This window comes from Dasypus novemcinctus, chromosome 29 (assembly GCF_030445035.2).
Source record: "Dasypus novemcinctus isolate mDasNov1 chromosome 29, mDasNov1.1.hap2, whole genome shotgun sequence".
NCBI lineage: Eukaryota > Metazoa > Chordata > Mammalia > Cingulata > Dasypodidae > Dasypus > Dasypus novemcinctus.
The window spans coordinates 29,936,415-30,008,503 of record NC_080701.1 but is presented as its reverse complement, the minus strand read 5'-3'; the positions used below and the strand labels follow the sequence as shown (position 1 = coordinate 30,008,503).

The 72,089-nt window shown below is 41.8% G+C and overlaps 1 protein-coding gene, 1 long non-coding RNA gene and 1 pseudogene across 2 annotated transcripts; 2 read left to right on the top strand and 1 right to left on the bottom strand.

Annotated features, from left to right (window-relative positions):
• Nucleotides 1-31,928: 31,928 nt before the first annotated feature.
• On the bottom strand, nt 31,929-34,413 carry LOC131276538 (U3 small nucleolar ribonucleoprotein protein MPP10 pseudogene; annotated as a pseudogene).
• A 3,830-nt stretch (nt 34,414-38,243) lies between these two features.
• LOC131276537 (chromaffin granule amine transporter-like) lies at nt 38,244-43,201 on the top strand. The gene is made up of 7 exons (XM_058289820.1): nt 38,244-38,283; nt 38,376-38,454; nt 39,369-39,420; nt 40,981-41,044; nt 41,846-41,965; nt 42,177-42,310; nt 43,088-43,201. The coding sequence occupies exons 1-7, from the start codon at nt 38,244-38,246 to the stop codon at nt 43,199-43,201; spliced, it is 603 nt and encodes a 200-aa protein (XP_058145803.1).
• A 17,508-nt stretch (nt 43,202-60,709) lies between these two features.
• Nucleotides 60,710-63,346, top strand: LOC139437826 (uncharacterized). The gene is made up of 3 exons (XR_011647732.1): nt 60,710-61,100; nt 62,069-62,157; nt 63,204-63,346. It is a non-coding gene; the product is annotated as an uncharacterized lncRNA (long non-coding RNA).
• Nucleotides 63,347-72,089: the final 8,743 nt, after the last annotated feature.

Genomic DNA, 72,089 nt, shown 5'->3' with positions numbered 1-72,089 from the left:
ATTTGGATTGATTCCAACTTTTGGCGACTCGTGAACAATGCTGCTATGAACATTGGTGTACATATATCAGTTTGTGTTCTTGTTTTCAGTTCTGATGGGTATATACCCAGCAGTGGTATTGCTGGGTCATATGGCAAATCTATGGTTAGTTTTTTGAGAAACCGCCAAACTGTCCTCCAGAATGGTTGGATCCTTCTGCATTCCCACCAGCAGTGGCTGAGTGTTTCCCTTTCTTCACATCCTCTCCAGCATTTGTATTCTTCTGTTTTTTTCATAGCTGCCAATCTTATGGGAGTGAGATGGTATCTCATTGTAGTTTTGATTTGCATTTCCCTGATAGCTAGGGATTTGGAGCATTTTTTCATGTGCTTTTTAGCCATTTGTATTTCTTCTTTGTAGAAGTGTCTGTTTAAATCTTTTTCCCATTTTTTAAATGGGTTATTTATGTTTTTATTTTCAAGATATATGAGTTCTTTATATATGCAAGTTATAAGTCTCTTATCAGATATATGATTGCAAAATATTTTCTCCCATTGTGTGGGTTCCCTTTTTACTTTCTTGACAAATTCCTTTGAGGTGCAGAAGGCTTTAATTTTGAGGAAGTCCCATTTATCTATTTGTTCTTTTGCTGCTCGTGCTTTTGGTATGATATTCATGAAGCCATTTCCTATTACAAGTTCCTGTAGATGTTTCCCTACACTGCTTTCCAAGATCTTTATGGTCTTGGCTCTTATATTTAGGTCTTTGATCCATCTTGAGTTGATCTTTGTATAAGGTGTGAGATGGTAATCCTCTTTCATTCTTCTACATATGGCTATCCAGTTCTCCAGGCACCATTTGTTGAATAGGCCATTCTCTCCCAGTTGAGAGGGTTTGGTGGCTTTATCGACTATTATATGGCTATATATATGAGGTTCTATATCAGAACATTCAATTCGATTCCACTAGTCTGTGAGTCTCTCCTTATGCCAATACCATGTTGTTTTCACTACTGTAGCTTTGTAGTATGTTTCGAAGTCAGGAAGTGTGATTCCTCCAATTTCATTTTTCTTTTTCAATATGTCTTTGGCTATTCGGGGCCTCTTTCCTTTCCAAATAAATTTCATAGTTAGTTTTTCTAGTTCCTTAATGAAGGCTGTGTTGATTTTTATTGGGATTGCATTGAATGTGTAGATCAGTTTTGGTAGGATAGACATCTTAATAATATTCAGTCTTCCTATCCATGAACAAGGAATATTCTTCCATTTATTTAGGTCTTCTTTGATTTCCTTGAACAGTCTTGTATTGTTCTCGGTTTATAAGTTTTTTACCTCTTTAGTTAAATTTATTCCTAAGTATTTGATTTTTTTATTTACTATTGTGAATGGTATTTGTCTCTTGATTTCCTCCTGATCTTGCTCATTATTGGTGTACAGAAATGCTACTGATTTTTGCGCATTGATCTTATAATCTGCGACTTTACTGAACTCATTTATGAGTTCTAGAAGCTTTGTTGTAGATCTCTCAGGGTTGTCTATGTATAGGATCATGTCATCTGCAAATAATGAAATTTTGATTTCTTCCTTTCCAATCTGAATGCCTTTTATATCTGGTTCTTGCCTCAGTGCTTGAGCAAGTACTTCTAAGACAATGTTAAATAGGAGCGGAGACAATGGGCATCCTTGTATTGTTCCTGAGTTTAGAGGGAAGGATTTCAGGATTTCTCCATTGTAAACAATGTTGGCTGTAGGTTTTTCATATATACTCTTTATCATGTTCAAAAAGGTTCCTTGTATTCCGATCTTTTGGAGTGTTTTTATTAAGAAGCGGTGCTGTATTTTGTCAAATGCTTTTTCTGCATCTATAGATATAATCATGTGATTTTTTTCCTTCAATCTGTTTATATGGTGTATTACATTGATTGATTTTCTTATGTTGAACCATCCTTGCATACCTGGAATAAATCCCACTTGGTCATGATGTATAATTCGTTTAATGTGTTGTTGAATACGATTAACAAGTATTTTGTTAAGTATTTTTGCATCTAGGTTTATTAGAGAAATTGGTCTGTAATTTTCCTTTCTTGTGGTGTCTTTGTTTGGCTTTGGTACTAGGGTAATGTTGGCATCATAGAAGGAGTTTGGCAATGTTCCTTCTGTTTCGATTTTTTGGAATAGTTTCAGCAGGATTGGTGTTAGTTCTTTCCGGAATGTTTTGTAGAATTCACCTGTGAAGCCGTCTGGCCCTGGGCTCTTCTTTGTTGGGAGATTTTTAATGACTGATTCTATCTCTCTGCTTGTGATTGGTTTGTTAAGATTGTCAATTTCTTCTTTCGTCAATATGGGCTGCTTATGTGTTTCTAGGAATTTGTCCATTTCCTCTGAATTGTCATTTTTGTTGGAATATAGTTTTTCAAAGTATCCTCTTATGATAGTCTTTATTTCTGTGGGTCAGTGGTGATATCGCCTTTCTCATTTCTTATTTTGTGTATTTGCATCTTCTCTCTGTTTTTCTTTGTTAGTCTTGCTAAAGGTTTGTCAATTTTGTTGATCTTCTAAAAAAACCAGCTCTTGGTCTTGTTTATCTTTTCAAGTGCTTTCTTATTTTCTATTTCATTTAGTTCTGCTCTTATCTTTGTTATTTCCTTCCTTCTTCTTCCTGTTGGGTTACTTTGTTGTTGTTTTTCTAATTCCTTCAAAAGTGCAGCTTTATGGTATATTTTAATATCTGATAAGGCTTGTATCTCAGTACTCAGCAAAATTTTTCTGGCTATTATCCCATTCTAATTTTCTAAGTTAAAATTTAGAGAAGCTAGTCTAGCATTTAAAACATTCCTCTTGGTATTTTTGCTCGGATTTCATTATTATCAATTATCTTGGGGCAACTGACCTCTTTAAAATATTGTGTTTTTCCATCTTAAAATGGGTTATATGTTTCCATTTATTCAAGTGTCTTTGGATAGCTGTAGAGGGCAGGAAGGACATCTCATGAAAGAAGAATGGTAAGAAAAGAGTAGTGAGAAAAATGCTCTGGCAACCTCGGCAGGTCAACATTTTGAAGTTAAATAAAGTAGAGATAAGACTGGGATGTACCGGAGGAGGCAGATGGTGAAGTCTTGAGTGCCACACTGAAGAATATGGGCTTCATTCCAGATGGTAAGAGGATGGCTACAGGAATATTCTTGAAGGCTATCAGTGGTGCTCAGTCAGGGTGACTTTGTCCCTGGGGGACATTTGGCAAAGTCTGGAGACATTTTTGGTGTGCACAACTAGAAGGTGTTGCCATTGGCATCGAATGAGTGGAATCCAGGGATGTTGCTAAACATCCTACAACACACAGGAAAGTTCCCCAAGAGAAAGAATTATCTACACCAAAATGTGAGTAGTGCTGAGGTTGAGTGCCCCTCTGCTAGAGGATTGAAGGGCAATGAGACTATAATCAGGAAAATGATTTAGGAGACCAGTGCAGGCCCAGTGGGCTCTGACCAGGCCCTAACATTGTCCCAGTTGGCTTCCTGCCTCCCAGCATCTGTCTTGTCAAAGCAGAATGGACCCAGTGGATTGGCTCCTACACTCAGACCTTGCAAAGTCTTGGCATTTAGTTTGTTTACCTCTTTCATACTTAGCTACTTTAAAATAAACACGTAGAAAAAGGTCAATTCTCCTACACAGGAATATGTTTTGGAAAATTCATGCTGTAAAATTTTGTTGGAAATAAAACTTTCTCAGAGTGTAAATGCTCAGATTTCATAAGCAATAAAATGAGGGCTGGTGGGCAGAGAGGAAAACCACACTGGACTGCTTTTAGAATGGCCATAATTCAAGTTAATATGGATGGCTTCTCAGGTCTTGAGAACATGAACAGCATTTTCTTCCAAGAAACCACATCGCTGGAAGGGTTATTACTTTCCTCCCCTTCTCAAACCGTCTCCATACCCAGGCATTTAATGAATCATTTTAGCATATCGTGTGCAAATGGTAGGCATTCAATAAATGAAGGTGACATAGTATGGGAAAAGGAAAAATCTAGCTCTTTTGTTTTCAGTATTTGTACAACATGAGTAAACAACTAAAGTTTATTTTGCTCTTATTACCTGCAGATGCTTTAAGTGGATTATCTGTGAGTCCTCATGATTCTATGAGGTAACGGACAGGGACTCTTACCACGGAGGGTAAGCTGTTTCCCATGATCGCCCAGCTGGTAAGTGCAGGAGCAGGGGCTCACATTTGGAACCCAGCCTCTTAAATATTAGGCTGCACTGACGCCACACTCCAATTACCAATGACACACGATTCCCATCCTCTATCTTATTGAATCCTCAAAATGGCCTTGAGAGATAAGCATATAAGACCCGTTTTGTAGCCATGGAAGTTGAGGCTCAGAGAGTAGGGACTGCCCAGTGTGTCCCAGTGCAGAGTCTAGAGTGGATGTTTCCTCTACGATGTCACACTGTGTCATTGTTAGCTTGTGGCCTCAGTTCCAAATGCACCCCCCATTGTTCTGTGTAAATGAAACTGGATCCTGTAAATATCCATCCTTACCAGCTGGCATACTATTAAACTTTGGTGGTAGAGAATGCCTGAGGGACAATGATGGAAGGAGTGGTCTTCCCTTCCTGGCTCCAGGGTGCTCCCCTCTCCACGCCCTCACAGTGCATGCTCTGTCCTGCATCCAGCTCCCACAGTAAATGGCTTCTTCGCTGCAGGAGCTCCCCCAGGGCTCAGCGGCCAGCAGTACTCCTCAGCATCTTCTTGGGCAACTTTGCAGCAAGGACCAAGGCATAGTGCCCTTCCTTGGCATCCCAAACGTCAGATTTTCAGTAAATTCTGCCAGCATGTTACTGAGCAACTTCTTGTCCATCCAGTGAGCCATAGTTGCAACCTCAAAAAGGTCTGAGTCTCAGTTTAGAGGGAATGACCACTACTTATATTTACAAATCCTATATTCTCTAAGGTTCTTTTTACCCTTTATTAGCCAATTCCCCAGTGATTCTGTGCTCTATTATAATTAGTAACTTTCTATTAAACTTTCTTGGTATAATAGAAATTACTGTGTGGTTTGACATTCTCTGAGTCACTCTTATTCTGTAGAAAATTTTTCCCTTTCTTCTCTTTTCACTATTCATTTGGCTGTTTCTCTGCTCACGAGCACCTTCATCCAAGGTTTAGTAGAGTAAACACAAATTCATTCTCTTCTAGAACTAATTCCAGAGGCTTTGGAAAGTGTCTTAGAACACATTTACAATAAATAAATCCTGTTACACAACAGGTATCAATAACTTTTAAAAGACTGAAATTGTACAAAGCACCTTCTCTGATCATAATGGAATGAAACTGGAAATTAATCACAGGCTAAGAACTGGAAAATTCACAAATATGCAGAGGCTAAACAAAAAGCTATTAAACAACCGGTTGGTCAAAGAAGAAATTGCAAGAGAAATTAGGAAATATCTTGAAATGAATGAAAATGAGAACACAACATATCAAAAGGTATGGAATGGGAGAACCCAAGATGGTGGCAGCATAAGGAGGTCCTAGAGTCAGCTCATCCTGCAGGGCGGTTGGTAATCACCCAGAGCTATCTAAAACATGTTTAGGGGCTCCCAGTGGACTAGGAGAGCATCCTGCAACATCCTTGAAAGTATGAAGGAGGAAACTGCCCATCGGCAGAGAAGATTTGTGAGTAGAGACCTCGATGCTAGGGAGGCCAGTGCTAGCTGTGCAAGGCACTTCAGGAGCTATTCCGTGGCTGGAGTTGGAAACTCCACTTCCCAAAAACAGAGGAGGAAGACACAGTGTGGCTCCAGCTTCAGCTTCTGCTCAGTAAATTCAGCTGGTTAAAGTTTAGTCCTAAGAATAGTTAAGGTTTGAAACTGTCCAAGTTGGAAAGAGGCCAGTAGCTGACATTTTAACTCTACCCCAGGCACAAAGGGAAGCAGGTGGACTGAGAATCACAGTGCTGGTGGCAACTGGCTTCTTTTCAACCAGAACAGATTGCAGCTCTAGCCTAAACCCCAGCCCCACCTCCAGCAGGGAGGAAGATGGGGAGACCTGCACCACCTCTCTGGGAAATTGTAAGCCATGCCACAGATGCTGGTGCCAATCCTATCTAGCAGCAGAAGGTGCCTTGGGAGCTATTCTATGGCTGGAGTTAGAAGCTAAATTTTGTATAAATGAGGGAAGAAGAGATGTTTGTCCACTGACTTCAGATACTGATAAGTAAATCAGCTGGCTAAAGTATAACCCTAAAAACTGCTAGGATTTGAACCTGTCCATGTTGGAAAGAAGACAGTAGCCACCATTTGACTCTGTCCCTGGTATGAGGGGAAGCCGGGCAGACTGAAAATCACAGTGACATTAGGAACTGGATTCTTTCCACCAAGATCAGACTGCAGCCCTAGCCTGGGCTCCCACCCCACCTGAGGCAGGGAAGAACCTGGCAGGAATTGCACCAGCTTCTTCAGACATCTCCAGATGCCTTTGGCCATACACGAGGGTCTACTAGCCCTCACCACAATAGGACAGAAGAGGAGCTGGGTTTCCTCAGCCTCTCTGGACAAATGTGGGCATTTTGAGTCCACACGAACTGGTTCATTGAGTGCCTTTGAATCTATTTTCACTCTGCCCCCCATAGGATAGGAGGGGGCTGGTGTTCCCTCAGCCTCTCAGGGCAACTTCAGGTGCTTCTGGCCTGCACAAACCTGACTTTTGGGCACCTGTGACTCTATCCTCACCCCCAATAGGAAAAGAGAAGGTTTTTATGTTTGCCCAGCCTCTCTGGGTGACTGCAGGTGCTTTGGGCCCACACTGTCTGGATTGGTGGGTGCTTGTGCATCCACCCCCACTCCCCAAATGAAATGATGGTGCTTTTGTTTCCTCAGCCTCTCTGGGCAACAGCAGGCATTTTGGGCCTGCGTGGACTGGACTGTTGGATGCCTTTGGATCTAACAGCAGCCCCAATACAATAGTAGGCATCTGGTTACTCCTCAGCCTCCCCAGGAAATGGTGGGTACTTTTGGCCTACAGAGACTGACTGAACTCTTCGGGGCTGGTGGAGTCAACTCCATGCCCTAATAGGATAGGAGGGGGCTGGCATATCCTCAGTCTCTCTAGACAGTGGCAGATACTCTCAGCCTAAAGGGACTGAACTGTTTGTTGCCCATGGATCCACCTCCATCACACAATAGGATAGGTGGGGGCTGGTGCTTCCACAGCCTCTTCAGGTAACAGTTGGTGCTTTTGGCCTACAGGGACTGAAGTGTTGGATATTGGTGGTTCTATTCCCACCCCCTAATGGACAGAAGGGACAGTGCTTCCTCAGCCTCTCAGGAAACTTCAGGCATATTTGGCCCACACAGATTAAATTGTTGAGCACTAAGAGGGTCCATCCCCAGCCCCAGCAATGGGGGAGGGCGGCCCTGGTGCTTTGTCGGTTTACCTGGGCAAATGTGCTCATTTTGGACCCACATGGCATAGATTACTGCCCACAACTTCTGCTTAATCCCTGCCCCAGGTAAGGGAGGAAGGGCTGTGTAGCTTCATCAGTATCTCTGGGCAACTACAGACATTCTTGTCCTGTATAACTGGGATTCTCACACACAATTGTAGCTCTGTCCCTACCTCTGAAAGAGGAGAAAGGTGGGAGAAGTTTCATCAATTCTTGGAGCAATGTGGGCAGCTTCAGCTTCCACAGATTACAGCACCAACTACATCCTTGGCTCCTACTGTACAATGAGCAAGGAAGAAAAGACAAGAAATCCCTAAATTAAAGGAAAAAACTGCACCCCAAATAAATACAACTAGTAAGCCAGATGCAAAGATACCAACCAAAAATTACAATCCATACCAAGAAACAGGAAGATATTGCCCAGTTATAGAAATAAGATAAGTCTGTCAGATGACATAAAGGAGTTGAGACAATGAATCAAATATGTTCAAGCAAATCCCCCTGATAAATTCAGTGAGGGTATTGAAGAGGTTAAAGGTATTAAGAGACACTGGGGGAGCACAAAGAAGAATTTGAAAGCATACTTAGAAAAATAACAGGGCTTATGGGAATTAAAGGTGCAATAAATGACATAAAAGAACACTGGAGGCATATAAAAGAAGATTTTGGGAAGAAGAAGAAGGAATCAGTGAGTTTGAAGACATGACCTCCAAATGCAAACATAGAAAAGAACAGAAGAAGAAAAGAATGGAAAAAATTGAACAGGGTGTCAGGGAACTAAATGACACCAAGAGACTTGCAAACCTATGGGTCATGGGCATCCCCGAAGGAGAAGAAAAGAGAAAATGGGGAGAAGGAATGTTTGAAGAAATAATGGTAGAAATTTCCCAACCCTATTGAAAGGCAGAGATAGCCATGTCCAAGAAGAACATCATACTTGTACCCAAATGAGTCCAAATAGACCAACCCTGAGACACATATTAATCACAATGTCAAATGGCAAAGCCAAAGAAAGAATCCTGTGAGCAGGAAGAGAAAAGCTATGCATAACATACAAGGGATACCCAATAAGATTAAGTGCCAATTTTGCATCAGAAACCATGGAGGCAAGAAGGCAGTGCTATGTTATATTTAGATACTGCAAGAGAAAAACTTCGAGCTAAGAATTTTATATCTGGGAAGATTATCTTTGAAACAGGAGGGCAAGTTTAGAATATTCACAGGTAAACAGAAACTGAGAGAATTATTTACAAAAAGACCAACTTTGCAGGAAGTACCAAAGGGAGTGTTATAGCCTGAAAAGAAAAGACAGGAGAGAGAGGCTTGGAAGAGAATACAGAAATGATGATTGTATCAGTAACATTAACAAAGTGTCAAAAGAGTGGTGAAAATACAAAGTCAGATGAAACTTCAAAATGGATGAAATAAGAACTGCCTTCACATTAATAACATTGAATTTTATTGGATTAAATTCTCCAAACAAAAGACACAGAGTATAAGAATGAATAAGCAAGTATGAGCCTTCTGTTTGCTGTTTGCAAGAGACTCATCTTAGAGTCAGGATACCAATAGATTGAAAGTGAAAGGTTGGAAAAAGATATTCCATGCATGCAGTAACCAAAAAGGCTGGGGTAGCTCTACTTATACTGGATGAAGTAGGCTTTACAAGCAAAATTATTAGTAGAGACAGGAAAGACATTACAAATTAGTAAAAGGGATGATTCACCAGGAAGAAATAGCAATCATAAATGTATATGCACTTAACCAGGATGCCCCAAGATATAGGAGGCAAACAGTGGGAAAACTGAAGGGAGAAATAGATGTCTCTACAATAATAGTTGGAGACTTCAATACACCACTCTCAACATTGGATAGAACATTTGGGCAGAGGATTAAAAAAGAAACAGAGAGCTTGAATAAAATGATAAGTGGACTACACCTAATAGACATATACAGAACATTGCACCCCAAAACAGCAGGCTATACATTCTTTTCAAGTACTCATGCATCTTTCCACAGAATACACCATATGTTGGGTCACAAAGCAGATATCAGTAAATTCAATAAGATCAAAATTATACAAAGCACTTTCTCTGATCATAATAGAATAAAGTTGGAAATCATCAAGAAATAGAAAAAGGGAAAATTCACACATAGATGGTGATTAAACAGCATAATCTTCAATAATCAGTGGGTCAAAGAAGACATTTCAAGAGAAATCAATAAATATCTCGAGATGAATGACAATGAGTACACAACATATCAGAAACTATGGTATACAGCAAAGGCAGTGCTGAGAGGGAAATTTATATCCTTCAATGCTTACTTAAAAAAGAAGAAAGATCTAAAATCAATGCCTAACTACACAACTGGAGGAATGAGAAAAAGAACAGCAAACTAATCCCAACGGAAGCAGAAGGAATGAAAGAACAAAGATCAGAAATAAATGAAATTGAGAGCAAAACAAAGCAATGGAATTAACAGAATCAAAAGTTGGTTCATCAAGAAGATTAACAAAGGGCGTTGGAGACTCTTTGGGACCGGATTGTTTCGGGATTTTTGCTGGTCCGGAGGTGTCTGGACATCGATTTGGAGGGAAGGTAACAGAAAGGATTCATCTGTGAAATATACACGGAGATCCCAGCTACCTGTAGAGGATTCCCTTCTTGGGTAGGCGGAGACGAGGCATCTAGCCCCGCTCGGTGGGGCTGAGCCAGGCCGGGCCGCAGCGGCGGACGCCGGAGCGGGGCCGGGCGGGGCCGAGCCAGGCCGAGCCGGGCCGAGCCGGGCCGCGGTAGCGCTTGGAGCCGGGCGGGGCCGGTGCAGGCCCCGGCTGCGGGCCGCGGTAGCGCTTGGAGCCGGGCGGGGCCGGTGCAGGCCCCGGCTGCGGGCCGCGGTAGCGCTTGGAGCCGGGCGGGGCCGGTGCAGGCCCCGGCTGCGGGCCGCGGTAGCGCTTGGAGCCGGGCGGGGCCGGTGCAGGCCCCGGCTGCGGGCCGCGGTAGCGCTTGGAGCCGGGCGGGGCCGGTGCAGGCCCCGGCTGTGGGCCGTGGTAGCGCTTGGAGCCGGGCGGGGCCGGTGCAGGGCCGCGGTAGCGCTTGGAGCCGGGCGGGGCCGGTGCAGGCCCCGGCTGCGGGCCGCGGTAGCGTTTGGAGCCGGGCGGGGCCGGTGCAGGCCCCGGCTGCGGGCCGCAGTAGCTCTTGGAGCCGGGCGGGGCCGGTGCAGGCCCCGGCTGCGGGCCGCGGTAGCGCTTGGAGCCGGGCGGGGCCGGTTCAGGCCCCGGCTGCGGGCCGCGGTAGCGTTTGGAGCCGGGCGGGCCCGGGTCAGGCCGCGGCGGGTACGGAGCCGGGCAGGGCCGGTCCAGGCCGCGGTGGCGGGAGGTGGACGCCGGAGCCGGCTGGGCCGCTGTAGCGAGCGGAGCTGGGCGGAGCCAGGCCAGGCCAAGGGGGCGTGAGGAGCCGGGCAGAGCCGGTCCAAGCCTCCGCGGCGGGCGGAGCCGGGCCTGCGGAGGGGTTTCTGGTTTTTTTTTGTTTGTTTGTTTGTTTGTTTGTTTTTTGTTTTTGTTTTTTTTTTTTTTAATTTTACTTAATTTTTTTTTTTTTTTTTTTTTTTTTTTTTTTTTTTGAGCATCTGCAGTACTGGGGAGTTCGTGGGCCCTGGGCGGCCTATTGGGGGTTTGTGGGAAGGGAGGTCCTTGCAGACCCATTTGGGCAGACAGACGGGGGGGTTTTAGGGCAAAGCGGGGGGAAGTTGTTGTTTTAGATAGTGTTGCAATTGTGACACGTGTGTACCTGTATCTCTCTTCTCCCTATCCGTTCCCCACCGTTTGCCCATCCTCTTTTTCTTTCTTCCTTTCTTCTTGCCTTTCTTTTTTCTTTATTATAATTAGTTTGTTTTTTTTGTTTTTTTGTTTTTGTTTTTTTTTTTTTCGGTTTTCTCTTTCCCTCTTGTCCCTCATCTTCCACTTATTTTTACTTTAATTCAAGTATAAAATAGGTGCTACAGGGAACACCTCACATTTGCTGGGTTTTCCCATCCTCCACTGCCTCATTTCTGTGTGAACTGATTTAGGCTACCTACACTATCCCCCTTCCCCTGCATCTTGATATCCACTATCATCTACTGTCTCTCCTATATTCCACCCCCCACCTCCCGTTCTTTGATCCACAAAGTGTCTAACTCTTAATTTCTAATACCTTTGTTCTGTTTTCTGTCTATTATCCACTCTTGAAACTATTACCTTTCTTTTCTTTTTCCCTCTCTCATGAAAACAATAGCTGTGTAGTTCATACCATATTCCTCCCAAATTCAGTCATCAACTTCATAAAAGGTACTCTACCTACAGCTATAACTCTATACAATCTACATGAATCTAACCTCCATCCTTCCAGATCTCATATTCCTGCTTTATTAACATACATCACCAATACAACTTTACACTTTTCCCTTGCTTACACAATTGCCTTTCCCCAACACTAATACTTTCCTCTAAAGTGAACTTAACCAACAACAAGTAACTAGAATAAGAAGAAAAAAGTGACAAAGAGAAGATATAACACCTGTGCAAAAATAACAACTAATTAACCTCCAAGAGCAGACAAAGAAGCTAAGGAACTGATTAAATTCGTCAAAATAAAGAGATGACCAGAAAGCAACAAAAATCTACGAACCAAACCAATAATCAGGAAAACATGGCTGAATCCAATCAACAAACCAATAATCACGAAGGGGAGCAAAACTTGGCACAAGCAATGAAAGATCTCAGAACATTTATCACCGACAAATTTGATGCAGTAATGAAAGAGGTTAACAACATGAAGACATCACTTGGAGGGGAAATTGCAGACATACGCAAAAACATAACAGATATGATGGGAATGAACACCACAGTTCAAGAAATCAAAAATACACTTGCAGCAAATATCAGCAGACTAGAAGAGACAGAGCAGAGAATTAGTGATGTGGAAGACAGTACATCAGAAATCAAACAGATAGTAGAAGGGGTCAATAAGAAGATAGAAAAAATCCAATTAGGATTTAGGGACCTGAATGACAATGCAAAACGCTCAAACATACGTATTATAGGCATTCCAGAAGGTGAAGAGAAGGGAAAGGGGTCAGAAAGAGTGTTGCAGGAAATAATGGCTGAAAACTTCCCAAATCTACTGAAAGAGACAGATGTACATATCCAAGAAGCACAGCGCACTCCACAAGTCATAAACCCCAACAGGCCCACCCCAAGACATATACTTGTCAAATTATCCAATGCTCAAGACAAAGAGAAAATCCTAAAAGCAGCAAGAGAAAAGAAAACCATCACATACAAGGGAAGCTCAATTAGATTAAGTGCTGATTTCTCTTCTGAAACCATGGAGGCAAGAAGACAGTGGTATGATATAGTCAAGGTACTAAAGGAAAAAAATTTCCAACCAAGAATACTCTATCCAGCTAAACTAGCATTCAAACATGATGGAGAGTTCAAAACATTCGCAGACAAACAGAAACTGAAAGAGTATACCAACAAGAAACCTCCCCTTCAAGAAATTCTAAAGGGAGTTCTGCAGGAAGAAAGGAAAAAACAGGAAAGGCAAAGTTGGAGGAGAGTATAAGACCAACAACAACAACAAAAAAGACAAAAAAAAATATACAAACAAAATATGACAAACACAAATCCAATCAAAATATGGCTAACACAAATAAATCCTTGATAGTAATAACACTGAATGTCAATGGATTAAACTCACCTATCAAAAGATTCAGACTGGGACACTGGATAAGGAAATATGACCCATCCATATGCTGTCTACAAGAGACACATCTTAGACCCAGAGACGCATGGAGATTGAAAGTGAAAGGCTGGAAAACAATCATACAAGCTAACAATAACCAAAAAAAGGCAGGAGTAGCTATATTAATATCAGACAAAATAGACTTTAAATGTGAAACAATTGTGAGAGACAAAGAAGGATACTACATTTTAGTCAAAGGGAAAATCTGTCAAGAAGATCGAACAATCATAAATATCTATGCCCCTAACAAGGGTGCCTCTAAATACGTCAGGCAAACGCTGGAAAAACTAAGTGAAAGAATAGATACATCTACAATTATAGTGGGGGATTTTAATACACCACTATCAACTCTGGACAGAACATCTCAAAAGAGAATCACCAAAGAAACAAAACATCTGAATAGTATAATAGAGGAGCTCGATCTAATAGACATATATAGATCGCTACACCCAAACACAGCAGGATATACATTTTTCTCAAGCGCACATGGATCATTCTCCAAGATAGATCATATGCTAGGCCACAAAGAAAGGCTGAACGAATTCAGAAAGATTGAAATCATACAAAACATTATCTCTGACCACAGTGGAGTCAAGCTGGAGATTTGCAAGGGAAAGCAGCCCAGATTTCACACCACGATTTGGAAATTAAACAACACACTCTTAGAAAAACAGTGGGTCAAAGAGGAAATCTCAAAAGAAATCAATGACTACCTTGAAACAAATGATAATGATAACACAACATACCAAAATTTATGGGATGCAGCAAAAGCAGTACTGAGAGGGAAGTTTATAGCCATAAATTCATATATCAAAAAAGAAGAAAGAGCAAAAATTGAAGAACTAACTGCACATTTGAAGGAATTAGAAAAACAACAACAAAGTAACCCAACAGGAAGAAGAAGGAAGGAAATAACAAAGATAAGAGCAGAACTAAATGAAATAGAAAATAAGAAAGCACTTGAACAGATAAACAAGACCAAGAGCTGGTTTTTTGAGAAGATTAACAAAATTGACAAACCTTTAGCAACACTAACAAAGAAAAAAAGAGAGAAGATGCAAATACACAAAATAAGAAATGAGAAAGGCGATATCACCACTGACCCCACAGAAATAAAGACTATCATAAGAGGATATTTTGAAAAACTATATTCCAACAAAAATGACAATCTAGAGGAAATGGACAAATTCCTAGAAACACATAAACAGCCCATATTGACAAAAGAAGAAATTGATGATCTTAACAAACCAATCACAAGCAGAGAGATAGAATCAGTTATTAAAAATCTCCCAACTAAGAAGAGCCCAGGGCCAGATGGCTTCACAGGTGAATTCTACAAAACATTCCAGAAAGAACTGACACCAATCCTGCTGAAACTATTCCAAACCATCGAAACAGAAAGAACATTACCCAACTCCTTCTATGATGCCAACATTACCCTAGTACCAAAGCCAAACAAAGACATCACAAGAAAGGAAAATTACAGACCAATTTCTCTAATGAACCTAGACGCAAAAATACTTAACAAAATACTTGCTAATCGTATTCAACAACACATTAAACGAATTATACACCACGACCAAGTGGGATTCATCCCAGGTATGCAAGGATGGTTCAACATAAGAAAATCAATCAACGTAATACACCATATAAACAGATTGAAGGAAAAAAATCACATGATTATATCTATTGATGCAGAAAAAGCATTTGACAAAATACAGCACCCTTTCTTGATAAAAACACTCCAAATGATTGGAATACAAGGAAATTTTTTGAACATGATAAAGAGTATATATGAAAAACCTAAAGCCAATATTGTTTACAATGGAGAAATCCTAGACTCCTTCCCTCTAAACTCAGGAACAAGACAAGGATGCCCACTGTCGCCGCTCCTATTTAACATTGTCTTAGAAGTACTTGCTCGAGCACTGAGGCAAGAACCAGAAATAAAAGGCATTCAAATTGGAAAGGAAGAAGTCAAAATTTCATTATTTGCAGATGACATGATCCTATACATAGAAAACCCTGAGAGATCTACAACGAAGATTCTAGAACTCATAAATGAGTTTAGTAAAGTCGCAGGTTATAAGATCAATGTGCAAAAATCAGTAGCATTTCTGTACACCAATAATGAGCAAGATCAGGAGGAAATCAAGAAACAAATACCATTCACAATAGTAAATAAAAAAATCAAATACTTAGGAATAAATTTAACTAAAGAGGTAAAGAACTTATACACTGAGAACTATACAAGATTGTTCAAGGAAATCAAAGAAGACCTAAATAAATGGAAGACTATTCCTTGTTCATGAATAGGAAGACTGAACATTATTAAGATGTCTATCCTACCAAAATTGATCTACACATTCAATGCAATCCCAATAAAAATCAATGCAGCCTTCTTTAAGGAACTAGAAAAACTAACTATGAAATTTATTTGGAAAGGAAAGAGACCCCGAATAGCCAAAGACATACTGAAAAAGAAAAACGAAATTGGAGGAATCACACTACCTGACTTCAAAACATACTATAAAGCTACGGTGGTGAAAACAGCATGGTATTGGCATAAGGAGAGACATATAGACCAATGGAATCGAATTGAAAGCTCTGATATAGAACCTCACATATACAACCACATAATATTCGATAAAGCCACCAAACCCTCTCAACTGGGAGAGAGTGGCCTATTCAACAAATGGTGTCTGGAGAACTGGATAGCCATATGTAGAAGAATGAAAGAGGATTACCATCTCACACCTTATACAAAGATCAACTCAAGATGGATCAAAGACCTAAATATAAGAGCCAAGACCATAAAAACCTTAGAAAGCAGTGTAGGGAAACATCTACAGGACCTTGTAATAGGTAATGGATTTATGAATATCTCACCAAAAGCACGAGCAGCAAAAGAACTAATAGATAAATGGGACTTCCTCAAAATTAAAGCCTTCTGCACCTCAAAGGAGTTTGTCAAGAAAGTAAAAAGGGAGCCCACACAGTGGGAGAAAATATTTGGCAATCACATATCTGATAAGAAACTTATAACTTGCATATATAAAGAACTCCTACATCTTGAAAATAAAAAGATAAACAATCCATTTAAAAAATGGGAAAAAGACTTAAACAGACACTTCTCCGAAGAAGAAATACAAATGGCAAGAAAGCACATGAAAAAATGTTCCAAATCTCTAGCTATCAGGGAAATGCAAATCAAAACCACAATGAGATACCATCTTACACCCATAAGATTGGCAGCTATGAAAAAAACAGAAGAATACAAGTGCTGGAGAGGATGTGAAGGAAGGGGAACACTCATCCACTGCTGGTGGGAATGCAGAAGGATCCAACCATTCTGGAGAACAGTATGGCGGTTTCTCAAAAAACTAGCCATAGATTTGCCATATGACCCAGCAATACCACTGCTGGGAATATACCCAGCAGAACTGAAAACAAGAACACAAACCAATATGTGTACACCAATGTTCATAGCAGCATTGTTCACTATTGCCAAAAGTTGGAATCAACCCAAATGCCCATCAACAGACGAGTGGATCAATAAAATGTGGTATATACACACAATGGAATACTACTCGGCTGTAAGAACAAACACACTACAAACACATGTGATAACATGGATGAATCTTGAGAACCTTATGTTGAGTGAAGCAACCCAGACATTGAAGGACAAATACTACATGACCTCAATGATATGAAATAAACAAGCTGCCCTAGATAGCAAGAGACTGAACGATAGGCTTGCAGGAAATCAGAGGGTGGAGGAAGGATATGAGCCGATGTCTGCAGGGGTGGAATTTAAGACGAGATGGTGGTAAGTATGAACACAAAGAAGAGATAAAAGGGGGGCAAGGGGTTGCCTTTGCTTGGGGCTTTGCGGGTTTGAGGGTGGCTGGGGAGGGACGGGTGGGTAACGTTGCCCAAAAGTGGGGGGAGGGAGGGGTAGCATACGAACCAGGAGAGGGTCAGGTGTTGGTGGAGAGTAAAATGCCGAGAAAATCATATCAAAATATAATAAAGAGGGTTACCTGTTTAGAATGCTCGGAGGGGAGGGTCTGATGCAGGACGGGCTCCTGGGGAATGTCTAAATGCTCATTCTGCCAGAGTGGGTGACACCATGGGGTAGAAACCCAAGTAGTGAGAGTGGGGGTGGACCTACATCCTGGGGAGGACTAATGCCATCCAATAGAGGGAACTGTATCCCTCGAGAGAAAGGGTGGCTCCCAGGGCATTGGGGCAGTTGAGCAAGTTAGGCCCTGAACACTATTCCATCTATCTCTGGAAGTGGCTCCTCAGGAAACGGAGGTTGGCTATCACTGAGGGCACCAAGGTGGAAGGGAAAATGGACGTTAAATGTGTGGAACCAAAGTAAATGGGGGGTAAGAGAGGAGTTTCTTGAGAGTACACAAGGATGGATATAAAACATGTAATATTACACCATAACATATAGGAGATGACAGACTGATAATGTAAACCATAATGTAAAACATAGGATAACTAAAAATGTAAAGAACTGTGTATCCTAAAGTATGCACCATAATGTAAACACAGATGTCACCTTGTTAGAAAGCTAATGTCTCAGACTCTGTACATCACTTTAAGTAAATATGATATGAATAGGGCGTAAGAGTATCACTGTGGAAGGGAAAAGGTTTTCTGGTGGATGTGTGGGAGTGCTGTATATTATATATATACATTGCTGTGGTCTAGGACTCCTGTGAAGAAAAGCTGCATAATTAGGGGGGGGGGGGGAAAAAAGAAAAAAAAAAAGAAAAAAATAGGATGTGGAATTTTTTCAAGTCAACATTCTTTATCTAAGTTCTTTATCTAACTTTATCCAAGTTCTTTACCTATCCTTTAAACTCATCGCTATATGCCATTCCCTAGTAAGGGACCATGACATTATATTGGGCTTCAAATTTCGGGGAGTTCTGGATCACAGAGTGTTTCAACAATGGCAATGGAGGGATACTGGTATGGGATACCAATGACAGGTGATATATGACTGACAGGGAGCGGTACAGAACATATGTCCAGGGTGCATGGCAATGTTTGGATATACTCATAGTGGCAACAATTAAAAACCACAGTAGGGGGGGTACTGGGTTCCTGGCCAGTGGTGCTCTGTCGTGGTCCCTAGGGGAGCAGCGACAGTCTCCCAGGTACAGTGGTGGGGACCGGGAGGGAGTGAGGGTTCAACAGTGAGCCCCTGATACTAATGACTATGCTTGTGAGCTGATAAACCCAAAATAATAACAAGGCCTAGAGCAACTTTGTGCCTGGGAATTTCCTTCTGTCAGCCTTCATGTTACTCAAATGTGGCCAGTCTCGAAGCCAAACTCAGCATGTAAATGCAATGCCTTCCCCCCAGCGTGGGACATGACACCCGGGGATGAGCCTCCCTGGCAACGAGGGACCACTATCAACTACCAACTGATGATGCAACAGGAAAATGACCTTATACGGAAGGTTCAATGCGGATCAGCAGAATATCCATGTCTACATAAAATACCATGACTTTAAAATGCTGTTTGACCTAAAGTAAGGGGGAAATGGAAAGGAGAAATGAGTTTATATGGCTACAAGTTTCTAAAAAAGAGTCTGGAGGCTGGCAGAAGGTTTGCCCTCATGCACAACTGAGCAGAGTCAGAGAGACAGATAAAGCAGATACAACCCCCAGATATTGATTCCTTTGAGGGCTAAAGAGACCCATGGGAGTTATGGTCATGGCCGATGGGGTTAACTACCAGGGCAGATGGCCCCTCTTTGGAAATGGTGTTTATGTGTGATGAATCTGGACACAGATGGGATCTCCCTTCATAAGACTTTCATGCTAATGTGCTGGAGGTGCAGTTAATGTTGGGGTTTAAGATATATTTAGGGGATTTGAATCTCTGGACTGACAATGTGATAGCCAGATCCTAAGCCTCAACAGACTCCAGCACCTACAATCTGATTTATTGGACTTACCACACTCAGCTAAGATGGAGGTGAAGAAGGACAACCACCACACCATGGAGCCTAGAGTGATTACAACTGAAAATGGGAGGATTGCATCCAGCATCCAGGTGGAATCTGAGCCTCCTTTTGACATAAAGGTGCAATGGACACAACCAATCCAGTGTCCACATAGAAGAGGTGGCATTGGATTGGGAAAAGTGGACATAATGGACAAAGGGTATGGGGAAAGGCAGGAAGAGATGAGAGGTGGAGGCGTCTTCGGGACATGGAGCTGCCCTGGATGGTGCTTCAGAGGTAATCACCGGACATTGTAAATCCTCACAGGGCCTACATGATGGAATAGAGGAGAGTATGGGCCATGATGTGTACCAATGTATATGAGGTGCAGAGGTGCCCAAAGATGTACTTACCAAATCCAATGGATGTGTCATGATGATGGGAACGAGTGTTGTTGGGGGGGGGGAGAGGGGGGGTGGGGGGGTGGGGTTGAATGGGACCTCACATATATATTTTTAATGTAATATTATTACAAAGTCAATAAAAAATAAAAAAATTATAAAAAAAAAAAAATTTGGTAAGTTCCAGTGCAACAAAGTATTTCTTTTATTCTAATGAACTAAGTTCTAAACGTTAAAACATCCTACCTCAAGTATTATTTACTGGCTAGTTACTAAGTATGCCTTTCAAATATACCAGTTAAACAAAAAAAAAAAAAAAAAGAAGATTAACAAAGCTGACAAACCCTTAGCTAGACTGACTAAGAAAAAAAGAGAGAAGATGCAAATAAATGAAATAAAAAATGAAAAGGGGAACCTTACTACTGACCCCACAGAAATAAAGGAGATCATAAGAGGATATTATGAACAACTTTATGCCAAAAATCTTGACAATGTAGACAAAATGGAAAATTCCTAGAAATGTGTAAACAATCTACACTGACCCTACAAGAAACAGAAGAGCTCAACAAACCAGTCACAAGTAAACAGATTCAAAGAGTCATCAAACGGCTCCCCAAAATGAAAAGCCCAGGATTAGATGATTTCACATGAGAATTCTACCAAGCATTCAAAGAAAATTTAATACCAATCTCACTCAAGTTCTTCAAAAAATTTGAAGAAGAAGGAATGCTACAAGTTTACTCTATGAAGCCAATATCACCCTAATACCAAAGCCAGACAAAGATACTACAAAAAAAGAAAATTACAGACGCATTTCTTCAATGAATATGAATGCAAAACTCAGCAAAAAAATACTTGCTAATCAAATCCAAAAACATATTGAAAGAATTATTCATCATGATCAAGGGGGTTTATCCCAGGCATGCAAAGGTGGTTCAACACAAGAAAGTAAATAAACACAATACAACACATCAATAAATCAAAGAAGAAAAATCACATGATTTTATCGACTGACACAGAAAAGGCATTCGACACAATACAGCATCGTTTCTTGAAAAAATACTACAAAAAATAGGAATTGAAGGAAACTTTCTCAAAATGTATGAAAAACCCACAGCTAACATTGTGCACAATGGTGAAAGACTGAAAGCTTTCCCATTTTGATCAGGGACAAAACCAGGATACCCCCTGTCACCACTGTTGAACAATATAGTGCTAGAGACTCTAGCTGGGGCAATCAGGTTTAACAAAGAAAGAAAAGGCATCCAAATTTGAAAGGAAGAAGCAAAACTTTCACTATTCTCAGATGATATGGTCCTATGTCTTGAAAGTCCTGAAAAAATCTACAGCAAACCTGCTAGAACTAATAAACAATTTCAGTAGAGTGTCAGGATACAAGATAAATATATAAGAATCAGTGTTGTTTCCATAGAAATGTAATGTGCAATTTGAGGAGAAAGTCAGGGAAAAAATTCCATTTATAATAGCAAATAAAAGAATCAAATACTTAAGAATAAACTTAACTAAGGAGGTAAGGCACTTGTATTCAGAAAACTACAATGCATTGCTAAAAGCAATTTTTAAAAAGAGCTAATTAATTGGAAGAACATTCCATTCTCATGGATTGGACGACTAAGTATCATTAAGATATCAATTCTACCCAAATTGATATGCAGATTCAATGCAATCCCAATAAAAATTCCACCAACATTTTTAAATAAATGAAAACACAACTATTAAATTTATCTGCAAGTGTTAAGAGGCCCCGAATAGCCAGAAACATCTTTAAAAGGAAAAATGAAGTTGGAGGACTCTCACTTCCGGACTTTAAATTGTATTAGCTAGCTACATAGAAAAACAGCATGATATTGGCATAAAGACAGAAACATAGACCAATGGAACTCAACTGATTGTTCAGAAACAAACCCTCACATATACGGTCAAGTGATTTTTCACAAACCTGTCAAACTCATCCACCTGGGGCAGAACAATCTATTCAACAAATGGTGCTGGGAAAACCGAATAGCCACAGCCAAAAGAAAGAAAGACGACTCCTATGTCACATCTCATACAAAAATTAGCTCAAAATGGATCGAAGACCTAAATATAACAGCAAGGACCATAAAGTTCCTAGAAGAAAATGTAGGGAAACATCTTCAGGAACTGTTGGTAAGTGGTGGATTCTTGAACCTTATACTGAAAGCATAAGTAAGGAAAGAAAACATGGATAAATGGGACCTCTTCAAACTTACACACTTCTTTGCTTCAATGGACATCATCAAGAAGGTGAAATGGCAGCACACTCAATAGGAGAAAATATTTGGAAACCACATATCTGATAAGCGTTTGATTTCCATTCTATACAAAGAGATCATACAACTCAACAATGAAAGAGAAAGTAATCCAATTTTAAAATGGGCAAAAAATTTAAATAGACAGCTATCCAAATAGGAAGTGCAAATGGCCAAAAAGCACATGAAAAAAAATGTTCCCTATCACTAGCTGTAAGTGATATGCAACTCATAACAACAATGAGATATCATTTAACACCATATGGAAGGGCTATTATTTAAAAAAAGACAACAGTAAGTACTGGAGAGGATGTGGAGAAATAGGAACACTCTTTCATTGTTGGTGGGATTGTAAAATGGTGCAGCCTATGTGGAAGACAGGTTGGCTGTTCTCAGGAACCTAAACATAGAACTGTCATGTGATCCAGCAATTCCTCTACTAGGAATCTATCCAGAAGAACTAAAAACTATGATACAAATAGACATCTGCACACCAATGTTCATAGTGGCATTATTCACAATTACCAAAAGATGGAAACAACCCAAGTCAAGTACCCATCAACCAAAAGTGTGTCAAATGTATGCTATGAAATTTGGTTGCTGGTAAGAGCCTGAAAATAATATCTCATAATCTGTAACAAATATTCCACCATGGTGTGGCATGTGGGTGAGGGAGTGTTGTATGGGAATTCTACAAAGGTCTATGATTGTTTTGCAAGTTCACAACCTCTGCAATGAAAATATATTTTTTAAAAAACAGGGAGGGTTGGAGAAAACTACGCCCAACATAAGATAGGAACTACACTTAGCAGTAATATTTTGATGATGCTTTTGCACAGTTTATAACAAATGCTACACAACAGTGCAAGGTGCTGGTGGAGGGTGATGTGTGGGATCCCTGTATGATATTATGCATGTTTTTTTTTAAGTTCACAACCTTTACTATGCACTTATTGTCTATGCATGTTCATGTAGTAAAGATATACTTCAATTAAAAATGTAATGTAAAATGTATGGGATGCAGTGAAGGCAGTGCTGAAAGGAAAATTTATAGCTCAAAATGCCTTTATTATTAATAAAAAAAAAGGAAAGAGCTAAAATCAAAGAACTAACTGAATGCCTAGAAGAACCAGAAAAAGAACTGCAAACTATTCCCAAAGAAGGAAGGAAATATTGAACATTACAACATAATGAATTGAAATTGAAAATTGAAAAAAAGCAATAGAATCAACAAAACCAAAGTTGGTTCTTTGAAAAGATGAATAAAATTGACAAGCCCATTGCTAGAGTGACAAAGCAAAAATAGAGAAGATGCAACCAAATAAAATCAGAAATGACAGGAGTGTCATACTACTGACCCCACAGAAATAAAAAAGATCATAAGAGGCTATTATGAACAACTGTATAGCAGCAAATTAGACAACTTAGATGAAATGGACATTTTCCTAGAAACACATGAACAACCTACACTGACCCTAGGAGATACAGAAAACTTCAACAAACCAATCACAAGAGACTGATTCAGCCATCCAAAACCTCTCAACAGAATGAAAGCTGATGTGCAATGTATGTAGAATTTTTAATTACATTTACTGTAAAAGTGCATAAATGAATAGAGTTGAGAATAACACGTAAGAGTGAGTATAACTAACACTAGTGATTTATAAATGAGATTGTGGCAAAAAGGGATAGTCTGGGTGAAAATGTCAATTGAAAAGGAACTAGAGAATAATCTGGGGGATGCATAGCAGTGACTTTTGTGGTAGATGAAGACTGTGGTTAATATCATCCATAAAAGAATGTTTCTGTTTTATTAAGTTTTAAGAATATGGTGAAATATGGGAAAATTACAGCTAATGTAATTTATGGACTATAGTTACATATAATATTGTAATATTTTGGCACCAATGGCAAGGAAGATAAATCAATTCTAGGAGACAAATATAAGGGGTATAAGAGGATATGGGAGTTTTCCTTTTATACAAATGGAAACATGCTCAAATTGACTACAGCGATGACAGCTCAACTCTGTGATGAGAATGAGCTCCACTGAGTGTACACTTTGGATTATAGAAAACATGGGTCTGTATAACACTTGGATTCTAGTGGTAGAAGATAGACTGGTTAACAGGGAAATTATGAGAACATTCTCTCATGAACTATAACAACTGTGTAATACTAATACAGGGTTAGTAATCTGGTGGGTTGGAGGGAAAATACATCAAATATAAAGTATAGACTATAGTTAGTAGTAATATTTTAATGATGCTCTTACATAGTTTATAAATAAAGTTTCAAATTAATATAGTGATGGGGCCCATTATGATGATAGGCACGGCAGTTTTGTAAGTTAAGATATTTTACTCTACAGTTTATGTATATTCATATAGGAATGATGTGCTTCAATAAAATTTTATCAAAAAAACATTATCAAAAGACTGGTATATTCCATTGTATTTCAAATATTCATCAATAACAATTTAAAATGAGGGAAAGAAGAAAGACCATTAGAACATAATGAAGACAAGCCCATGTAAACGTCTAATTCCTTCTTCAGACCAGCTCCCTGATGACCTGCTCAAGGTGTCAGTTGCTGCTGGGTTCCAGGTCGAATTCTGGGGGATTCTCTGCAGTTGGTTGAGTCTGGCGGCTCTGTGGTTACTGGGCAGGGCCCTGTGGTGACTCCAGGGTACTGAAGGGCCTGTGTCCTTCTGTGGAGCTTTACCTTGGGCTGCCCCTCGGGAAGCTGTGAGAGGGGTGATGGAGGTGCTCCCTGATGATATAAGTAGAGACCACACATTCTCCAGGGGGAAACTGTGTCCACCTGTCATCGGTTTCTTGGTGGGCCTCTTATTTTTAGTCAGATTTGTTTGGTCTGTGGAAAGGCGGCTTTATATAAGCCGTGAAAAGTAGCTTGCAGACATCCTGGCTGCACTAACTGAAGAAAAATGTCAGCTCCTTGACAAGATTAGTGCTACCATCAAGGTATATAAAGAGGCTGAGACATCCCTAGATGATGCTAGGCTCGAGAAAGAGACTTTTAGGGTCCCCAGCCTTGTGGACACCTACAGGAAGGCAAAGAGGATGAAAGCGATGCTGAATGGAGAGTTAACTTTGTTGGTACGTGAACTACAGGAGGAGAGATCCAAACACTTCCAACAAGAAGAGGAAATGGAGAAGATGCTAAAGGCACTGGAGAGATTTGATGAGGTCATGACATCAACCACAGCAGAAGGTAGGTTTTCAAACCTAGGGTGTGGCCCCCATCAACTCTGTGATGGCCCCTTCCCTTAGAGTAGGCTAGTGGTGTAAACAGTGCTGTCCCTTTCTTTCCCTTCAGGCCTCCAAAGCGTCCGAGGACTTTCAGCCACTCTGACTCCATCTGAGTGTCACTGAGGCCAGTGGACGATTGACATGGGCTGGAGTTCCTCCATCTTTCCATCCAGAATACAGAATAAAGATACTCCATGGTCAATTCCTCTTTGAAATGAACTATCCCATCTCAGGAAAACACCAGAAAAGTGGCCCTTACTTTCTCTTCAAAGGCATCTGAATTCTCTGTCAGCATTGGAAAAATTCTTTTTAAGTTTAAGAGACTACTTGTACTCATATTGATAGGATCTATATTTTTCAAGACTTTGTTTCCCTATATCTTAATTTTGTAAGTGATTTTCCCTGTATTATAATTCTCTGTTTATCACATTTTATTGTAATTTGAAATTATATGAAATATAGCAATAAAAATACTTTAAAATAAAATTTTAAAAAACTTTCAACAAGGAAAACCTCAAGACTAGAGAGCTTCCCAGGTGAATTATACCAATCATTCCATAAGAATTAACACCAAACCTACTCAAACCCTTCCAAAAAAATTGAAGAGGAAGGAACACTACCTAATTCAGTTTATGAAGCCAACATAAATGCCAAACACCAAAGCCAGATAAAGATACCACAAGAAAATTACAGACCTGTTTCTCTTTTAAATACAGATGCAAATATCCTCAATAAAATATTTGCAACTCAAATCCAACAGCACATTAAAAAATTATACAATATGATCAATCAAGTGGGTTTTATCCCAGGTATGCAAGGGTGGTTCAATGTAAGAAAATCAATTAATGTAATGCACCACATAAATGAATTGAAGTGGGAAAAACACCTGTTTATTTTGATTGACAGAAAAGGCATTTGATTAAATAAATCCTATTTTCAGTTTCCTAACTGTGGTGGAGTTTGGTAAGGTTAAACCTGATAGAGAAGTCTCTAACTGGGGAAAAGATGTGTGCAGATGTTTACATTTCCAAGTGGAATGTATGTGTGTAGCCAGAATACCCCTGGACTTTACCAGTTAGTAACAACCAAGATGATGACAAGAAAGCACAATGACAATGGTGAGCACTTATTAGGCACTTTCCATGGGCTAATGACTGTGCTAAGCATTTATAGGTATTATTTCAATCTCACAATGGATTCTTATTTCATTGCATGGATTCTAGTCATCCCAGACTTGGCCATCGGGAGTTTTCACCACAGGACCTTCTTCTTGGTGAAACTTCTCTGTCTCATAGTGGGAATTTTAGGAGAACTAAGAGAAAAGAATGTGGTGAGTTTGGGGGCTTCAGAACAGCTGGCTGCCTTAGAAAGCAAATCAAGTGCACCCTAGAAAACTGAGAAATAAACTGCAGAACTGAATGTATTGGTAACCCCTTGATTGGAGCAATAACCATAATTTTATCAGGTTTTTTTCTATTACAGAAAAGTAAGTATCCCTCATACCATATGCATATAGTGTTGTCTTTCCCCAAACAACTTTCATACCCATTATCTATTTTGATCTTCATGAATTCTCCCAGAAAGAAGCAAAAATCCATTTTGTGGATGAGAAAACGAAGGCCTTTATAAGATCATACAGGCTAAAGGGAATATCATTACTGGAATTGAAGTGTCTGATTTCCTGATTCAGGTCTCTATTAGGCCACACTGCTCACTGACTCACTTTCCTTCTCTTGGCTGGTTTCCTCAACTATACTAAAGTATAGCTGGTTTAAGAATTTTGCTATTCTGAGAAGCATATCAAAAAAGGTGAGTAGGGGAGTGGATGTGGCTCAACCAGTCAGGTGCTCGCCTACCACATCAGAGGTCCTGGGTTCAAGTCCCAGTGCCTCCTAAAGAACATGACCAGACACCTGCACCTACTGTAACAAGTTAGATATCTAAATGCCACAGCCCACAGGAAGTGGATGTGGCTCAGGCCATTGGGCACTGCCCTCCTTTGTGGGAGGTCCTGGGTTTGGCTCCCAGCGCCTCCTGGAAAAGACAAGTAGACAGATGAGAGAACCATCTTGGGGGCAGGGGGAGTAATAAAAGATTATATTAAAGTAAATAAATCTTTAAAAGAATAGGTGAGGAGGTGATATGAAATTTGAAAGCAAAGTAGAACTTCTCCTACTGCTTTGATTTTTTAAACTTTATTTTGAATAGAAACATTTATTTTGAATTTCAATTAATACAGAAGCAGGTTATGAAATCTTTATTTTGGTCAAAGGGAATATGGACTGAAAACAATGAGAAATACTGGGCTGAATGGACTGTAAACTCTTATCCAACTCAATTGGTAACTGATTCTAATTCCATTTATTTAGTGGTACCATCTAGAATTTCGTTTGCCTTTTTTTTGGCCCACAGTACAAACATCTCTCCTATTTGCTAAGTTTTGCTTTCTAAAGTTCATTTACATTTGTATGGATGGATGAGTTAACACTAAAAATAAAACAGGAAAGTTAAATATTTCAACATGGTGTTTTGTCCAGAAGTAGAAGAATGATTTGAAGTTTTTTTGAGGTTCTTCCAGTAGCAGATTCTAAGAGAAAATAAGGGCCACCCAAATAAAGTGTTACTGTGACAACCTCAAAATGTCTTTTGTTTGCTTTTTTCTAAAGATCCTATTACTAGAACATATGTTTCCAGACTTCTCTGTTGTCTATTCCTTACATGCACCTGAGTAGCTGAATAGAGCTAAAGAAAACACAGCCAGGCTGTGAGTCTCACTTTAAATTTATGGCCACAAATCTAAAGTGGGTTTTCACGCTGTTTGATGATCGTTCTGTGCATCCCTGGTTATGTTCTCCTTCCCACTTCCCAAAATGACTACAGGCATAGCTTGGAGGGATTGCAGGTCCTGTTTTAGATGACCACAACAAAGTGAATATTGCAATAGAGCAGCCACATGATTTTTTTTGTTTCCCAGTGCATATAAAAGTTATGTTTATGCTATACTATTATCTACTAAGTATGTAATATCATTATATCTGAAAAATGTATATCCCTTAATTGAAAAATATTTTATTGGGAGAAGATATAGCTCAAGTGGTTGAGTACCTGCTTCCCATATATGAAGTCCTGGGTTCAATCTCTAGTACCTCCTAAAAAAACAAATACCTTATTGCTAGAAAATGCTAACCATTGTATGAGCCTTCAGCAAGTCATAATCTTTTTGCTGGTGGAACGTCTTGCCGTGATGTTGATGACTGCTGACTGATTGGGCTGGTGGCTAAAGAGGGTTGGGGTGGCTGTGGCCATTTCTTTTTTTAAATCAATTTAAATGATACATATTAATAAAGGATACAATCGATCCAAAGTGTACAATCAATGGTATTAGGCATAATCACATAGTATTGCATTCATCACTTCAATCATTATTAGAGCATTTTCACTGTTTTAATAATAGTAATAAAACAACAACAACAACAACAATAATAATAATAAACTGACACTTAAACTCTACACCTTAATAATCACTTCTTCATCTCTCTATGCTTCCCCTGCCATACTTAGCTCCTATTCCATTTCTGTCTCTAATTTATTTGCATTTATATTTTGTATCAAGAGTCAAACAATATGCAGTACCTTTGGTGTAGTTACCTTCAATTAGTATATTTTATTTTTTTCTTTTACTCTAAATGGAAGATTATGAGTATATTACTTCATACTACTATCTATATTTTGCTTTGGTGGTATTTTTGCCTGACATTAAGGTCTTGTAACATCAACGTACATTTGTTCAGTTTCAAAGAAATACAGTTGTGTATATGCAATGTTACCCATACTCATATTTCACATGATGTTTTGCTATGCTATATGGTCCCATAACATGACCTTAGACTTTCCCTTTCAACCACAGTCAGACCCATATAGTATTACTGAGAGTTACAAATGCTATGATGTGCTCTCACCATTTCTATTCATTTCTAAAGATTTATGAGCAGTCTTTTTACCAGGTCTGTACAGATTAACCCTCAACTTTCCATTCTCTATCCTCATTATATTTTCTGGTGACCTGTACTCTAGTTAACTCCATGAGTTTACATAATATATTTAGTCCATAATAGTGCAAGATACAGTATTTGCCCTTTTGTGTTTGTCTTTCTTCCCTTAACATATTGTCCTCCAGGTTCATCCATGTTGTCATATGCTTCACAACTTCATTTCTTCTTACAGCTGCATAATATTCCATTGTTCATATACTCTACAATTTGATTATCCATTCTTCAATTCATAGATACCTATGATGTTTCCATCTTTTAGCTATTGTGAATAATACCCCTATGAATATCAGTGTGCATATGCCTGTTCATGTCACTGCTCTCAGTTCTTCGGAGATATTTATAATACTGTTCAATTCTCTGTTTCCTTGTTGATCTTCTGTCTAGTTGTTCTATCTGATGAAGTAAGTGGTGTGTTGAAGTCTCCAACTATTATCGTAGAGATGTCAAGTATTTCTCCCTTCAGTTTTGACAGAGTTTGCCTCATGTATTTTGGGGCATCCTGGTTAAGTGCATAGATATTTATGACTGCTACTTCTTCATGCTGGATTGTCGCTTTTATTAAAATATAATGTCCTATGCATCTCTTTTAACATTTTGCATTTAAATTCAGTTTTGTCTGATATTAGTATAGCTACCCCTGCTCTTTTTTTCTTACTGTTTGTGTGGAATATCTTTTCCCAACATTTTACTTTGAGCTGGTTTGTATCTTTGCGTCTAAAGTGAGTTTTTTGTAGACACATATGAATGGACTCTTTTTTTTTTTTAATTTTAAAAAATTTTATCCACTATGTCAGTCTACATACGTTGACTGCGGATTTTAATCCATTCATATTCAATGATATTACTGTAAATAAATTATATGCTTCACCATTTTATTCTTTTATTTTCATATGTCAGAACTTATTTTTGTCTGTCCTTTTATTCTGTTGATTATCCTTTCTGAAAGTCTTCCCTTCTACACTCTCCTCCAAGCCTCTCTCTCCTGTCTTTTTCTTTCTGGCTGTAAGCCTCCCTTTAATTCTTCCTGCAAAGCTGGATTCTTTTTTATGAACTCTCTTAGATTCTTTTTTAAAAAAGATTTGTTTCTCTGCATCTCCTCCCCCCACCCCCATTGTTTGCACCAGCCGTCTGCTCTTGTTCATATTCTTTTTTAGGAGGTACCAGAAACTGAACCCTACACTTCCCAACACCGAATCACTTTAGCCACCTCCACTCCTTGCTTGTTGTGTCTCTCATTGTGTTTCCTCAGTGTGTCTCTTTTGTGCATCATCTCACTGCATCATCTTGTTGTGTCAGTTTGCTGTGCCAGCATCAGCTTGCTGTCTTGCTTGTCTTCTTTAGGATGCACTGGGAACTGAACCCAGGACCTCCCATGTGGTACGTGGGTGTCCAACTGCTTGACCCACATCTGCTTCCCAATTTCAATATATTTGTGTATATTTTAAACTCGCCTTCATATGTGAAGGGCAATTTTGGTGGGTAAAGAATTCTCAGCTGGACAATTTTCCCTTTCACTATTCTATTGACACCATACTACTGTCTTCTTGCCTCTATGGTTTCTGATGACAAATTCACATCTTATTGGGCATCCCTTAAATGTGATGGTTTGCTTCTCCCTTGCTTATCTTAGAGTTTTCTGTTTATCTTTGGCATTTGACAAAGTGAGTAGTATGTATCTTGGAGTAGGTCTATTCAGATTTATTCGGTTGGGGGTACATTGTACTTATTGTACTTATTGGACATGTAAATTCATTATATTCATGAGAGTTGGGAAATTCTCGGCCATTACTTCCCCAAATACTTTTTCTGTCCCCTTTCACTTTTCTTCTCCGTCTGGAAATCCCATGGCATGTATGTTGTTATACTTCAGGTAATTATTCAACTCCATGAGCCCTGCTCATTTTTTTAAATTCTTTTCTCTCTCCATTCATCTCTCTCTTCAATTTCAGCTGTTCTGCATTCTGCATCACTTGTTCTTTCTGCTATCATTTTGAGTCTGCTGTCGTATGCCTCTATAATGTGTTTTTGATCTCACCTATTGTGTCTTTCATTTCACTTTTCTCTTCAAGTTTTCAAATTCCTGTTTGTGCTCTCCTAGTGTTCTCTTGATGTCCTTTATCTCTTTAACCATGTTTTTTTTCAACTTGTTGATTTGATTTAGGAGATTTGCATGAACGTCTTTGATTATTTGTTTCAAATTCTGTGCCTCATCTGGGGCTTTGATATTTACCATTGCTTGGGCCATATCTTCCATTTTCTTAGTATGGCTTTTTTTTTTAGTATGGCTAGTAATTTTTTTACTGCTGTCCGGACATCTGATATGTTGATGAGTTTATTCTGATGCTCAAGTTTTCGCTCTTTTCTCTCTTATGTAGGGATTTAGTGGTGGGAGGCTGTATGTTACTGCCGTTCTTTGATTCTTGCTTCAACCTGTTCTAGCTCCTTAGCATTATCCCTGTTTAGTTGCTTGAATCTGGGACATGGACCCAGTTATGGGTTGCAGATCTTCTTCCACAGACCTGGGGAAAGAGTTTGTATAGGCCCCAAAAGGCCTTTTTTATTTATTAACTTTTTTTTTCAGTTCTCAAACATTTTAATTTAAGCAGACCTATCAAAGAATATAAGATTACCCATTAATATTTATATTATGTACAAAATATACTACAACTTTAATTTATGAAAGAAAGATCCTCTCTTTTCTTCTTCTTTTCTATATTCTTTGCGTTTTTACTTGATCTTGTGTTTAGAAAAGAATGCTTGAGATGTCTTTAAGGTCTTGTTTTTACCTTCATCCCTTAACAAGGAGGCTTTGCCTGCTTGGTCAGCTGTTTTAATTTCTCTGAAGTGACTGCTTTGCTGTATTTCCCTGCCTCATCTGGATTACTCTTCTGTAGTAGTTTTCTCTGCTTCTCCTTCTTTATTGTCATATGCTTTTGATATTTCTGTTTCCTTTGTTCTCGCTTATTGTCGGTAGCCATATTCTCTGTTTTTGTATCTCAAACTTTTTTTCCCCTTGATTTCCTCTATGGCCAGGAGAGCTGTGTCACTAGTACTCCCTGGAGTCACTTCCTCCCGGTTGTGGCTAGCAGATTTGATACAGCTTTAATCTCTGGTACAGGAGGTTTAGGTATGAAATGGAAGTTTTATAGGGCATACAATTTTAAGAGTGAATCCATCATCTCTTGAATATCTACACTATCTAGTTTTTCTTCCTCCATTTTTGCTGGTTGATTTTGACATATTCCTGTTCATATATTTCAGCAAGGCTCAATTTACTTTTCTCATGATCTAATGTCAGATGCTTTTTATATTCATTTTCATCCTCCTTAGGTTTTTTTTTTTAATGGATGACATCATCTCAAGCCTGATCTCTTATCCTCTACTGAATGATATCTTCCAGTTGAAGGGTACTTTCCTCTGTGATCATGGGTGCCATCCGGACTGCATGATCAAAGTGTAGGGACTCTTCTAATAGGCTATTTTCTGCTCTCTTTTGGGCTGCCCCTTCTTGAAGCTGCCAAGGTTTTTTATTTTGTTTTCCAACCAGTCTTTTTCGAAAGATACAGTTTGGACATTCATTTTTTCTTGCCTTTTTTCAAGAGATGATTTAAATACATCAGAATCACTCTTTACATTTAAGATATTTCCATCTTTAGTTTCTCCATCTTCATCACCTGGCAAAGCAAAAGTAATTCTCTTCTAACCTCCTTTATGTTTCTTACTGCCTTCACTTTCTTCAAAGTCATCATCTTCATCTGATTCAGGGATGTCTTCTTCATCTTCTTCAGAAATTTTTTTTCCTTTCTTCGTTTTAAACCTTCTTATCATAATTACCTGCTATGTCTTCATTGCTTTCAAGCAAATCAAATAAATCTATGTATTTCAAGTGTCTGGAACTTTTAATTAACTCAAGTTTTCAATTTTCCAAACAGTTCTCCCTCATCTTCATCTGAAGCAATATCTTCAAAAAAAATTACATCTTCTTCCTCATTGCCACCTTTTTTCTCCTATTCCTTTTCTACTTTTTCTAAAAAGGTCTCCAATTCAGATAGTTCAAAGAACTTATCCTCTGCTCTGGACTTTTCTCTTGGTTTCCCAGGCACTTTGTTTTGCATCTTGCTCTGCTGTTCTGGTTTGCTGATATCAAAGTCATGGTCAGAATCCTCATCACTGAAAAGTCAACTGTATTAGTCAGCCAAAGGGGTGCTCATGCAAAATACCAGAAATTGGTTGGTTTTTATAAAGTGTACTTACTTCGGGTAGGAGCTTAGAGATACCAGGTCATAAGCATAAGTTACTTCCCTCACAAAAATCTATTTTCACATGTTGCAGCAAGACGCCTGCCAACATCTGTGAAGATTCAGCCTTCCTGGGTTCCTCTGGGTTAAGTGCCTCTGTTTTTTCCACAAGGTAAGCTGTAGACTATCAGGTGAGTGGCTCTGTCTCTCCCTGGGTTTCCAGCATCAGCATCAAACTCGAACATCGAAACTCCAACATTAAAAGCCCTTAACTCTGTCCTTTGCCATGCCTCTTATGTGTTAGTCCCCACCCACCAAAGGGTGGGGCCTCAACACCCTACTGGCACAGGAGGATTACATAACTACTTAATCAAGTAAACCTATGAATCTAATATAATCTAATATGCCCAGAGGAAAAGATCAGTTTACAAACATAATCCAATACATCTTTTTGGAATTCATCAATAATATCAAACTGCTACATGAGCCTTATCCTCAGATCAGATTTGCTTGAGTTTTTAGCTCTCCCATCCCCTTTACGATCATCACATTCAAATTCTAACACTTCTTCTCTATCCTCCAAGTCCTGTACCTCTTAGCCATCAGCTTCCATCTCTGAGCCATCCTCTTCCACTCTTCTTCATTCTTTGGGAGAATAGTGATATCTTCTTCTTCAGCAGTTTCATTAGCTGTACCCTAGAAGTGTTGCAAAACTGGTTTGCTTTGAAATCCAGGTTTTGCCAAATCTTTTCATCATCAAAATCGTCTATTACTAGTTTTTAAAAATGATTCTCATGAATCCCATCATTATTCTCTAGTATTTTGCAAAAGCTATAAGATACTATTGCTAAAGAAGTGAAATTTGATGCCAATTCATCTTGAATCATGAGGAATCACTCAGGCTGGCTAGTGGCTTTCCTGACCTTGTTCAGATGCTACTCCACAGTCCATTGATGCCAGATGGGTGGGGCCATTGCCGCCACTCTGAGCCACATACAATGGAAGAGAAATGTCCAGAAAGTGCATAAAGATGCTCCCTGGGGAAGCCAGAGCCTGGGGACAAAGGATTTGCTTTTATTTACTTTCAATTTCTTCACGTACACTTCCTTGGTCTGCCAGCAGATTGTGCTCTTTATCAGACCTCTCAGTTCAAACCCTGGTCAGAATGTGTTTGCTGCAACCAGACCAGAACACTGTGACAAAGGATTGTGCCTCAGGGCTATTCACAGCTTCACAAATCAAAACTTTCCCAGAGTCTGTTCTCCAACCTTTGCTGACAGCTCTTTCCCTTTTTACAGATAGGAAATAGTTCCACTCCTCTCTGTGTCCTCAATAACAAGTCCCAGTCAGTGAAGAGGGTGTTTGAGAGGGTTGGATCTCTTTCATCTGGTGCTGGCTCACAGGGCAAACAATGGCGCCCCCCCCCCCCCAACATGAAAGGTCTCATGAGACACAGCAGCCCAAATTTATTGGCCAAAAGCAGAATCAGACTTAGGCTGCATCCCTCACTCTCTCCTTTCCTAGGGAGGTGGACCCCTGTGGCCCTTTGTGTCCATAGCCGCTGGCCAAGGGCTGGAGAATTCAAAGGTGTCTGCTTTGAGAGTCAGGGGATGGGTGCCAGCAGCTGCAGCTGCAGATTTTACCAACAGAGGTTTCTCAATGAGATTCTTTTCCTTTGCTTCTCTCACTTCTGGGTGTTGTTCTGCCTTCCTCTGGTGCCCTAGACCCTAGAACACTCTTTTTCCATTCCATTTCTGACTGTCCTCTAGCTATTTTTCTGGGAGAGAAGTGAAGTCTGTGTCTCTCTGATCTGTGGCAATTTCTTAAAATAAGAAAATAATGAAGTTTGCTGCATTGCTAGGCTCTTCCTTTCACAGAAGTTTTCTCTGTAGCATACGATGCTGTTTGATAGCATTTTACCCACAGTAGAATTTCTTCCAAATGGGATCCGATCCTTTCAAACCCTGCTGCTGCTTTATCAACTAAGTTTATGTCATATTCTAAAACCTTTGTTGTCATTTCAATAACATTCACAGCATCATCACCAGGAGTAGTTTCCATCTCAAGAAGCCACTGTCTTTGATCATCCATAAGAAGCAACTCCTCATCCAGTAGTTTTATCATGAGATTGCAATCATATCTTCAGGTTCTACTTCTAATTCTGTTCTCTTGCTATTTCCATCACATCTGTAGTTAATTCTTCCAATGATGTTTTGAACCCCTCAAAGTTTTAAGTTGAAATAAACTTTTCCCAAACTCCTGTTATGTTGATAGTTTGACCTCTTCCAATAAATCAGGCTTTGTTTTTCCATTGGTAGAGCATAGGCAATGTAGATTTAGCATAATTAAGGGCCCTAGGATTTTTGGAATGGTATATGAGCAACCAATGGCTTCAACTTCAAGTCTAGCTGCCTTCGCCCCTAACAAGAGAGTTAGCCTCTCTTTGGAAGGCAGGCATTGACTTTTCTCTCTAGCTGTAAAACTTCTCAATGGCATCTTCTTCCAATAGAAGGCTGTTTTGTCTACACTGAAAATCTGTTGTTTAGTGTAGCAATCGTCTTCAATTATCAAAGCTAGATTTTCAGATAACTTACTGTAGTTTCTACATAAGCACTTACTGCTTCACCTTGGACTTTTATGTTGAAGTTGTGGAGATGGCATCTTTTCTTAAACTTCAGGTACCAACCCCTGCTAGCTTCAAACTTTTCTTCTGCAGCTTCCTCACCTCTCCCACCTTCATAGAATTAAAGACAGTTAGGGCCTTGCTCTGGATTAGTCTTTGGCTTAAGTGAATATTGTGGCTGCTTTGGTCTATTAAATCACTAAAACTTTCTTCATTTCAGCAATAAGGTTGCTTCCCTTTCTTATCACTCATGAGCACAACCTTAATTTCCTTGTTTTTTTTTTCATTGATATCCTCACAGTTCACCTTCAAGAGCTTTGCCTTTGCATTTACAACTTGGCTAACAGATTGGTGCAAAAGGCCTGGCTTTTGGTCTGTCAGGACTTTCAGTGTACCTTTCTCACTAAGCTGAATCATTTCTAGAATTTTGATTTAAAGGGAGAGACATATGACTCTTCCTTTCACATGAACACTTAGGAACCATTATAGGGCTAGTGACTGGTGTAATTTTAATATTCTTGTGCCTCAGGGAATAGGGAGACTCAAGGAGAGGGAGAGAGACAGGGAAACAGCCATCCATGGAGCAGTCGGAACGCCACAACATTTATTTATTTTTCACTGTCTTATATTGGTGCAGTTTTTTAGAACCCCAAAACAATTACAATAGTAACATAAAAGATTGCTGACCACAGATGACCATAAAAGATATAAGAACAATGAATAAATTTGAAATAGTGTGAAAATTAACAAAATGTGACAGAGTCAATGAGTGAGCACATGCTGTTGGAAAAATGGTGCCAATAGACTTGCTCAACCCAGAGTTGCCAATAAATAAAAAATACAATATCTAGGAATAGCAATGAAGTGCAGTAAAATAGTATGTTACACATTTTCCATTCAAGCCTCCTGTGCATGCGCACCCCTTCACCATCATATTCTCGGCCACTGACTTTTCTTCCTATTTCTTGAGAGAATATAAGCAATGAGAAAAGAACTCATGGTTCCCCATCACTAAATGAATCTGCTTTTCTGAACTAATACCCACAATCACTGCCTTTTCTCCTGGCTTCTTTCCAATTGTGATTGAAACATCCTAGCTCCTATCAAAAGCTGAACTTTTCTTTGCCTTTTGGATTCCATCCCCTTTCAGCTTCTTCTATGTCACCTTATCACCTCCAAGACTCACACCTTTGGTATCTAGACTTTTCTACCTGATCTCTCTTGGGGGATCCCATCCTCTTTCCTGGCTTAAAAAAACATGTGTAAACCAATAAGTCCCAAATTTATATTTGCATTTGTGACCTCTCCTTCAAGTTCTGGACTTTATCCAACTGCCTGACATGTCCATTGGATATCTAATAGACATTTCAAACTCAGCATGTTCCCTTACAGCTCTTCCTCTGCCACCAGACTTGCCCATCTCAGTAAATGATTTCCAGCCACCTAATTGATCGAAATTTGGTTCCATTTTTTTTTTTTCCTGCTTAAAATGTTCTTTTCTGGCCATTCAGATCTCAGCTTGAATATTACCTCCTCAGAGAGGCCTTTCCTGAACCCCCAAACCTAAGGTGGCCCTTCTTCCCAGTCACTATCTGTCATAGCACCCAAAATGTTAAATTTTCTTCATAGAACTCACCATTTTTAAAAATTATCTTTTTCATTTATTTGTTTGCTTGGTTTTTGTCTGTCACCCTTCCCTGGAATATAAGTTTCATGAGAGCTAGGATTTTGTCTATCTTATTTATCCCTCTATTTTTAGGCCCACACCTGTCACATGGTAAATGTTCATTAAAAGTATTTAATATATGAATGAATAAATAAATAATATTCAGGATATGTAAATTGTCCAAAGTCACAGAGCCAACAATTTGAACCCAGATGTGGAAACCAAAGCCCAGAGAAGCTTAGTAAATTATCCAAGGTCCCAGAGCTGATAGACAGCACGGAAAAGCTGCTTTTCCTTCCCAGGAGGTATGTCTTGCTCCAAAGCTCATGCTCTTATGCTGATATTAACAGTATTTTATACATGAGAATGGTTCATTAGAGCCATTGTTCAGAGCCTGAAGTGGGGAGTTGGAAGCACATTAAATGTTCTGAAACTAAACAAAGCCCTGCCCTGAGGGAAAGAGAGGTGTGGAGTCTCCTGACATCTGCTCTGGGTTTGCACAAGGATCCCAGACCATGAAACAGTTGAACAGTTGTGGTTTGCGGATGCTTGGAGGTAATAGCTGGGCTTCACTGTCTTTTAGGAGGGAAGGGATTGGGATAGTAAATTGGACATGTCCTAAAGTGGGCATCTTTGTCCTTCTACAGATCTTGCTTTCTTGCCTGCCAGCTTGTCCTACTTCATTGGCACCAACCTCTTTGGTGTGCCGGCCAACAAGATGGGCCGGTATGTAGCCTGGAGAGCTGGGAAGGGGGGTAGGAATGTAAGAAGGGAGAGTCCTGTGGGGATTCCCTTGCACGTGGGATGAGGAACAGCTTCTCTGAGATTGAAAGTTCATGACAAGGGAGAATGGGGATTGGGTTGGTGGTGAGAGCAGTATGGAAAAAGGGGGGTCCTGAGCTTGTTGCTGTGGAGGAGGAAGTGGCTATGAACGGCACCCCTTGATCTCCAGATGTTTGCTTTATGGTTGAAGAAATACAAATAATCCCACAGGGAAAAGCCATGAAAAAAACAGTACATTGGAGCAGTGATGGTCAAACCATTCCATGGAGCCCTAAAGAGTTGCCCCAGAAGCGCCTCCAATCGAGGGCTGGAGGTATAAGTCTAGATTCTGTTGCTCCATTACAATCAGAACAGCTTTACTTTTATCTTTGGTGTTCAGTGTAAATATTTTTTAAAGTTTAATAACCACTGCTAGGAGATCATAAAGGAAAGAAACTTGGTATACTTATAGGACTTGAGATAACCTTGAAGACCAAATAAAATGTGAATAGGTTGGAGATAGCAAAAAGTTATCATTTGAACTGGGAAATAGCAAGATCCACATTTTGGTTTTATTGTCATGGGCCATGTGTTTTCTGAGTCACCTGATTCCTTTTATAAATGAAAAGAATATATCCCAGTATGTACTCTACTATGGAAGGGATGAGCCAGGGAAGAAAAGAGGGCAAGGAAAAGGCAGGGAAAGAGCTCTTCTGGATACAACCTGGACCTGTAGGGCTGACTCATCTTCTCAGGTCCTAAAGGGTTGCTGGAGTTCGGGGCAGTAGGGCAGGCCATTGCTGGTGGAGATGGGTGGCAGCAGGAAGGGATCTCTCCACATAGCATGGTATGGTGTAATAATGGCTTTTTTCTTCTAGGTGGCTGTGCTCACTGGTTGGAATGGTGGTAGTAGGGATCAGCTTGCTCTGTGTAAGTGTAATAGGGACTAGTTGAGTGAGAGAGAGATCCAGACATTAAAGATCACTTTACTTTAAAATGAGCAGAGGATTGACTTGGCATGGGTCATTGGAAAGACCGTTTCTGCTTGTGTAGGAATTAGCACCAGGAGAGCTGCCACCAGTTGAAGTTGGCATCCCCTTGAGGGTAGGTGAGGAAGGTGGGGCCAGAACCCTGAGCTCTATGTATGGGCATATGAGGTAATGTGTATCTATTTCTAGGCCAGCAAAATAGTGCATTTTAAGACTTCATTTAGTCATCCCACCTGCCAGGGCCCCATAAGTCAACAGGGAAACCATCATTTGTGCTTCAGACTCTCCACTGGAACATTGGTAGGAGAAAAAAGAAAGCCTTTTCCATTTTCAAGATCCCCCTTTAAGCTCCCTAAACTTCCTGTTCTCTCTGCATGGAGATCCTCAGCACACTTGCCTCAGAGGCATGAGGTAAGTGAACATAGCTATAAAGTTTGTAGCACAGAGCCTGACCCAGCGTCAGCACTCGGGAAAGCCTGGAGGTCCTGATCTGGAGCTTGGGAGGGCTCTGCTTTCACTACCAGTTTTGCCACTACCTATTTGTGTGACCTTGAACAGATTACTTAATCTCTATGCTGCTCAGTAGCCTCATCAGTGTGGAGAGGATTCCAATCATTTCTATCTAACAAGGTTGTTGAGTTTTTCCATATAAACCACAAACCCTGTATCTGGCACATGAGGAGTCCACAGCGAATCCTCACCATTTTTTGATACAATAGAAATGCCCCTGTGAGGGAGTAACCCCTAAAATTTCTCCTAGCCACTAATATCTAAAGTGTGTGCTGAGCCTTCGAGAGGTGAGTGACCCAGAAGACAGCAAGGACTCACCCAAGGATAGGTATTGAATGTGCTGGGATGGCAGGGTTGGGTGGCAGGAAGGGCAGGTGCCCAGGAAGGGAAGTAAGGAACCCGAAAATGTGGGAAGGAAAGGCATCCAGTATTTTGTCAGGAGAGCAATGAGAATGAGTTTCACAGCTTGCTAATGTGCCACTTTCTCCCTCTAGCTTATGGGTAATTGGCTATGGGCCTCTGTTCTCTGGCTTGTTGTTCCAATGGCCACCAAGTTTGGGATTTCAATAAGACCTTTGGAAGGTGTTGCCAATTGAAAACAGAAGCAACTCCATTCGGTGAATAACGAGGACAGACGTTGTGTTTGGGTGGGGATCAGGATGGGGGTGGAGAAAGGTGAGAGTCTGTGACAGAAAAGGACCATTGTGATGGTATAAGGAGGCAAGTCTGAGGTTCAAACTTCATCTTGCCCCTTATTAGCTCTGTAACTTTGGGTAGAGCATTGGATCCAAATGGCACCACTCTGGTTTTCATATCTTCAAAATGGAAGTAGATTCTTCTTCACAGGGAAGGTGTGAGAATCCAAGGAGATAGCATACATGGCACAGTGCACATGCTTAATAGATGCATGTCACGTAAAAAGCCTTTGAGCATTTGTTCTCACCATGACTCAACTTGCTGCTGATGACCACATCCACCTTTCCCCCTGCAGGTTCCTCTGGCTCACATTATATTTGGTCTCATTGGTCCCAATGCAGGACTTGGCTTTGCCATAGGTAAGAAGTGCTCTTTAGGGAAATGAGAAGCCTCTGAATGTTGGTTTGGGTCAGATGTCTTCCTCCCCCCTCCCTTTTCTCATCAGAGGGGGTAGGTGGAAAGGCAAACGGAGTAGAAGTTCAGCTGGTAGGGGTGTGAGAGTGGGCTCCTGATTCCTACCTGATGAATTTATTAGTGCAAACTGCATAACATGGAATAGAGCTTGGGGCTGAATGAAAATTTGAGGATCTCTAATCCAACAAAAAGCAGAGAACACAAGAGAGACAAACCAAACAGGCTGATGAAAGACAGACACTTTGCTGATCTGGGACTTCACTGAGGAGCACTACATAAAAGGGAGATTATTGCTTAAGCAGGTTAATGTAACCCTGGTGTCTTAATTAAAAAGTCTTTAATAAAAGAGGAAGAGGAATAGTATTGTAGGTTTGGGGGAGTTTTAAACAAAAGAGAAGGAATTTATGGAGCAAGGGGAGATAATTTGCATTAAATATTGAGACTAATTCCCTAAGCAAAACAGTCTTGCATTTCAATAATAGAGGATATTTAAAAATTATTGGATTGTTAAAAAATTATTGGGGCAATTGACTTAGGCAGTCAGTGAGGGAAATAGCTTTCTAATTTTAGAGTCTGCAGTCATAACATAAGAAGTTAACGATTAAAAAAACTAAACAAAAATAAATGGAGGAGAGCAGGCAAAGAGAGTAGACCGAACGGAGGAGGAGAGGAGGTCAGGATGTCCCCAGCAGGGAGGGGGCTGAGGACAGAGCTAACTAACAGTGTCCTGTTTGTCCTGGCCACAGGCATGGTGGACTCTTCCATGATGCCCATCATGGGACACCTGGTAGACCTGCGCCACACCTCTGTGTATGGGAGTGTCTATGCCATCGCGGATGTAGCTTTCTGCATGGGCTTTGCTGTAGGTAGGTTGGGGTGGAAGAGAGGGGAGCACCCAGAACCTGGTGCCCCACTCTTCCTTATCTACTATTTTTTTTTAACCAGTCAGAAGTGGGGCCAAGAGGCTCTGGATATTGGACCCCAGGCATCCTCTGGGTCACCCTGCTGGCTCTAGCATTGCATCATCCATGTGAAAAAGGCATAAAAATACTTGTGCATTTGCTTTACTCTTCACAGGCCCATCCACTGGGGGTGCCATTGTCCGGGCCATCGGCTTCCCCTGGCTCATGGTGATCATTGGGGTTGTCAACATCGTCTATGCTCCTCTCTGCTATTACCTGCAGAACCCCCCAAGCAAGGAGGAGAAGCTTGTAAGGGACTCTAACTCCTGCTAAACAAATACCCTCCACTGTGGCTCTCATTCCCTTTTATCCTGTGCTTATATAGACTCCCTCTATTGATAGTCTTTCCACTTTGCCATGGTTCCTAACTCCTTTTTTTGCTTTCCCTAGATAACCACCTCCTCTCTTACACAGGGCTTTTAAGAATGGTCTTAAGGAAAGAAGGAAAGAATTAAGGGCAAGAGGTCACCCAAGGCATCCTATAGTTACAAGGAAGGTGTGAAATATCAAACTATCACACCCTCCCCCTCATAAGTGGGCAGAATTCCACTGAACACCTTTCTTCATTCATTCACTTGTTCATGTGAGTCTAGCATTATTCTTACCAGGTCATCCTCTTTTAAAGTACAAACATCCCATGGAAAGAACAGCAACCCGTGCTTTTAGTTAATAATGTACTTTTCTCTTACTTCAGCATGAGCACCCTGAGGGCCTGGATGGTTTGGAGTTGGAGGTGGGGTTGCTCAAAGGAAGGAAAAAGACAGGAAACCCTGAGAGGGGAGGATCCCTGCTCTAGCTTGCACGAACGCAGCTAGGATCCAATTAAAAGTATATCAGAAGTTTGTACTGAGCAGAGTTGATATGCCTGGATACCTTGGGAGGCCCCTTGAGGTACAGGATGCAGAAAGAGGGTCCTAGGCTTGTTAGGAGTCTTTTCTGAGCAACACTAGACTTACTCCAGCTGTGGGGGAAGGTGGTGGGAGGCAGGTATAAGAGGCGCCATGTTTTCTCTTTTTCTTGCTGCAGGCAATTCTGAGCCAGGACTGCCCCATGGAGACCGGGATATATGCAACTCAGAAGCCCACAAAGGAATTTCCCCTGGGGGAGGACAGCGAGGAGGAGCCTGACTGTGAGCAGTAGCATCAAAAAGAGTTCCTGTGTCTTGTAGACTTCAGCAGCCAGCTCTTGCCCTGGAATCCCATCATGAAGGGCTGCTCAGCTGGCTTCATGTCCCTCTGCCCTGGGAGTCTGCTTGCCTTTGCTCTCACCAAGAGTGCCATTTCTCACTTCTCTCCTCACCTGGGCAACCCGAGTCAGGTGCTGGAAGTGGCCTACCTTTGTGGGAGGACAGGAGTGATGCTCTCTCCCAGGCCACTGTGAGGCTGATTAGACCTGAGCTCTGTGGTTCTGCAAGGGGTGACTCCTTCAAAGGACAGTGTGCCTCAAAACAAGCCTCTATGATCCATTGTCCTAGTTTTCTTTGATGCATTCCCAACAGTTTGTAAGAATTTGTCCTCTATCACTAGGTGTGTTCCTCCCTGAGTTTTCTCAGTCGAATGGAATGTGTCCTCAACATACTCTTGGCAAATTGCCAGTTTGGGAACACTTTATCTGGTGTTCAAAAACTGAGTGTTTTTTGTGTGTGTTTTTGGTGAAACGTACAGTTGCTAAGGGGACTTTGCCCTTGGTGAAGGGAGTTTTCCTATTTTCTTCATTATCAAATGGAAAAGGAAAGAGCCTCTTTCTCATGTGCTTGAGTTACTGACATTCTTATTATTTCATCTGTGTGTTTCTGCCTTTCCTGAGCCTCTTAGAAATAAAAGTCAGAGAAGGACTGGAAAATAGTCTTTTAACCCCCAGGTTTCATGAAAGAAGTAGAAACCAACTGACCTGAAATCCCAACTGTGGATTTCATAATATGAGGGTTATAATGAGGCATGGGTCACACTTTTTAATGAATAATCTATTACCTAATTCAGGCAGGGGAAACCAGATGCCCTTTTAGAGCAAATGAGAGTGTGTGGGCACATAAGTAGGTATGATAAATATTATGACATTTTACCACCTTTTTGAAATGGTTAACCTAAGTGCTGTATGGGGTGATGGGATTTCAAAGAGATGGGAGACATGGTCCCCACCCTTAAGCAGCTTCCCATGAATTCGGGAAAATATGATAATTGTAAAATTTTGTCATAGTGCAAATTAGAATAAACTTTGTGTTCCAATAAAATGAGGCAGGAATGCTCAGAGTCTGCGTGTGGAACAATGGGGAGACAGAGCTGGGGCAGAAATGGAGAGCCCTGCAGGGCCAAGTTATGGGTGAGGGGGGCGGGAATCCTGTATATCAGAATAGGGAGATCAGACTTTACTCTGGAATGAGACCAGGCTCTGATTCTTGCACTCCTATGCAGGAGTTCGGTGGGCTCAGTGCAAACCTTTAATTACCAGAACACATTTAACCTGAACCGCTCAATGGATCCTTATCACTGATTGTCCATTATCCCCTGATTTATGAATGTGTTTTAGAGGGTTGGATTAACCAGACTTAAATAACAAAACCACATGTGCTTATATCATCATGTATTTAGTTTGTCTCATATTCTGAAGGAGCCCAAAAGTAAAATTAGAAAATTGTCTGCCAAAACATATGAGCTGCTACCACAAATGCAGAATGAGAGAATTGTCAATGGGAATCTTGTACAAAGGTGGGAGTTGGATAGGTTGGGCTGGGGAGTGGCAGGGAGCACCGGCAGTGATAAATCACTGATTCTCACATCCACACAGAGCAGGCTTTATAATGAAGGATGGACTTATTGCAGAAATGAACATATTAAAAGAATAGGATGATGTTTTTAAAAGAACTCATCCCTTACCTCCCAGTTAAAATTGTTTGAGTAATAGGCAACATATGAATAAAGGGAAACAGTGGATATAATTTATTTAGACTTTCAAATACCATTGTCAAGAGCCATAACCAAATACTACAAAGGAAGTCAGGGGACAGTTTTTATTATAGATCAGGAATAGGCTTAAAGACTATAAATATATACTATGCATAGAGAGAATAAAAAGAAGGGTCCCATAAAAATAGAAAAAGGAATTGGACTTTGTATTAGCTTCCTAATGCTGTTATAACAAATTACCACACACTGGGTGCTGTAAAGCAACTGAAATTCATTCTCACTGTTCTGGAAGCTCGAAGTCCAAAGTCGAGCGAGCCACCAGCAGGGTCATGCTCTTTCTAAAGTCTGTAGGAGGAACATCTCCCTGCTCTTCTAAGCTTCTGGGGGCTCCCAGCTATCTTTGGCATTCCTTGGCCCGCCATTACATTGCTCTAATTTCTGCCTTTGTCTTCCCATGGATGTCTTCCCTCTATGTGTGTCTGTGTCTTTGTATGTCAAACCTTCCTCTCCTTTTAAGGACACCAGTAATTGGGTTTCCGACCCACTCTAATCCAGCATGACCTCAGCTTCACTTGGATATACTGGCAAAGACCCTATTTCCAAATAAGGTCTCACTCAGGTTCTAGGAGCATATGGATTTTGTGGGGACATTATTCAAGTCAGCACATTCTTTATTAATGGCTTTATAAATAATAGGAAGAAGATGATTAGTGAGCAGCTCTGAAAGCACTAGAGAGCTATGATTGGGATTAACATTAGATAATATTACCTCTCACCATGTTGTCCTACTTATGGAATTCATTATTACAAGATATAGCTCTTGCAGAAAAAATAAACTTTAATAGAAATATTGTCTCTATTCCTGGAGGCAGCTTTTAATGCTCATATGTATCTAATCTCTGATGTTGACATGAAGTAAGAGCAATGCAGCCTTTCCACTTAGTGTCCTCGGATGTCCCTGGGTATGATGATGCAAAGCATCTCTGCTGTTCTGAACTCCTGTTAACCCTCCCCACATAGTCTGAGCTTTATAAGTAATGGTGCAAGAGATGCTGTGCTACACAACTCAGTCCTGCTGAGTTCACTCCCATAATCTTCTCTATAGGAGGAAAGCCTTTCTCTGGAACAAGGGAGGATTGGAGCAAAAGTGGCTATGTTAATAGTAGGAGATTTAACTATACAATTTTCAATAATGGATAGAACATTTGGACAGATTAAAAAGGAAATAGAAGACTTAAGTAACACAATAAGCCAACTAGACCTATCAGATATATATAACACTTCATCAAAGAACAGAACACACATTCTTCTCTAGTGCACATGGGCTCTTCTCCAGGATAGACCATATATTATGTCACAAAATAAGTCTCAGTATATTAGAAAAATATTGAAATCATGCAGTGTATCTTCTCTGACTACAATGGAATGAAGCTGCAACTCAATAAATGAGGGAGAACTGGAAAATCCACATATATATGGAAATTAACAACTCACTCTAAAAAAAAAGGTACCGTAAGGGATCAAAGAATATGTCATAAGGTAAATTGCAGAATATATTGAGGTGAATGAAAATGCAAACACAACTACCATAAGTTAAGGGATGCTCTAAAAGTTTACATAAAAAGGAGAAATATTGCAAATCAGAGACATAACCTCACAACTGAGGAATCTAGGAAAAGAAGAGAAAAACTGAACCCAAAGCAAGAAGAAGGAAAGAAGGAAAGATTACAGTTTTGGTAAATGACAGAGAATTAAACAATAGAGAGACTCAGCAAAATCGAAAGCTGGGGTGGGGGTTTATGGGAATCTCATATATTTTGAATGTAACATTTAAAAGAAAATAAGAAAAAAAATTAAAAATATTGAACTATCAAAAAAGATTAATAAAATTCAAAAACTTAGCTAGACTGACTTGTAAAAAGAGAGAGGATGCACATAACTAAAATCATAAATGGAAAGGGGGGCATTGCTACTGGACCCACAGAAATAATGCTTTAACAGCATATATGTACATCCACAAATTAGACAACTTTGATGAAATGGACAAATTCCTAAACACACACAAACTACCTATACTGACTTAAGAGAAAAATAGATCTCAACAGACTAATGACTAGTAAAGATTGAAACAGTAATCAAAAACTTTCCCCAGAGGAAAAGTCCAGGACCAAATGGCCTCACTGGTGAACTTTACCAAACATTCCAACAAGAATTAACACCAACTCCTGCTCAAACTCTTCTAAAAAATTTTAGATGAGGGAACAATTTCTAACTCATTCTCTGAGGCCCACATCACCTTCATACCAAAGCCAGACAAAGATACCACAAGACAAGAAAATTACAGAAATATATGTCTTATGAATATAGTTGCAAAATCCTCAACAAAATATTAGCAAGTCAAATCCAATAGTGCATTAAAAGAATTATGAACCATGATCGAGTCGGATTTATCCCAGGTATGCAAGGGTAGTCCAACATAAGAGAATCAATTAATGTAATACATCACATTAATAAAATCAAAGATAAAAACATAGGATGATCTCAACTGGTTCAGAAAAGGCATTTGACAAAATCCAGCACCCATTCTTAATAAAACTGTTAGTAAACCAGGATTGGAAGAATTTCCTCAATATGAAAGAGGGCACATATGAAAAACCTCCTATGAATATCCATACTCAAAGATGAAAGAATGAAAACCTTTCTTCTAAGAGCTGGAACAGAACAAAATGCCTACTCTCATCAGATTATTCAACATTATTCTGGAAGTTTTAGCCAGAGCAATTAGGCAAGAGAAAGAAATAAAAGTAATCTAATTTGGAAAGGAAGAAGTAAAAATTTCCCTATTTACATCTGACATGATCCTAGGTATAGAAAATCCTGGAAAACATACAACAAAGTTAAATGGTCTAATAAATGTATTCAGTAAAGTGGCAAGGTACAAGATCAAAACACAAACATTGGTAGTGTTTCTGTACATTGGTAATGAACAATTTGATGAAGACGAAATAAAAAATGCATGAAAAATTACAACTAAAAGGAATAATATTAATAAAAGATGTTGTGACAGGTTGATACTATTTATGAATTCCAAAAAAGATATTGATTATGTTTGTAAACTGGTCTGTTCCTCTGGGCATGATGTGCTTTTTTGATAGATTTAAATCCAAGGGCTTTACATTTACTTGATTAAATCAAGATTAGGGCTTTGATTCGATCAAGTCATTACGGCATGCAGGGTTGAGTGGCTGTTCCCTTGCTGGGCTGTATTAATGGACACTCAGTCTAGAACATAGAAGCAGATACACAGAAGAGCACACAGGAAGAGAGACAGCTCCCAGACACAGCAGAGGCCACCGGGGAAGAGAGATGAACCATTCGCCTGATAGTCTACAGCTGACCTTGTGACAGGAACAGAGCAGCTGAGTCTGGAAAGAATGAGTCCCAGGGAGAGAGATGAGCCCTGTGCCAGCCTCCAGCTGAGATTGGAAGAAGCTGGATCCATGGAGCCTTAAGAAGGAAGAGAAAGGCCGAACCCTCATAGACATTAGCTGCCATCTTGCTTCAACACCATGGCAACAGAATTTGATGAGAAAGTAACCTTGAGTCAGACCCTTTAGGGCCTTGTAACTCTTAGCTTTTAGGCCAAATAAATATCCTGTGTAAAAGCCAACAGATTTCTGGTATTTTGCATCAGTATCCCTTTAGCTGACTAATACAGATATAAAGGACTAGTACATGGAAAACTACAAAGCTTTGCAAAAAGATGTAAAAGAAGACCTAAATAAATGGAAGGACAATCTATGCTCATGGATTGGATGACTAAATATTAAGATATCGTTTCTACCCAAACAAATTTACAAATTCAATGCAATCCCAATAAAAATTCTCACAGCCTTCTTTGCGTAAATAGAAAAGCCAATCATTAAATTTATATGGAAAAGTAAGGGGACCTTGAATAGCCAAACACTGTCTTACTAAAGAACAAAGGTGGAGGGCTCACACTTCCTAATTTTAAAACTTATAATAAATTAATCAAAACAGCATGGAGGGAAGCAGTTGTGGCTCAATTGATTGAGCTCCTGCCTACCACATGGAGGTCCCAGGTTTGGGTCCCAGTGCCTCCTGGGGAGGACAGACAGATGCCTCCACCCACTGCCATGAGAGCTAGATGCTATAACCCATCGCAAGTGGAGCTAGACACCACAACCCTCTTCAACGAGAGTTAGACACTGCCCTCTGCAGTAGCAAGATGCCTAAACACACAGATGCCACAAAACCAGCAGAAATCACAGCCTGCGAGGAACTGATGTGGCTCGGGCCATTCAGCACTCGCCTCCCATGTTGGCCATCACAGGTTTGGTTCCCAGTGCCTCCTGGAGAAAGATGAGCAAACAATGAGCAGGCAGACAAGAGAACCATCTCGAAGAGGGGTGAGAGATAAATTAAAATAAATAAAGTAAAAAAATTCTTTTAAAATAACCATCATGGAACTGGAACAAGGGCAGATATATAGTCCCATGAAATAATACTAAGAGTTAGAATAAGAGTTATTATACATATTAATGAAGCATACAATCCATTGAAAATGTGCAATCAGTGGTATTTAGTACAATTACACAGTTGTGCATTCATCATGTCAATCATTATTAGAGGATTTTCATTATTCCAATAATAACAGTAAACAAAAAACAGACAAAACTCTAACCTCAGTAATCATCTTTCAATCTCTCTAAGTCCCCTGCTGTACATAGCTGCCATTCTGTTTCTGTCTCTCTCATTTACTTGTATTTATATTTTGTAGAGATGGAGTCATACAAGATGTAGCACTTTTGTCTAGTTTCTTTCACTTAGTATATGTAGCAGGTTGATATTGTTTATGAATTCCAAAAATAGACATTGGAGTTTGTTTGTGAACTGATCTGTTCTTCTGGGCATATTAGACTAGATTGGATTTAGAAGTTTCACTTTTACTTGATTAAATAATGATTAAAGCATAGGGCCATGTCAGTAGGACCTTGAAAATGACCTGGCAGAGGAGAAAGTAGGAGTTTTAATGCTGGAGCCCCAGGAAGTGAACACATAGAGAAGCAGATCCATGAGGAAAGAGAGAAGACTCCATTAGACACGGCAGAGGCCCTGGGAGGAGAGACGAGCCATTCACCTGATAATCTACAGCTGACCTTGTGGAGAGACCAGAGCAGCTGAGCCTGGAAAGAAATGAGCCCTGGGTGAGAGACAAGATTTATCCTAGCCTACAGGCGAGATCAGAAGAAGCTGAGACCATGGAGCCAAGATGGGAAGAGGGAGTCTGATGCCTTGCAGACATTGGCAGCCATCTTGCTCCAACACTGGCACCAGACTTTGGTGAGGGAAGTAACTTACTCTTTATGGCCTGGTGACTGTAAGCTTCTACCCCAAGTAAATACCCTTTATAAAGGCCAACATATTTCTGGTACTTTGCATCCGCACTCCTTTGGCTGACTAATGCAATATATATCCTTTTTAAATCCTTACTGAAAGCTTATTAATATGTTATATTTTACTGATCATATTTTTCTTTGGTTATATTTTTGCCTGATATTAACTTCTTGAAAAATTAGCATACACTTGCTCAATTTCAAAGAAAAACAGTCTTATACATACAGTATTACCCATATTCATATTTCACATAAGGTTTTGCTACAGTCCCATGTTACATTTTAGCCTTCCTTTCAGTAATACACTTGACCTTAGACTTTCCCTTTCAACCACTGTCATACCCATGTATTAGCTCTGCTAGTTACAAACACTGTGATATGCTTTCACTATTTATATTCATTTCCAAAGATTTATGAACAATCTTTTTTACCAACTCTGCAGAGATTAACCCTCAACTTTCCATTCTCTAACTTCATTCTATTTTCTGATGACCTGTATTCTAGTTATTAACTCCATGAGTTTATAAAATATATTTATTTTATAATGGTGCAGTCACACTGTATTTGTCCTTTAGTGTTTGCTGTGCTTCAATCAACATGATGTCCTCCAGGTTCATCCATGTTGTCATATGCTTCACGACTTTGTCTCTTCTTACAGCTGTATAATATTCCATCATGTGTATTTACCACAATTTGTTTCCATTCATTGGCTGATGGACTCCTGAGTTGTTTCCAACTTTCGACAATTGTGAATAACCGCTCTGTGAACATCAGTGGGCAGATGTCTGTTCATGTCACTGCCTTCAGTTCTTCTGGGTATGTACCTAGTGATGGCGTTGCTGGGGCACATGGCAAGCCTACATCCAGCTTCCTTAGGAACTGCCAGTCTTCCCCAGTGGTGTATCATTCTGCATTCCCACCAAGAGTGAAGAAGCATTCCTATCTCTCCACATCTTCTCCAATACGTGTAGTTTTCTGTCTTTTTAACTGTGGCCATTTTAATAGGTGTGAAATGAATCTCAGTGTACCTTTACTTTGCATTTCCTTAATTGCTAGTGATGTTGAACTTTTTTTCACGTGGCTTTTATTGACATTTATATTTCTTCTTTGGACAGATGTTTTTTCAAGTCTCTTGCCCATTTTTTAATCGTGTCATTTGTCTTTTGATTGTTGATTTGTAGTATCTTTTTATATATCATGGATATTAAACTCTTAGCAGATATGTGATTTCCAAATATTAATATTTTTTCCTATTGAGTTGGCTGCCTTTTCACTCTTTTGATAAAGTCCTCAAAAGTGTTTAATTTTGAGGGGGTGGTGTTTATCTATTCTTTCTTTTGTTTCTTGTGCTTGTGGTACATTACATTAGTTGATTTTCTTGTGTTGAACCACCCTCGCATAATAGGAAAAAATTCCACTGTTGGATTCTATCTACACGTATTTTGTTGAGAATTTTTGCCTCTATGTTCATTCGAGAGATTGGTCTGTAATTTTCTTCTCTTCTAGTATCATTAACTGACTTTGGTATTAGGGTGATACTGGCTTCTAAAATGTGTTTGGTATTTTTCATCCTCCAATTTTTTTGAAAAGTTTAGACAAGAAGGTTGTTAATTCTTCTTGAAATGCTTGGTAGTATTCACCTGCAAAGCCATCTAGTCCTGGACTTTTCCTTGTTGGAAGATTTTTTTTAGGTTTTCTTTTTTCATTATAAGAGAAAAAAACATAACTCTTCAGAAATCCTAAAGGAAAGGAATATCTTGCACTAATGGAAAAAGACACCAGAATACAAAATTATAATTGTATGATTCCAGGCCTTCACCATCTCTTCAAAGGCAGAGATGGGAAAAAGACTACTGAAGCCAATACAAAATTCTATAAAACAGAAAGACTTAGGAACCCTACAAATATGATTAAAATCTATGCTTGTTTTGCCTAAAAAAATTTTTAAATATATTAAAAAGCCTGCTTTAGCGACATGCTACTCCCACCAGAAAATAACCCCAGAACCCCCTTGTTGGAACATGCGTAAGTTGGCCAGGCACCTCGTATTGCCAACCACCCCACCCGGGTATATGCAAGCACATGTGTGTCTTTTAAACCCGGTGACTTCCACAGCTAGTCACCTGCTTCCACCTGCTAATGGACCATTTCCACTCCCTTCAGAAAGGTGGGCACGACACAACCAAACTCCGTATGTGGTAGGGAGGGAATTATGGCCCTAAATAGCCAACTTTTCAAGCAGTACCTCTTCCACCCCCACTCAAAAGGAGATCCTTATTTCTAACCACATTACTTGCATCAAATATGCCTCCACATACTTAGAATGCTTTTTCTCCTTTAGAAAAACACACATGCCCATGCACCCACATACATACATACATACATTCATATCTATATACATATATTTGTTTTTAGATTTAAATATAAAAATACTACTCTGCTTTGTGTTATAAATGGAGGACCAAGAGATAGGAACCTTTTCTTCTTAAGGTGGGGAGGGGTCTCTCTCAGTTACTCCTCTGATTGCTTTGGGGCTAGAGCATTTTAGCCCCAAGCCAGGGACGCTTAACAGCCAAGAGAATAAGCACGTTTTCCTCCTGATCTCGCTAACCTTCTTTCACTGCTAATTCCCACTTCTAAATTGGCTATAATGTTTTCAAAGATGGAACTTCCCACCAGAAGGGAGGAGGTATTCTAATTATAGAGTAGTCAGGGCTCCCTTCTTTAGCTTCCTCACAGAAAAAGTCCTACTCTCCTTTCACAAACAGAGTTGCTCTCTGTGCAGACAGCTATGAACACTGCACAAACACACCTGAATAAATGGAAGCAGTGGTTAACTCTCCCCACCCCCTCGCCACTAAGGCTCTATTTCCTCAGTCTTTAAAAGCTTTAGTGATAGGAAAAAAGGGGTGGGGTGGGATGCAGGGCAGAGATTAAGAACCTGACCCCTCTACTCGGTGTTGGGAGATTCTGATGAGTGATTCAGTCTATTTATATGTGATTGGTTTGTTGATTTCTTGCATTTCTTGTAGAGTTGATGTTGGTTATTTGTGTTTCTAGGAATTTGTCTATTTCTTTTAGGTTGTCTAGTTTGTTGGCACACAGCCAATGTCTCCTGGGAACTCATCAGGGATCTTCATCAGAATTCCTGGTTTCCAGCCTGCCCTGTGGAATTTGGACTTGTTCATCCCCGTGGTTGCATGATAGAATTTTATAAAATCTCATACTACTTACAGATATCTCCTGATGGCTTTGTTTCCCTAGAGAAGACTGACTCATACAATGGGTATACGTTGTATGTTATGGTTTGCTTCTACCTTATGGTCTCAGAATTTTGTATTTATCTTTGGCATTTGACATTCTGAATAGTATGTGTCTTGGAGTAGGTCTATTCAGATTTATTCTGATGGGGTAGACTGTACTTCTAGGACATGTAAATTCATTTCTTTCATGAGAGTTGGGGAATTTTCAGCTGTTATTTCCTTTTATACTCTTTCTGCCTCTTTTCTCTTCACTTCTCCTTCTGGAACTCCCATGACATGTAAGCTATTGTGCTTCATGTCATCATTCAACTGCCTGAGCCCCTGCTTATTTTTTTCCATTCTTTTCTCTCTGTTCTTTTTTCACTTCAATTTCAGCTGTTCTATATTCTGCATCACTTATTCTTTCACCTACCATTTCAAGCTTGTTACTGCGTGCCTCTAATGTGTTTTTTTAAAGATTTTTTTTATTTATTTCTCTCCCCCCCCCCCAACTTGTTGTCTGCTCTTCTGTGTCCATTCGCTGTGTGTTCTTCTGTGACCACTTCTATCCTTATCAGCGGCACCAGGAATCTGTGTTTCTTTTTGTTGCGTCATCTTGTTGTGTCAGCTCTCTGTGTATGCGGTGTCATTCCTGGGCAGGCTGCACTTTCTTTCGCACTGGATGACTCTCCTTACAGAGTGCACTCCTTGTGCGTGGGGCTCCCCTACGCGGGGGACATCCCCATAAGTGCTGCTGTTTTCTATTCAAGTTTTCAAATTCCTCTTCATGCTCTCCCAGTGTCCTCTTAATGTCCTTTATTGTTTTAGCCCCATTGTCTTTTAACTCATTGATTTGGCTTAGGAAATTTGTATGAGCATTGTTGATTAGTTGTCTCAAATCCTGTGTTTCATCTGGGGTTTTGATGTATTCCTTTGCTTGGGCCATATCTTCCATTTCCTTAATATGACCTGTCACTTTTTGCTGATACCTGGGAATCTGATATTGATGATGATGCTATTCTGATACATGCGAAAACTTGGGTGAACCTTGAAGGCATCATGTTGAGCCAGACATAAAATGAATATTGTGTGATCTCACTGATAGAAATAATAGAATAGGCAAATGTATGGAGTCAGAGGGTAGAATACAGGTGACCAGGAGCCAGTTTGGGGTTAAGGAGTGGGGAGTAGTGTTTGTATAGAGTTTTGTTCGGTATCTTGGAAAAGTTTTGATAATGGGTTGTGGTGAAAGTAGCATTACAGCATTGTGAATGTAATGAACACCAGAGAGTTATATATTTGAAGTGGATAGAAAGGGAAATTTCAGGTTGTATAAATGTTAGTAAAATAAAAATTTTAATAAATACTTTGAGGGTATACAACACAATTATGAACCCTAAGGTATGCTATGGACTACTGTTAATAGTATTATTACAATATTATTTCATCAATTTTAACAAAAGTATATAATAATGCAAAGAGTTAATAATAGGGAAAATTGTATGAGTGGGGAAATATGGGAATATATGGTGTGACTATGTATATCTAACATATGGAGTAAATAAATTTTCTGCATGTTTTTTGTAAACCTATAGTTTCTCTAATAAAAATAAATTTATTTGTTGAGTTTTTCACATGCCAGGCAACTTTACATGACCTAACTGTCTGTGCTCACCATACATTTAAAAAACAAAACAAATATTACCTTAAATATATGACAAAAAAAGCAAGTCTTTTGCTATAACTTTCCTCACCCCTGAATCCTATTCTCCACTTCTAATTTATAACTATTTAATTTTCTGTCTTTTACATTGAAGAAATCTACTTATTCTGATTTTCTTTAACATCTCTTGACATAGTCTTCCTTTTATGGCAGATGGGGATTTGGTATTTTTGCTGTTCTCTTTTCCTGCTATTAAAATTTATTTAATCAATAATTATTTAAACTATTATAATATAATGAGTGTCACTCACTATTGAACTAAGGATGGTACTCTGAGTTCATTTCCTTTTTTTCTTCTACATTTTTGTCTTGGTATTGCTAATACCTGATTCGTTTGCTTAATTTTCCAGATTGCTCTCTGGTGTTTTGAAGCTGTATGCATCCAAGAAAAACCATTCCTGGGGTTGCAAATCCATTGTAACTGGGATATTTTGATGAGGTTATTTCTGTTAAGGTGTGTCCCAGCTCAATCAAGATGGGTCTTAATTCTATTGCTGGAGACCTTTATATGAGAATGAAATCCAGATATATAGAAAGAAAGCCACAGTAAGCAAGAAACTAAAGCAAAACCCAGAAGGGAAGACGCCACCAGGTACCTTGCTTTGTCCAAGCCAGGATGGCAGCCAGCCCCAGAACCCTGGTCTTCGAGAAGGAACTATTGCCTTGATGATGTTTTGTTTTGGACATTCTCTTGGCCTCAAAACCACGAGGGAATAAATTCTCATTGTTTCATCTGACCTATTTCATGCTATTTGCTTTGAGCAGCTTATTTAACTAAAACACTCTCATTCTTTCTTCTCAGGTTCTCCAAAAGATTTATAAAAGCCTTCTGACTATTATTTTCCAAACACAGAAGGCAATCGATCAGCTTGATTTGTTTCCTGGGGACATCCTTCATGCTCTATGTCCTTCTGGACTCATTCTTTAAGAACTTGCATGATAGCTGTGTTGGAGCTTCCCTATGCTGTTCCCCAGAATTGGGATCTCTTTTCCCCAGATTCAGTATCTTCGCCTTTCTTAAGAGTGTTTGCATCTTTTGTGGAGCACATCCTCCAATAACTTTCTCAGATGAGCCCATGGGAGGTAAATTATTGGAGACACCAGTTATCTAAAAATGTCATACTTGATTAATAGCTGTCTAGGTACAGAATTCTGGGTTGAAAATATCTTTTCCCTAAGAATTTTTAATGCATTGTTCCTTTGTCTTCTAGACTTGGTGTCACTATTAAGAAGTCCACTACCATTTGATTCTCGATCCTTTGAATGGGATCTGCTATTGCTTTTAGCTTTCTTGATCTTATTCCAGGTTTTCTGAAATTTCACAATAATGCATGGTCTATTTTACTCATTGTGCTGCATACCTGATGGGCCCTTTTAATATGGAAAATCATCCTTTCTTTTCTGGGAAATTTCTTTGATAAACGGATCATTTCTTTGCTAAATTCCTCTTTGTTTTCTTTTACTTTCTCTCTGGAAATCCTGTTAGTTGGATGTTAGACATCCTGCATCAATCCTCTATTTTCTTTCTTTTTCCTCCTATTCAATCTTTTTGCCTCTTTTTTTCTTTTATTCTCTGACACTTGCTCAATTATCCAGCTCTTTTTTTTTTTTAATGTATTTCGTTCATTGTATCTACTAAAATTTGTAATATCTCTTTAAAGGTTTTTACAGCCTCCTAACCTCATTTCCTTGTTCCAAACTTTTTACTTCTCTGTGTGAGGTGGGTGAAACTAGCTTTTGCTCCCTATGTTGGCATATGTGTCCTCTGTTCCAGTTTCTTTGTTTTGACTTTGGAGACTTTCCTCAAATGTCAAATAGTGCTTGGTGATACATTCCTAGTCAAGAAAGAGGCAATGAAACTATGTGCATGGCTGGGACTTGCCAACTCTTGGGGTGACTGAGCGGGACTTGGTTTTCCTATTGGAAAACTTCATGGCAGGGCATGGAGGTCTTGTCTGTAAAAATCTCCAGTGACAAAGTCTCCTGGTGGTGGTGGTGGTGGAGTCAGTGTTCTTGGTGCAAAGTGGCTGGGGATGGAGGAACAGAATCTTACCTCATTTACTCTCACGGATTCAAGTATGGCACCTAACTCCTGTCTTCTGTTGGGTTTGATGTCCTCAGTTTGTAGCATCTGTGGCTCAATTTTTCCACAGAGCAGACCCTGCTATATACATGGCAGATGTGACTCAGGTGTCTGACTGTGTCTTACAGAGACATTCCCCCCAATCTAACTTCGTTCAGTCCTGTATCTTACAGCACCTTCAATTTCTAATCATTTCCAGGATTTTGTGACATAAATTGACTTCATTTTTACTGGCACTCCCTTCTGCATGAATTTCCTATGCCTCATTCTTGTTAACATGACCATCAATTTTCACGCACCATTTCCATTCCAACAATTTCCAAAAAAAAATTGTTCCTCTTTCTCATGGGCGATGGTCTACTTTCCCCAAATCTTTTCTCCTGAATCTTTTATTATGATAGCTATTAGAGCTTATATAGGTTTTAGTCAAACATTCCCAGCTCATTTAAAGACATACTGCCAACAATTACTAATTACTCATAGTTTTGTTTTGCTTATAAAAACATGGGGGTGGGGGCGGAGACAGATTTGAGACAATTGTGGAAGAGTTTGGCTAAGTGCCTGCGTTTATTTCTCATGTTTGCTAGAAAAGCCTGAAGGATCCCCTTTCTCTAACTGGCCTGACTTCTCTTGCTGGCAATGGCCTGGGGCAGGACGCATGCTGCATGTACTGCACCATGCAAAGTATACGCGGCATGCGGGGCTGGGGTGAATGAGGCCGGGAGCCCCACTCTGTGGTGATCCCCACATCTGAAACATTTTCCAGAAATTGTAGTAGCAGCAAAACTTGCCCCCTTAACTTCACTTTGGCTGCCCCTTGGTCGATCCTGGCACCTAGCCCCTGCCACTGAGTTCAGGGGTTTCTGGCAGAAAGCCCCTTCCTGCTCAGCTGGCCTTCCTTTTACCTGGCTTCAATCACACAGGTTTATCCAGGTAAAACCGGATCCACCTTCACTCTATCTGGTTGTGTCTGCACCTGCTGATTCTTCATAGTCTCTGCGTATGAATACTCCTTCCCATCATTTTTAGAACGGTTTCAGGCCATGTAATGGGCAACTTAGGAGGGGTGGGGTGGGGCAGAGTAAACCATGCTCAAGTTCTAGGATTTTCCTCGGCCCAGCTTTCTTTTCCTTTTCTTTTCCTCTCTTGTGCTTTCTTCTCTTGTCATCTCTTCTTTTTTCTCCTCCTCCTCTTCCTCTTCCTTTTTCTCCCCCCTCCCTTCTTTTCCTTTTAAGAATTGTTTAAGTTATGCACCTAGTAAAGTGCACTCATTTTAAGTATATGCTTGATAAATTTACATGTATATGTGTGTAAATACCAGTCAGGTCAAAGAACAGAATGCTTCCCGCCTGCAGAAGGCTCCCTGTGTGCCTCCTCTGTCCATTCCCACCCCAGCCCCAGAGGGACCTCTCTCCTGATTTCTAGCCTCGTCACGTAGTTTTGCCTGTTCTTCAACTTCATATAAATGGAATCCTGCAATATACTCCTCTTTCTTGATTCTGGCTTCTTTTGCTCAATATCATACCTCTGAAATTTATCCAAGTGTGCCTCAAGTAGTCCATTCTTTTTCAGTTGCACTGTATTATTAAGATCGTGTTTTAACTTACAACTATTTTATGGACCCTCCCCCATGGTAATAGTTGTACTTTTAGAGTCTTTGTATGGGGAAAACACAGTGTAGCCAAAAACTACTAAAAATTCAGTCATGCTTTTGGCAAGCATTTTTTATTTTATTAATTTTAAGGTTCAATAAGAAAGCAGAGGTTACAAAGTAGATTGCAGAATAGAAATCTTTAAACAAGGAAAAGGACATGTTTATAATGCTAAAAACCATCATTCACAATGAATGTATAACAGTTGTGATTATCTGTACACCAAAGAACAACACGTCCTGAATAGAGCAGAAATTGCAGGAAAAACAAGGAGAAAAAAAAAAAAAAGCAGCACTCTCATACCAGGAGAACTTAAATTCCTCATGACATCATTGTGGCTGCAAGAAGGAGCAAGTGGACAAAAAAGAAATGAGGCTATAGAACACCTAAACAATACAATCAAGTTAGATCTCATTACTATATATCAACCCTATCTCTCAATATTAGAGAATACCCATCTTCGCAAGTACACGTGGTACTTTCATAGAAATCAGTCAAACAGAAAACATGAAGCTCCATAAAGGAAAATTACTAAAAACACGCTATGATCACAATGCCAGAAAATTAGAAGTTAAAAAAATGAAATAAAAATAAGAACATCCTTCTTCCTGCAAATTAAACTACGATAGAACTATCATTTATGAAACCTTAATATAGTTACATACACAGGTCTCTAAGCAACTCATCTGACACTATTTATTCAGCCCATTTAGTTGATGGTACTTACACATTTGCAGTTTCTGCAATAACTCTTTAGCCCTGAGGGTCTATCATCCCCAGGTGGGGTTCCCTGGCCCAGAGCTGGGGAAGGCTGGCAGAAAGAGACCAGGCTCTTTGTCTTGTCTCTAGCCCCAGCTTCCCTAATTCCCACCACTTTCAAATATTAACCATCTCTCTGTTTTCCCTGAAGTCTTCCCAGGCTTTTCCAACCCTCAGTGACTGGTTGCCCCCCATGGACTACGACACCTGTTTTTGCGACGGTTTGCTCAGTCGGGAGAGGTGGGGTCTGGCTGAGGACGAGGGGTCGGTCCAGCTTTGGACGAGGGGTCGGTCCCGCTTGGGACGAGGGGTCGGTCCGGCAGCAGACGAGGGGTCGGTCTCACAGGGGTTGCGCGGTTCGGCTGACGGGGTCGCCCGGCAAAGCCGGCGACAAGGGGGTCGCCCAGAGAAGCAGGTGACGAACTGGGGACAAGGGAGGCCAGGCCCTTGTTGGGGGCTCTCAGGACTGGAGGGCGCACAGCAGAAGAACTACCGCGGAGACAAGGTAAACACGAAAGTCCAACTTTATTGAGGGAGAGGCAACAGTTTTACAGGGGCTGGGGAAGGCTGATTGGTCGAAGCCACGCCCTGTTCTGATTGGTTGCCGGAGAAAGGTCAGTGGGAGGTACTGGAAGGGGGAGGGGTGGTGATTAGGGATTGGCTGTTGCTTTTGCTGGGGGAAGTGGCAGGGTTTAGTGATTGGTGGCTGCTGTTGCTGGGGTAGAGGGCAGACTTGAGTTTCCCGCCCACGCCTGGCTGTTGCTGCTGTGGGGGGGGGGGGGAGGGAAAAGGGCAGACTGGAATTTTCCACCCTGCGCCTGCGCAGGGAGAAAGAAGGCATCATGTGGCGCCATCCGGGAGGAGGGGCGGCCGCGGAAGCATGGCTGCCGAGAAGGGGAGACCCGAGGGCACTCTGCACCCATGCCGAGCTCCCTTCAGGGGTGGCGGTGAGTCCGACCAGCCACCCTATTATGGGGGCAGCGGCTTGGCCTACCGCGGCCGCTCCCCTGCCAGGCCAGCAAACCACACTTAAGCCCGAGGGGTGACTGCAGTTTTCTCAGCTGAACTTTAACCCTGTTAAAGTTGTGTCACCTCTCACGTCACCTTTTCTTTGAATCACGTCGCCTTTTCTTCCCCTGAGGATGTCTTGCTTCACAGGTAGAAGTCAACTCCTTAAGGAACAGGACCACATGTAGCTTGTTTTTGTATCTCACACACCCACAGCACAACACTCGAAAGTGAGCCTGCAGTAGGTACTCGGTAAGTGTATGTTGAATCAGTAAATATGGATTGGTTTGGTACTTAAATTATTTGTTATGATTTATCTTATCCTATATCTCAATAATTATTGATTTTTTTTCTTGAATATTTACCTTATCCTATTTTTTTGTAGTTGTTGCTCTTAAACCAATCCCTTAGGTTCTGATAAGTTTTGCTTTATAAGCATAATGTCATGTTTTTAAAATTTGACATGAAAAAGTCATACATAAAATATCTATTAGTATTATTTTTGCTGATTTCAGGTAAATTTCATTACCAACTTCAAAAAATTTAATAACGTATACCACACAAGGCTTTAATTGGACTTACATTACCAACTCCAATATTTTTATCTAGGGAATGTCATTTTTATTAAACTTAATTTTAAAATCTAGAATCCAGATATATTTCTCCATTTCTTAGTTTTCTGTATTTTTATTTTATAATTTTCCTTAATGAAATTTCTTGAAGGGGAAGTATACCAAGTGTTGGTATTCCTGTATGTTTCATATCATTTCATCCCTATGGTTTAGACATTATTGTCCCCAATTTACGGATGAGAAAACTGAGGCTGAGAGGTTAAATAACCTGCTGAAGCTCACACAGTCAGTCGTTCACTCACAGAGGAAGTGGCAGAGCCCAGAGTTAAGCTCAGGTTGGTCTGACTCCAAGATCTGAGCTCTTTCTTCCATAAACCAGTATCTCAAAGAATACTTTCAGTTCATGGTCAAAACAAAAACAGGCTCCTTCGCAGGAGTGAATTATTACCAAAGTTTGAGTAGACGGTTGACACCTGTTTGCATATTTTGAGAATATGTCACTTTATCTTCATCTGCTTCTACCTTGCTTCTCCTTCCTCCCCAACCACCTGCCAAATTGTACCTCAAATATCACAGTGGAGCTGGCCGACGATTTCCAGCATTTATGAAGGGCTTGCAGAAGTAAACGTCATTCCCCATTCTTTCCAGGAGAGGGCAGGAGAGCCCAGGTTGAGTTACTTAGACGCTGCCCTGGAAACTGAATGAACGGATCCGCGCAGACCAAATTCCGATGAGAGGTGATGTCAGTGACTTAGGAGCGTTCACTGTCTGCTCATGGTTACGGGCCTTACACATACTTCCAGACGTTAAGTAAAGCTTATTTTCCGCATCCCATCCTTCCCTTCCCCTTTCTTGGCCCGCATCTGCCCCTCACCGCCCCCCCTAAACTCCTGACTTCGCCGCCTGTGCTGAGCACGGCGCTCCCCACGCTGCCCGTCTCTGGTTTCCTCCGCTCGCCGAGGAAGCGCTCGAGGGTCCCATTCTCTTCGCAATCTGTTTTCCTCCCAGGACAGTCCTTAAAAGCGACTCCCTGGTCTGTGCTACGACTTTCCTCAAGTGACTCAGTGCAACGAGTGCTGTCACCCTGTGGTCAGGACTGGGAAAGCCCGTCAGCGGATTCTGAAAAGTAAAATGTGGAAACTGGAAACAGGAAGCGCTGAGCCTCCGAGGCCCTCGGCTCCTGGAAAGGCGGGGGAAGCACCTGCGGCCGCGCATGCGCAGACGGCCCTGCCGCAGCGACTGGAGGCTTCAGGCCAGGTTCAGCCTCGCGGTGCCGGGAGCTCGGAGGCGGAGGCAGGGGCTGGCGGGCGGCACTGCAGAGGCTGAGCCCCTGCGAGCTTGTTCCAGCCCCAGTGCCCCTCATCGGGCTCAGTGCGCGAGAGCCTTTCCCGCCCACACGAACCCCGAGTGGGTGACCGAGCCCCGCGCCTCGGAAGTCCACGGCGTCCCCGCTGCACCCGCACGCTCGCCCGCACGGCCTCGGTGCACTGACACGTCTTCCCACTCGGCGGGAGAGTGGCAGCTCCCCACGCTGCTCTGTGCGCCCCTCAGACGTCCCTGCACCTTCTCCTGCCCTCTTCAAGGGACACACGTGAGCTCGGAAAATCCTGACGGACAGAAGCTTGGAGAGGGAGCCGCACGGCTAGCACCCTACTGTCCCATCGCTAACTCCCTGTCATTTTCCTACCTGGGGCTCTGTGTCCTCATCTACCAAGCAGGGAGGTCGGTCCTGACCAGTCCTACCCTCTGGGATTCAATGGATCCTGCTTTTGTCTTTTATTAGGGTCTCATGGAGAAGAGCTCAAGGACTGCAGTCATTCCGGGTTGCTTGGGTGGGCTGTGGAATGTCTCACAGGCCTGTGACTGACAAGTCTACTCAATTCCTGCTATTCTCATCTTCTTTGTATATGGACATTTAAAAAGCAATTTTTATCCCCACCCCCCCAGGATGGCTCCATTGTCTGCCTGCTTGTTGTCTCTGCTCATTGTGCCCGCTCTTCTTTTAGGAGGCACTGGGAATGGAACCCAGGACCTCCCATGTGGGAAGCGAGTGCCCAACCACTTGAGCCACATCCACTTCCTGCTCATTGTGTTGGCTTTTTCATCACCTTATTTTGTCAGCTCGTTGTGTCAGTCCTTCTTGTTTAGGAGGCACCAGGAACCAAACCTAGGACCTCCCAATTGGGAGGCTGGCACCAACTGCTTGAGTCACATCTGCTCCCCTGCATATTGACATTTTTATGTGACTCCTCAGATCAGTTCTTGGCAGTCAAAGGGAGATGTGGAGTTAGTGTTTAGGAAATCCCAAGGAGGCTGATACCACATTGTGTGACAACTTGGAGGTCACCACAAGACTGGCTTGGCCTCAGCTTCCCTCTTCAGAAACAGAAGCAGCATCGCAGCAAGCACAACTAAAAGGATGTGGAGAAACCGAGGACAAGGCTTCCCAAAAGGACCATGTGTATTAGCCAGGGTTCTCCAGGGAAACAGAAACCTCAGGTGATATCAGTAAACACATTGAGACTTTATAAACTTGTCTCCTGTGGGGATGCACGAGTCCAAATTCCGTAGGGCAGGCTGCGAGCCAGGAGCTCCGATGAAGGTCCTTGAGGAGCCCCAGGAGACACTGGCTGTCTGAGACAGAGCCAAGGATTCTCTCTCTGAATGCTGAAACACTTCTCCTTTCAAGGCTTCGCCTCCTTGGATGAGACGTCTCTCCACCCTGAAGGCCACCTCCTCAGGGATGGCAGATGCAATCAGCCATCGATGCCATCAACTCACTGGTGATTCGAGGCCACGAGATGTCCTTGCAGTACAAGTAGCCCAGTGCTTGCTTGACCCAACACCTGGGCACCATGACCTGGCCAGGTGGACACATGAGCCTAAGCATCACCCCGTGAGAATCAGGCAGCAGCAGAGCTTTACTCAGCATAGGACAGAAATGCAGAACTTTCTGTGTTCAAATAAATGCGTTGTCACATAGCTTTGTTAATGTGATGGCATCATGGCCTGTGACTTTAATATGGAAGCTTACTTGCACTCGATTAAGTCTCTTCCCATCCTTTTTGTTCCACTGCACATTCCACTTTTTGTGGTTGTTCAGACTTGAAGGGGTGATCCATGCTAAGAGCACAGAAGACACTTAGAGACCCTGCAGGTCAGTGATCCTTCATTAAAAGCTCCTGGCACACTCGGTGGGCATTAAAGCCCTTGAAGATGATTAGTCCTGGTATGTGCATCTTCTAAAATAACTGAGGCAACCTGGAATCAAAGGCCTGGTCTAGGATTCACCCTGCCCTGAGAGCCCCTGGGCAGATGGTTTTGCCCCTCGGAATCCCATTCCCGTGGGCATAGAGGAGATAACGAGGCCTCCCCTGCCTACCCCAGGAGGCTGGATGCACCAGGTGAGGTGAGGTCCCTGCTAATTAACGGGAAGGAGATACAATACGTCAATTCCTGTTCCCCTTCACTCTGCCCCATTGAAAGAAAGAGGAGCAAGGCAAAAGTATTTTAAAAACTTTATTTCTTTCTTTCTACCCCCACTCCATTGTTTGCACTTGCTGTATCTGTTCCTCTTCCTTATTTCTTTTAGGAGGCACCAAGAACTGAACCCAAGACCTCTGATATGGGAGGGAGGTGCGTAATAGCTCGAGCCTTCTCTATTCCCTGCTTTGTTGTGTCTCCCATTATGTTTTTCTTCTTGCGTTTCTTGTCGTGTCATCTTGTTGTGTCAGCTTGCCATGTCTGCCCATCACGACAGCTCTCTGTCTTCTTTAAGAGGGACTGGTAATTGAACCAGGGTCCTCCCATAGGATGGGTGGGAGCTCAATCGCTTGAGCCATATCCGCTTCTCCAAAGGCAACAGTTTTGCCAGTGACGATTTGCTTAACTGAAGTACAGGATACAGATGGGGTCCACAGATTGTAGAAGAGAGAACATTTGTACCTGCTCTGGAACTTATTCATCCCTAGCAGTGTTTCTTTTCCCCTGAAGGGCATTCTAATAGCAACTTGTATCAGTCAATCCAACTGATCAGTAAATATTTGTTGAAAAGCTGCTAAGCCAGGCTTAGGATGGGAAGTGTAGAAAAATGTCCGACCCAGCCCACCTGTGTGTCTGTGATGAGCTGGGAGGTCCACATGGGCCATGTGGGATGAGCACCACGTGTGGGATCCAGGCAAGCACTGGAGGGCTTTGGAGAGAGATACTCAGTATGCAGAGGTCAGGAAACTTGTCCCAGTACTGGTGGTCTCTGAGTGAGTCCTTAGGATGGGGAAGAATCAAATGACAGGGGAGCAGAGCAGAGCCATTCCCAGTAGAGGGGCTGCTGGGAGCCAAGGCCAGGAGGTGGTGGCATCGGGCTGGCTCAGTGGACAGTGATGGGGAGGGGGTGGTGCTGATGGTGGAGCTGGGGGCACCACAACTGGAAAGCTGGCACGGTGACTCTTGGGCCAGGGTCTCTGGGCTGCATCCTGCTGGTGCCAGAATCAAAGAAAGAATGACAGGATCAAAGAACTTTGGAAAGACAGTCCTAATGTGTCCTGCAGGATAAACAGGGCACTGAGGCAGGAAGATTGGTGTTGGACTCCAGATGATGTGACCACTCATTTTCAGTGTCTGATGTGAGGTGAAGTCTGTTTGGGGTGAATTTCCTTGATAAATGCCTGCTCTTGCTCCTTCCCAAGCTCATGGCCCTGGACCTGCCCCATGGCCCTCTCTGCTTCCCAGACAGCAGTGCATAGAGTGGTCCCAGAGCCAGCAGCTCAGCCCCAGTGGCTTCTGAGTTGCCTCTGGCAGGTGGAATGAGCAGCCACCAGGTCTAGTAGAGCCTGATGTCTCTTTATTCGTGGACAGTGTGTGACCTGGATTGAACCATGCTCTCTAACAATGAGCTACCATCTCAGGTCTGGCCCCAAGTGTGGCCAAAGTGAGGCATGAAGTTTGGTTTCAGTCCCCTTTGCCTCTTGTCATCTGCCCGGTGCATTTCAGCTGCACCTGGGATTTTCTTGCCCCACCACAATGCACACCTTCTGGACCCCACCCCTTGGGGCCCTGTGCGCCCCTTTCCAAGGGGATGGCCCAAGGCCTTGCTAAGTAGGCAGTCTGGTATGGGGGAATAACTCCAGGCTTTAAGGCCAGGAAACGCAGCTTCAAGTTCTTGCTGCACCTGCTGCGTGCACTGTGGCCTCCCGGGGGCACCAGCGGGCCTCGGTTTATAGGATTGTGCTGGAGATGTGGATGACACCTGCACCATGTACATGGGGCCACATGCGGTAAGGTGCCTAAAGGCCCATTGGGTGCCCTAAGGGCTGCACAAGTGGTAGTGAGTCTGTCGACAGGAAGGTCTCAGGCCCCAAGAGTTCTTCCTTTTCTTTGCGAGTTTAAGTGGGTCTCCTGGAGGCTAGATTGTAATGCAGAGGAGCAAAGGCTGGTGGGAAGGAGGAGAAGCCCGAGGGACAGGGCACATTGGCTGCTGGGCATCAGCTGGCATTGGCAGGGGTGCAGAGAGCGGGAGATCTGACTCTTGCTTTAGGAAGCAAGAATCAGGAGGAGGAAAGCAGACACGTTCAAAGGCCAAACTAATCACTGCCAAGCCCTCAATTAGTCACAACAAATCCAGTTCAGCAGAGGGAACCAGGCTCAGCCTGACCCATCTGATTAGTGAATGTTGGTATAAGACAAAGAGCGAGATTAAAATTTTATTTCCAGGGCTTCCACAACTTCCTGTAGCAGCTGTGAAGCCACGGTCCATCTCACAGTGCACTGCTCAGCATGCACGTAAGTGCAAACACTCCAACCTGCATTTGTCCTGGGGCTCTGTCTGGCCAAACTGAAGCAGAGTACACAAACCGCGTGCATGCGTCAATCCAGCCAGGGTCCAAGCTGTGCAGAGTTCATAAAGAGAATGCAGAGAGACAAGAGTCAGCATCTGGCCTCAGGGCTCTTGAAGTCCAGTCAAGGAGACCAGACTAGAGCCAATGAAATGTTTGGAGAACAATTCTGCTAACTTGCTCAGCGACCTGGGACAAATCACTTACCCTCTCTGGATTGGTTTTCCATTTCCCTTTGAAGATCAAGAACTTGCACCATCAGCAAGGAATTAATCGTGGACTCCTAGCTCTTGAGGAGATCTGAAGATCTAAGAGGTCTTTCAGGCCAACCTCCAAGCTAAAGCAGACCTCTCCTCTTTATCCCCTGCACGAAGGGCCCTATCGCTTTTGCTCACACACTTTCTCTCAAAGGCACCTCGCTGTCACCTCTGGAGTCCACCCTGTGGTGGCACAGCTCTAAGAGTTAACAAGCCATTACTTATCTTGGGAAGAAGACTTCGCAGCCAGAGAGTCCAGTGCTCATGTAAACAGCACCTCCAAGCCTCAAGGAAGCTGGGCCCTGGTCCAGGGCATGGGGATGCCCCTGAGGCTGTCGCCCCTCCCTGGGCTTATACCCAGTCTTACACTAGGAGGAGGAGATGGAGCAGCAGCACCCACTGCTCTCCCTGGTTCCACTGTCTTCCAGGGCGAGCTAGCAGCCCCCTCCACGCCCCCGCTTACACTGGAGCATAGAATGGTAGTTATCATCCTTCAAGGTGATCTCACCTCTTCTGCGCAGTCTTCTTTGATTGATCCAAGCAGAGTTGCTCCTCCCCCTGCACCCTCAGACCACTGAGCACTGCCTCTGTTGTAGCAGGAGCACAATATGTAGCTGTAGTTTCACAAACCATTTCCACCGCCAGACTCCAAGCTTCTTCAGGCTGTTGATCAGGTCGCATATCCATCTTTGCATGCTTAGCGCGTTGTAAGTCCCAGTAGTTAATATTTGCTGCTTGGGAACCATTTAGATAGATAAACGTAGATATAGACACAGGTACAGCTACAGCTGTACTATCCTCCCTCCCTCCTTCTCTCTCTCCTCTCCTCCCCCTTCCCCTCCCCTGCCCTCCCTCTCCTTCCCTACCACAAGCTCTTGCATGTGGAGGAGGGAGAAGGATATCCTCAGAACAAGCTGTAGCTGTAGGAAGGGGGTCAGTTGTCCACTGGAGGTTCACGATTTCTCAGGAAGTCCTTTGAAAATTATATTTGTTGTTTGCATTTAAAATTAGCACTGTTAGTAATAGCAACTTTAAAAGTAAGAGCAAGTCAGAAAACTTAACTGTTTAAAAAAGAACATCTGAATTTCTAAGAATTTCTAAGTAGGACTGTTACTTAAATAGTATCCTTATCCTTGCTCTCATGTCCCTGCCCCAGGCAAGAATCCCATTTATTCTACAGCATGTAAATTGATTTCCTTTAAGACTACGTGTGGGGAGCAGGTGTCGTTCAAGTGGTTGAGCACCTGCTTCCCATGTAGGACGCCCAAGGTTCAATCCCCAGTTTCTCCTATTAAAAAAAAAAAAAAGAAAACCTGCACCAGTGGCCCTACTTCGGTACTTTTATATCCACAGGTGTGTGAGGCCAGCTCTGTGCATAAACTTGCACTAAAACAAGGGTGAAGGAGCCCTTTCTAACCGTTTATTTGGAATTTCCAGACTGTAGCTTTGAAGGTTTGGGGCCATAAAGACCATAAATCATATCACCTTGAGCTCCCTCCTTTTTGGGGAAATCCAGAGGTCTCTGGTGGTGACTTGCCGGCAGGGGGCGCCCCAACTGCCCTTCCCGCCCCTCCCCACCCCCAGCCCTGAAGCGGTTCGGATCTCAGGAGGCTCTTGGCTGGCTCAGAGTCCGAGCTAGCGCCCCTCTCCCTCCTAAGAGAGATGGGGGCCCGCCCACACCCTTCTGGGATGGGCGGTGGGGTGTTGAACCTCCCTCGCGTCTCCAATTAGGGAAGTTCTTCATCTCCAGGAAAGGGGACATGATGGAGTGGGATTGAGCTGCCTGCCACCACGGATCCTTTAACCACACCTGGGCGTTAGAGCCCCAGATCCCACTACAAAGTCCCGGAATTAAGTTCTCTATGTCTTTTCTTTCCAGTAGCGTTTCCCAAGGCATTCTGCTGGAATGGACATAAAACAGGACGGTCCTCTTTTAGGGCCCATCCCTTAAATGTGCCCAAGAAATTTACCCACGTAAGCTTCAATACGAGGAAGAATTCGGGTCAGCGTCTACACGGCCGGGTCCTGATTCGCAGAGGTCTCTCTGAGCCTTGGGTGGCCTAGGGCGGAGGTTTTCCACCCCCGCTCCCCAGAGCTCTACGCAGTCCACGGAGGTGACACGGCAGGGTTTGGGGCTGCCCCTCCCCCCAAGTTTTCACCTAAAATTTTGCTTGGACAAAGGGTTATATCGCTTAAAGAGCAAAATCAGAAAGTTGAAAGCTTTGTAACTGTCCAGCTGTCCTAGCTGGTCTCTTCTCCCCAGGGGTGGTTGTTGACGTTGGCAGGACGGGTGCTGCCCAGCTCACTTAGGCCGCCCTGGGCGCGTTAGGGCTCAGGCGGTCAGGCTGGGGCTGGCCATCAGCAGGCTGGGCTGCCTGGGGCACAGTGGGGCCCCGTTAGAGCAGGGGTTCCTAACCAGGGGTCCAGGGAAAGGTTTCAGGGGTCTGTGAGCTTGAATGGGAAAAAAAATCAGGGAAATGGATGTGGCTCAACCAACTGGGCTCCTGTCTACCATATGAGAGGTCCAGGGTTTGGTGCCCAGGGCCTCCTGGTGAGGGCAAGCTGGCCCACAGGGCGAGCTGGCCCCCATGGAGTGCCAGCCCACGGAAGGAGTGCCAGCCGATGCTGAGAGCTGACACAGCAAGATGACCTAACAAGAGACACACAGAAGAGAAAATAAGATGTGGCAGAACAGGGAGCCTAAGTGGCACAAGAGAGTAATAGCCTCTCTCCCACTCTGGAAGGTCCCAGGGTTGGTTCTTGGAGCTGCCTAATGAGAATACAAGCAGACCAGGAAAACACACAGCAAATGGACACAGAGAGCAGACAAAGGGGGAAATGGGGGGGGGGGGGGTGAGCGAGAAGTAAATAAAATAAATCTTAAAAAAAAAAAGTAAAATAATCAACTTCTTATCCTTATTTTCTCTGACCTAGAACTGAAACCTAGCATTTCTTCACTTATGAATGTATGCAATAAATCGCAGTAGTATTCATTTCATATCATGTTACAGTTGCTGCATATCTCAAAAAATCACTTACACTCATCCATACTCCAAACCTATGATAGTTGTTATGCTAGCTGAGTGGCATAAAACTATTTGCCGCTACATTCTGAGAAGGGGTCTGTGGTCTTCTCCTGACTGGCAAAGGGGTCTGTGGAACAAAAAAGGTTAAGATCTCCAGATTAGAGGAAGGGTTGAAGTCCAGAGCTTCTAGGGGTGGCGTTCAGGGAGTAATTCTTTCCAACTGTCTCTGATAAGCATTCTCCTTCAAAAGCCAGAAGCTGCAGGCAGCTGAATCCTTCTCCTGGGGCCCTTGCTTTGTATTGACAGAAACTTAGCTTCCTTGTGGATTTCTTGGCAAATGGGCAGGGGATCTCTGGGAGGAAAAGGAGCACTGGGTTTGCCATGGAAAGCGGTGGGGAGGACTCCTTCCCTCTGCAAACAGCTGTGAGCGCTGCTGTGTCCCGACGCAATGGCAAGGACGGACATGACAGGGAGAAGCTGTCTTTGCCTTAGAGGGGCTCTTGGCCGAGTCGGGGTCATTCACGCAGGCAGAGACATTGCAATCAGCTGCTAGGTGCTGTAGCAGACGGATTGCCGGAGAGCCCTGTCAGAGCCACCCTGCACCCGTGGCCAGGAGACTCAGTTTCCAGCACTGCCTGTCCCCAGCTCTGTGATCTTAAGACAGTCACTTCTCTCTCCAGGATTCAGCTTCCCCATCTGTAAACAAAGGAGTTGGGAAAACTCAAAGCAATTTGGATATCTATCACTAGTAGAAAGGCAATCTTGGACAATGGAATATTTATGACACAATAAGAATGAATGAACTGGGCACGTGGGGACAGATGGCATCTGAGTAAGTACGTCATCGTCATCTCTCTTACAAAGGACAGGCTGTGTGGTGTTGGAGTCCTGCCAGAGTGGGCTGTTTCAGGAACCTGCAGGGTGGGAGGTGTCTGGACATTGATCTGGAGAGACTGCAGTAGAACTGGTGTTTGCTCAAGGTAGAACTGCGGGTTTCTAACACTGAACTTGGAAGCCGTGGGAAGGGAAATCCCTCCCCCCCCTAGGGCTAAGGGCCACTGCGTTCACAGAACTGCCAGACATGAGGCGGAGTTTCCAAGCCCCATGTTTCCGAAACGTGTGAATCCCAAGCCTGTGTCCCCTGAACACCCATGGCCCATGTTTCACAGACCTACATACCTCGAGTCCACATTCTACTGGGCCCATTTCCCAAGTCCAGCACTCCCGGAAATCCGGCATTGCCCTAGCCCTCTGGTCGTGGACTAACTCTGGGAGTGGGAGACTTTAGGTGGAGGTGCCGAGGGGCCAAGGAGTGGAGGTTCAATTTTCTGGTCCCCCCCTTTAATTGAGTTTGGAGGACCAAATCCGCTGACTTGGGGAGAGCCTAGGAAGAGAAGAGAGGCGAATCTGGTAAAAAAGCCCAATTTACCTAAACACTTTGGGATAGGAAACTTGGTCTAGGAGAAGGTGGAGTCAGAAAATTAAACAGCCCTCTTGTAGCACACCTAAGGGAGATGAACAGTAGGGCGTGCTTTACAGGCTTCCAATAGCATAT

Excerpts from the sequence above, each read along its gene's own strand:
- LOC131276537 (XM_058289820.1), top strand. The coding sequence starts at position 38,244 with ATGAAACAGTTGAACAGTTGTGGTTTGCGGATGCTTGGAG. Across the intron at positions 41,045-41,845 it reads AGGACTTGGCTTTGCCATAG|GCATGGTGGACTCTTCCATG; the intron begins GTAAGAAGTGCT and ends TCCTGGCCACAG. Across the intron at positions 41,966-42,176 it reads CTGCATGGGCTTTGCTGTAG|GCCCATCCACTGGGGGTGCC; the intron begins GTAGGTTGGGGT and ends TACTCTTCACAG.